General features: G+C 36.4%; 8 protein-coding genes across 11 annotated transcripts in view; 2 read left to right on the top strand and 6 right to left on the bottom strand.

Annotated features, from left to right (window-relative positions):
• The window catches only part of LOC120772486, a 16,714-nt gene extending 10,424 nt beyond the window's left edge, over positions 1–6,290 (bottom strand). Inside the window, exon 1 of the mRNA XM_040101136.1 lies at positions 5,243–6,290. Within this exon, the coding sequence (XP_039957070.1) occupies positions 5,243–5,492 (250 nt within the window). The 5' untranslated portion in view covers positions 5,493–6,290. The remainder of the gene's footprint in view (positions 1–5,242) is intronic.
• A 17,765-nt stretch (positions 6,291–24,055) lies between these two features.
• Positions 24,056–31,216, top strand: LOC120772497 (lipase 3). Its single transcript, XM_040101147.1, has 3 exons — positions 24,056–24,979; positions 29,792–30,532; positions 30,597–31,216. Exons 1-3 carry the CDS (start codon positions 24,815–24,817, stop codon positions 30,987–30,989), a joined length of 1,299 nt encoding a protein of 432 aa, XP_039957081.1. The 5' UTR covers positions 24,056–24,814; the 3' UTR covers positions 30,990–31,216.
• A 2,692-nt stretch (positions 31,217–33,908) lies between these two features.
• LOC120779760 (lipase 3-like) lies at positions 33,909–35,286 on the bottom strand. The gene is made up of 3 exons (XM_040112143.1): positions 35,178–35,286; positions 34,397–35,119; positions 33,909–34,336 (listed from the first exon to the last, which is right to left on the bottom strand). The coding sequence occupies exons 1-3, from the start codon at positions 35,268–35,270 to the stop codon at positions 33,947–33,949; spliced, it is 1,206 nt and encodes a 401-aa protein (XP_039968077.1). The 5' UTR covers positions 35,271–35,286; the 3' UTR covers positions 33,909–33,946.
• A 2,735-nt stretch (positions 35,287–38,021) lies between these two features.
• Positions 38,022–39,539, bottom strand: LOC120782091 (lipase 3-like). Its single transcript, XM_040114242.1, has 3 exons — positions 39,298–39,539; positions 38,514–39,236; positions 38,022–38,444 (listed from the first exon to the last, which is right to left on the bottom strand). The coding sequence occupies exons 1-3, from the start codon at positions 39,409–39,411 to the stop codon at positions 38,058–38,060; spliced, it is 1,224 nt and encodes a 407-aa protein (XP_039970176.1). The 5' UTR covers positions 39,412–39,539; the 3' UTR covers positions 38,022–38,057.
• A 47-nt stretch (positions 39,540–39,586) lies between these two features.
• On the bottom strand, positions 39,587–43,038 carry LOC120782077 (CCR4-NOT transcription complex subunit 10). Of its 2 annotated transcripts, XM_040114231.1 has the most exons (8): positions 42,876–43,038; positions 42,669–42,819; positions 41,246–41,671; positions 41,063–41,172; positions 40,674–40,995; positions 40,500–40,600; positions 40,094–40,429; positions 39,587–40,025 (listed from the first exon to the last, which is right to left on the bottom strand). In XM_040114231.1, the coding sequence occupies exons 1-8, from the start codon at positions 42,980–42,982 to the stop codon at positions 39,716–39,718; spliced, it is 1,863 nt and encodes a 620-aa protein (XP_039970165.1). In that variant the 5' UTR covers positions 42,983–43,038; the 3' UTR covers positions 39,587–39,715. The 2 variants fall into 2 exon arrangements, with proteins under 2 accessions (XP_039970165.1, XP_039970168.1); XM_040114234.1 differs by lacking the exons at positions 42,669–42,819; positions 42,876–43,038 and adding an exon at positions 41,918–41,950.
• Positions 42,082–42,616, top strand: LOC120782100. Its single transcript, XM_040114249.1, has 2 exons — positions 42,082–42,328; positions 42,392–42,616. The coding sequence occupies exons 1-2, from the start codon at positions 42,163–42,165 to the stop codon at positions 42,598–42,600; spliced, it is 375 nt and encodes a 124-aa protein (XP_039970183.1). The 5' UTR covers positions 42,082–42,162; the 3' UTR covers positions 42,601–42,616.
• Positions 43,039–43,294: 256 nt separating the features above from the next.
• LOC120782860 (sorting nexin-12) lies at positions 43,295–45,866 on the bottom strand. 3 transcript variants are annotated; one of them, XM_040115396.1, is made up of 4 exons: positions 45,708–45,866; positions 44,645–45,160; positions 44,183–44,278; positions 43,295–44,121 (listed from the first exon to the last, which is right to left on the bottom strand). In XM_040115396.1, exons 2-4 carry the CDS (start codon positions 44,819–44,821, stop codon positions 43,891–43,893), a joined length of 504 nt encoding a protein of 167 aa, XP_039971330.1. In that variant the 5' UTR covers positions 44,822–45,160; positions 45,708–45,866; the 3' UTR covers positions 43,295–43,890. The 3 variants fall into 3 exon arrangements, with proteins under 3 accessions (XP_039971330.1, XP_039971332.1, XP_039971331.1); XM_040115398.1 differs by having other exon boundaries at positions 44,645–45,147; XM_040115397.1 differs by having other exon boundaries at positions 45,730–45,866.
• Positions 45,867–47,439: 1,573 nt separating this feature from the next.
• On the bottom strand, positions 47,440–51,637 carry LOC120778670 (elongation of very long chain fatty acids protein AAEL008004). Its single transcript, XM_040110606.1, has 6 exons — positions 51,277–51,637; positions 51,132–51,212; positions 49,032–49,138; positions 48,895–48,950; positions 48,682–48,818; positions 47,440–48,611 (listed from the first exon to the last, which is right to left on the bottom strand). The coding sequence occupies exons 1-6, from the start codon at positions 51,538–51,540 to the stop codon at positions 48,414–48,416; spliced, it is 843 nt and encodes a 280-aa protein (XP_039966540.1). The 5' UTR covers positions 51,541–51,637; the 3' UTR covers positions 47,440–48,413.
• Positions 51,638–70,756: the final 19,119 nt, after the last annotated feature.

Below are 70,756 nucleotides of genomic sequence, written 5' to 3'. Positions count from 1 at the left end.
TGATCGTTCAGTTTACATATATGCCAGCTATACGCTAAAGTGATCTGATATCTGCGGTTCCAACAAGTGAGCAGCTTCTTGGGGAGAAAAGCACGTGGTCAGAATTTCAGTTCGATATCTCAAGAACTGAGGGACTAAATTGTGTAGTTCGAATAGCAATTAACCGTCTGAAGAACAACAAAGCGGCAAATTTTGGAAAGGACCCGTGAAAGGAGGATCGACACACACCATCTCTTCGTCGATTTCAAAGCTGCATTTGACAGCACGAAAAGGAGCTGACTTTATGCCGCGATGTCTGAATTTGGTATCCCCGCAAAACTAATACGTTTATGTAAGCTGACGCTGAGCAACACCAGAAGCTCCGCCAGAATCGGGAACGACCTCTCGAGCCGTTCGATACCAAGCGAGGTTTTAGACAAGGATATCATCATCCTCGTCCCGCTATTTGGAGTCCTGCTCTGGAGTATTCGACGCAGTATACGCCGGAGAAAGCAGAGAAAGAGAAATGCCTTCATTCTTTTGGAATTACCAGGTAGAGAAAGACCTGGCCACACTTTTAATCTCCAATAAAGAAGAATAAGATTGTGTATATACAGGCAATCAGACAGAGAACATGGCTAAATCGACTCTAATATACTTTATAATGTCACCAACATTTCCTTCTGGTAATTGCAAACTTCCTGACACTCTTATTTAACCTTGTTCAGGGTATAAAAAGCCTATCAGTGCTTATATTTGTGAGCATACATACATATACATACATATGTATGTATATAGACATTGCATTAAATCTCCTACTGTGGGCCATTGATCTACTGAGCATTATAAAGAAATTAACGATAACTTCGACTTCCTTAAACACGCACAGGCATATACGTATATATGTATATACATATGTATATATAATGACATGTATACACATATGAATGATTATGCACTTATGTAAGAAAGTCCCTTTATATTGCATTTTACGAGTGTCTACTTTCTTATTTATGCATTTCACATTATCAACGCTAGCGATGCAACATAAATTGTTATAAACAAAAATTATCAACACGAAAGAACCAACGAAAAAAGTGGAGGAAAAATAAAATGAGTTCCGATTACACAATTATTTTTCCACAGTATAGCCCATTGAAAATCCACTTATGCGCGTACAATCATACAGTCTGCGTGCATGGCGGAAGATGCGACTAGACGCATGCGTCACCGTGCGTGTACTCATATGCGCATGCGCATGCGCCCATGTGCTCGTCGTATTCACTTCCTATATTTTCTTAACACATGAACCGACGAAAATGTAATTAAATTTTTATGTTATGCCGGCATCTTGAACATCGATTTGCTACACACAGTTCATGCAGCACGTGGCTACGCATTGTGTGTCCGTGACATTTCGCCTCACAATGCCTAACATATGGCCGTATGAAAGCTTGAAAGTCACCGCGCTTGGCGCGAGTGCAATGATAATGAAAGAAACGAATCAATATTCGTACGGAAAAGGAGTACAATTATGAATGACGCGGCGTGTTAAAGTGGCGTAGGAAATCGCTAACCGTTATTGAACTACAAAACGTCACTATCGATTTGGGCCACGTCCACAGCCGTTATGTTTTATGTTTATGTACACACATAAATGGCATTTTACTACAAGTTTTAATTGCTTCGATTTTTTCTTATTGTACAAACATAAATTTATATTAATATTTTTTCCAGCGCATGATTCTTATTATAAAATTTTTCGGTTTATATACATGTATTAAATATTCCATGAACGTTTGACATAATGCGTTCATGCATTGTAACTATGTAGCTATATGGTTATTTCCTACAGGCTCTAAGAACTTTCAAAGAAATAAGTTTATAACTCTGCAAGCAATATTCAACTTTTTATATATGCAATACATATCTGCTGCACAGCGCTGGTCACGTATTAGTTCTTCTTGTAAACTTTTTTAGTTTCAATTGTCTAAATATGAACAAATTAAATTGCGGATGTTATCATTTATAGTTGATATGAAAGTCGTTCTTTTGAAAGAATTAATTCATTTGATAAATAACTAAATAGGAGATTTATCAAAAACTAAGTAGAGGTACTTTTTTTAATTGCCATTTTTTGACAGATCACGTGTGAGTCGTGTCAAGATGATATGTTATTTTTGTTCAGTATTGTTTGGCATTTCATCAAGCAATGACTAACGCTTAAACATCGATTACAAATCCTTCAACTTTATTACGAAAATTCACTTTCTGTAAAGAGTGTGTTTAGTGCGCTTCGCTCAACATAATCGGCCTGCTGAGCATACTTTTAATTGTCCGTCTGTGCTTTTATCTGACTACATACATATTTGCCAACTAGTCGCTCGCTTTTTGAGAAATCGATCTGAAAATTTGCACACGCCATTTTCTGCCCAATAAGATGCTAGTCGGTCCCATATAGCATATCACTACAGCATATTGCTGCCAACAAACTGAACGTTTAAAGCTAAGATAAATATTTATACCCTTTTATGCTATAAGAAATGCGCCACTGAAGGGAATTATAGCTTCGGTGCAGTCAAAGTTTACGTTTTTTCTTGTTTTTATATTTTTATAAGATGAACAGTTCAGCTAACGTTGATCTAAAATTATTATCTAACATGTGTATGTTGGAGTTGTCAAGAACACTCCGATCTGGAACTCTCGGAAAACATGACCAGAACCGAACACAAATCAGCTTAAGTGTATTATATATTTTATTTCCGCTTTTTTCGCCTGGATATCTAAAAAAATAAAGATATCCGAGGTGTGCTTTCTTTGATTAGGCAAAAGCGGAACATTTTTAGGAGGAAATGGTGAAATGATTCTTTCTCATCTTCTAACCAACGTTTGCTGAACTTGTCTAAAACCCAACAGTCCAGTAGCGCATCACAAGAAGCCAACGGAGTTGCTTTCTGTTCCCATTTCCTACAGTTTCCTGCAATACCGCTGTGGTCAAGCATTCAAACCAGTTGAATCATAAAACAACTCGATGCTAGAGAAAAAACATCTAGACAACCTTTCACTAGTGTTGAACGCACAGTCACCGATCTCAAGGCTAATATAGCTGTCCTACTTTCGTAGAGGTTAGTAACCACTAGAATAGCATAGTGTTTACAAATTAAAAATGCCAAATGTATTATGGTGTGGCAACCGAATTACTAATTTAGAGGTTTAAAAATGATGATGTAATATTTGAATTGGTCTAAAAGCTTAAGGTCTGTACGAGTTAAATGAAAGTAAACATAATCGAACTACTTTGTTAATTGAGATACATAATTAATTTTTAAGCTTCTTGGTGCTTTTATACTATTCCTATTAATTAAAGATAATTCTAGAAATTTCTAAAACATTTTAACTGATTCTTACAAATTTATTTTCTCTTTTGACTTGAAATTTATTTGAGCTAAATATTTGGTCCATTATTTATTCAGTAGCTCATCTGATTTTAAAAACTTAAATGAAACAAAAATTAAAATGGATTCAAGTAACAAACAATTTTATATTTACAAAATTTTTTCAATTATCAAAAATATCCTTCCCATAAAAATTTTTAGACTATTTTTAGAGATCATTTAGTAATTAAATGGAGTTAAAAATGTATGAAATTGCCTTAATTTCTAATTAATTGAAAGCCGCTTCAATGCAGATTAAGTATTCAACTAGTTAGTAATTAAAAAACAATTTCCTCACACCGATCCGGAGATGATTGAGTTGATGGCAAGTAACTACATATGTATACGAGTACATGCATATCTTAGCATGATATACTATATGTATGTACCAGTAGACGCACATATTAATGTTACGATTAAATAAGCGCGTCATAGGCAGCTCGCGGAAAGCCAGAAAATAAGTGCTGCATTCGAGATTCAGGCACAGTACATTTTTCAAATCTGTGCTAATATTATAAAGAGTAAATATTTAATTGTTTGATTGCTTGAAGATTGAAAAGTTCTTGTACCTTTGAAGCTACACTCTCTCCTGAGAACATAGGCTATCTTATATTTTCAAAAAAAAATTAGCTATCATTACCGCAATGTCAATAATGTAACCCAAGCTATAAAATAAATCACCTAAATAACTCCTTACATAGAGTGCGCTGAGAATACAAGTGATCATAGAACAAAATGATGCGCTCAACGGTGAATATTAAATTTCCACAAAGTTTGTAACATTTAGAAGGAAACGCCGGAGACCCTATAAAATATATATGTACATATGTACTATATACTTATAAATAATCAGCAGGACGAATTGAGTCGATTTATCCAGGCTTCTTTGTCCTTTCGTCTGTAAAATAGCGAACTAGTACCTCAATTTTTGAATTTGAGAAGCAGCTCATTTGTCGGAACCGTCGATATCGGATCACTACACATCTGACTGCCATACGAACTGAATGATCGAAATAAAATGCATGTATGGAAAACTTATTAATTTGAGGGGATATTTTCAAGAAATTTAGAGAGGATTATTCCCTAAGGTAATCACTCGTGAAATATCCCAAGAAATTGTTCAGATCGAATCTCTTTCCCATACAGCAGCCACACAAACCGAACGATCAGAATTCAGTTGTTGTAAGGTATCGCTTGTATTTGTGAAGGGTATTAAATATTCATCGCAAAAATATGTATTTTAAGCACATGAAGTACACTCATGCACACATAGCATATATGTAGCTACAATTCGTATTGGGTATAAATTTGCCGATAAATGAAATTGCTGTGGAAGCGAGAGATTAAAAGGTGAAAAAAACGCAATAAAAAATCGCTTATGCGTTAGCCTTCAAATCAAATTGTCTCGCTGTTGGAGAAAATGCGCTGCAAGTAAACCGTCCAGTTGTTATACATAAGCCTACTTTTAACGTTTTCACAACGTCCGTGAGGGGAAGTGGCAGATGTCATGTCGAAATAAGTGGCCCACGCGAAGTTGTTCAAATCTGCGCGAATGGAGGGGCATAAGGGAAGTTAGAATTGCACACAGCTGGCGAAGCAGACCAACAGAGCTAAAGCTGCAAGCTGAAGTATTAATCTTGTTTTTGTTGTTCTTATTATTATTATGGTTGTAGCTGTCTACGCCAATGATGCTAATGCCATCGGCAAACTTATTGATATGTCGATGCAAAAACGGCCCGTGGTGTTGTTGTGCTTATTGCCACACACACATACGAACATCCATACATATGTACATATACATATAATACATTTTAATAGTCAGTACTCACTTGCCAGCGCCAGAACGGCGATTGTGATGAACAGTGGCAAAGCTTGGCGATGATTGCTGCCACTACTGTTGCCATTGCGATAACAGGTTAACCTGTTGCAACGGCTTTGTTTATGGCAGCTGCAATTGCCGTTGGTGCCATTCATGTCTGCTGCCACACCGTGTTTGTTGCTGCCGGTGATGCACTCTGCAGCGGTGTCTTGTCGTTGTTGTTGCGCGAGATCGCAGCGCACTTGTTTCCAGCATGTCATGTTGCCGTCGTCGTTGTTTTTGCTGCTGTTACTTTTGTTGTGGCAGCTGAATTTCTTGTTTGCTTTCTGTTTCGTGTTAAACGGTTGTTGTTTTTGTCGTTGTTGTTGTTGTCGTCGTCGATTCTGTGGTTATTATTGCCGGTAGTTGATGGTATTTTGTGTGTTTGGCAGCGCCCCTTGGTCAATAAAATCTTGTTTCTCTCGGCTGCCTGTATATATGGTACACAATAATTTATCGAGTTCGATCACTGTGCTGTTGAGTGATGATCCTATGGATACCGAAGATGCCACAGCGTCAAGTAGTGCAGACGACACTGCGATCGTTGCAGACAAGTAAAGCCGGCCGTACAAATGAATGGAGCACAAAACGTTGAACCCGTCAATGGCGATGGTGTCAATACTTCCAGAATGTATAGAAAAGCACGATTGCAAATCGCCAATTACTCTTCCTAATCGTTCTTAACACACTGGCTATTGTGCAACTTCGACTGTGGCGACACTTGCAGCGCGATTTCACGCGAATCACACAAATGTATAAGTTTCACTAGAAGAATTCTTCGAAAGTGAAACACCCGATCACGTAGGCCTGAAGCGTTCAAGCCATATATGCTCCCAAGCACCTTGAACGAGCCAATTTTACGCACTTTACTTTTAATCGCTTGCTTTTAGCTTCTTCTTTGCAGTAATATTACTTTTGTTACTTTCTTCAAATTTTCCGTGTGTCTCTGCTTTTCACTGAATTATTGTTTTAGACACTGTCGTAGCTGTCATCACTTAAGCAAAAAAGTCGAACTGTTCGCGCCCAATACACGTGAAGAACTGAAACCGAAACTGATTTTGAGAACAGAAATCAACTTTTCCTCAACATTGAGAACCACTACATGTGCACACTCAACGTCAGCGGCCAGCATAAAACTCAACAACAACAAAAACGGCAACAATACGTCCGTCCCGCCATGCCGCTGCAATCTTCAGCCTTCAGTCGACGATCCGACCATGTGCATTTTGTGCTCACAGATATCCATGCAAGCAGCGAAGCACACTCGTATGTATGTGTATGCGGTGTATACATCACTCTATGTGAGTATGCCTGTGCCCATAAGTATGGATATTCGTTGGCATTGTCTTCATTTATTTTCTTTTTTGTCCTCGATCTTCAACGATCGCCGTCGCCGCCACTGCCACCGCTTATGCCTAAATCGGCTCGACCGGCTTGTGTCGGCTCGGCTGTGTGGGCTGTCGGTGTCGTGCGGCTATGTCTTGCTTTCTTCTCAATCCCGTAGCGTAGTAGAAAGACGTGCTCTTGGTCGCGCTCCTTCTTTCTGGTTGTGTAAATACATACGAACGCTTATTTACATTAGGCTTGTATGTGCAGAGTCAATACATTAATATGCGGTTATTTGGGTAGCTGCAATTATACTTTATTGTAGATCACATTAGGCTGTATCGATTTTTTGGCTTTCAATATCCACGGATAAAAGAAGATTATATCTTAAGTCTTGCACACATAACGCAAATTTTTAAATTTTTAATTGTTTCCCCAGTTTTTTTAGCAATTTTTAAATTATTATAAGTGCCACCAGAATTTGTAATTTGTGATATCAAAATTTTAGTTTTGTTGACGATGTTCGTGACTATTGTTCGATTTTATTCCCGAACCTTCAATTGAATACAATGAAAAGTTACCCAAGTGGATCTAATACTTTAATGTCGTGTAAAATCGTTCCTAAGCATTTGAGACATAACGTTTTGATCTCAGTGTTGTTTTCCTTGGAGATATCATGTGACAGGTGTGTCTGAAAATATCGTCCAGCACGATTCCTGCTGAGAATAGTCATGAATACTTAGATAATGACTGATTTCTATTAAATAATACTTCGATCAGTCATTTCGGAATTTTCTTATCTGTTTAAAGAATGATTGAATTCAGTGGCATGAACTGTTTAAGCTTCCACTGGAATGATCTTCAGTGCCTTCAGCGCATTTTTTGCGGTTTTAGCTAATTTTTGTAGCGCCAGTTTCGAGGTCGTATTCTCAAAGCCGCGTCTCACTACCAGCAATGATGTGTTTGATGAATGTTGAGTACCCTTCATTGTCAAGCATCTCTTTGCGAACTCTACACGACGTTGATTTTGCAAACGATTCAGATTTTTTGGTTTCGAATCTTGCATTGATAGGCTTCATACCCAAAACATTAACTAAAATGATGGATTTCGTTTTAATAATACCTCGATCAGTCATTTCGGAATTTTCTTATCTGTTTAAAGAACACCCAGTCGATAACCTGAGGTGGCTTAGAACTGTATGATATGAATACCTTAGAAATATTATAAAGTTTCATAAATTTCCCTCTTTAAAACACGATCCTCCCTAATACAGGGGCATACATGGGTGCATATGAAGGCATGCACTTCGGCGGAATGCATATCCATCATCGCTTCTGGGTCCGAGCTACTTCAATGGCATAGTTGTTGCTTTCTAGTTTCGAAGTAAACGCAACAGAAGTTACACAAGTCAATAAATGTTGGTGATGATATAAATTGTGAGGTCAAAAGAGCACGATTGACTAGAAAATATTTATTTTATCATGTTATTCTTAATGTTATTCATTTAAGGTATAGGAATGTAAAGATTAACTTATGATTTTATATATGTATTATAAACTTCTTCCGTCTTTTAACTTCGACTAGGAAATATTTTCTAATAACAAATTTTCAAAAAACGTCTGCATGGAAAATAATAAAATAAAAATTATTTTCTTTAATTTGGTACTTTTTACTTTTTGTCCAAGTAAATCCGCTCCAAACCCACCTAAATTTCTACTATATTCATTATATTCCCAGACGGAAGTACGTACATTCGTATGTACGCATTTGTATACTTTACCAACAATTTACTTTGACTGTATCCGCTCTTAGAATAGCATTTGAATAAATACATACATACTTACCGACTCCATATGCATTAGCGTTAAATGTGCTACCAACATAGAATTCTTCGGATGCCGATTGCTGCTGCCTTATTGCCTTACTAGTAGGTAGACAATTTGCTCGGGGCTCTTCTCTATAATGAAAACGCTGTTGTTGGCTCACCTTGACAAGAAGAGAGTTGAGAGAGGACACACAATTTTGGAGTCTTTACCATTCTGAGCACACACACGTATACAGACATATGAATTTATTTGTATGTGTGGTGCCATATTCGAGTATTACTAGCCCAGGGGGTTCCAACTTCTATGGAAATTCGTGTGGCATAAGGTTGGACTCAAGTATTTGTTTGAATAATTGGCAACAACAAAAATAATTGATATGCTGCCTGTTGGTTTCTTGGTTTGCCGGTATGCCGGTATGCCGGCCTATCCAGCGCTTGACTCGTTAGCTAGGTATACATACACACATTTATTTATGTATGTTTGAAGTAGGAGTTCGTGTGTAATTTTCATTTAAATTGTCACTGGTGTGATTATAGATGTTAAATTTATTTATTTATTTTTTGTTTTGCTTCTCCACTGTTTATATTAGTTCTGTTTTTTGTATGTATTTGGTTAGCTGCTTTGAGTGTGTTTGTAGTTGGTGTCATAGAACAAATTATGGAAAGTTGTGTATCAGAAGCAGCGTAACGAGGATTAGAAGGCATTTACAATATCTGAGTGTAGGTGTTTGAGCACTTGTGAGTGGAGTCTTTTATATGTTCATACAGGTGATATGTATGTAAGTGTTTTGAAATATTTGTGGAATGTGTTTGCGGATGTGCGTGCCCAGACAAAGCGTCTAAGAAAATTGGCTGCCAGAGACGTCATTGAAATGCTAGTATCTGACATTCATTAAAAAGGAACTCCACGACAAATATGATACGTAAATTTTCTTTGAATTTACTGTCATTGCAGCAAAAATCAGCATAAAATAGCTATTAGAATAATAAACCAGTTCGAAGTGAAAATCCTTCAATTTTGCAAGGTATTAAAGTTGTTTCATTAATGGATTATATCGACTTGTAATGAGGTATTTTAATTAATTAAAAAATAAATAAATAAAAACAAGTAAAGAAGGGCTAAATTCGGGTGCAAACGTACATTTTATACTCTTGCAACTTGCAGGATTCAAAGCCAGGACAATACCTTAAGGTGTAAAATGTCAACCAGAGGATCGTAGGTTCAAGCAGTTTTATATGCATACATACATATATACTATATACATACCTATGTATAACTCATACACTGACCGACATATTCAGATAACGGTTTGTTAGAAAAATTAAAATCATTATACATATGTAACAGGTGTCGTAAAAATAACCTTCCGATGTTTTTTGAAAAATGAAAAACTTTTTTAAAAAATTAAAAACTTTGATTCTGCTTGTGGATTATTTTTATCATGTAAATGGCCGCCGCCACAGTTGATTGTCATTTGAGCCCTTTTATGGCAGTTTCCATCACTTTGGCCAGAACTTCCGGCGATAGGTCCTCACGTTCTTGACGGATATTGTCTTTAAGAGCTGCAAGAGTCTGAGGCTTGTTGACATAAACCCGCGACATCAAAAAGTCCCACAAAAAGTAGTCTGGAGCGGTCGAATCAGGCGATCTTGCTGGCCAGTGCGAATCGCCAAAACGGGAGATTAGGCGCCCGGGAAATGCATCCTTCAGCATATCGGTTGTGGCACGCTGTGAAGCGTACCATTGTTTATTTACATGTATTTCGCATGTGTTTACTACACAAATGTCAAAACAGACCCGATTTTATGTATTAACTATTATCAAGCCACATACTAAAAACATGATCCATGGGTTTCATTAAGGACCTCACACGTAATCACCAATCATATAGAGTAAAGTCAGCCGGTTGGTCGAAAATCCTAATATTAGTTATATAGGGGCTAGATTAAGTTTTTGTCCAATTTTATGCATTTTAAGCACAAGGTACACTGTTATGAGTAACACATATTGGCCGATATATGCGGAATAAAGTCACCAGGAAGTTCGAAAATCTTGTTAAGTATTGACCCGATTCAACCCATTTCGGATACACAGAGCTACTATTCTCAGGAAAGGATTCTCTCTAAATTTCAATTGTATGTATATCCCATACATTGACCGATATTTTCGGTTAAAAGACAACTATAGGTACTGGGGACCATATATTCGGTACTTAAGGTTTTGAACAGTTTTGGTTGGATTCAGCAATTTTCGGTAATAAGGTGGAATTATTAGTACACAGTTTTATTCTGTTATATCAATTGCTTCCTTATTTGAATTCCATTGATCCGGTAGCCGATCTTCAAGAGGTTTTGCCACCTTGCTTCTGGCCCTGAGAAAGATTTTTCTACTTTAAAGTATCCCCAATCCAAAAAAAAAGTAAAAAAATAAAATATAGCTGTAACTATAGATAAATATAGGCAATAATCGGAGAGCTGAGAAGTTCGTTTTTTGAGAAAAAAATTTACATTTCAGAATGGTTTAAATAATTGAAGTTATTATCAAAAATCGTATCGTTCGATAATTACCTGACAAATATATCTAAGAAGGTCGTGTGGAAATTTCAAGTCCAACTGATTCAGAGAAATTTTACTCGGTTTTGGCAGCGGATTACACCAAGTTAAAAAATTTGTAGCATACGACCATATCTTCAAAACTATTAGCGAGATCAACTTCAAATTTTCGTAAATTGTATTTAAACATGTGTACATTAGATATACATAAATATATTCAAAAATATTTATTGAAATTTACAAGTGGGTACAAGCCCTTAAATCTATGTAAGCTGGCATTACTGAATTATTAAAAATTACTCAGAATAGAAAGAGAAACCCAAGAAAAAGATAAATTGAAATTCACTTAAGTAAAAAAATTGTTTTCTTTCAGAAAACTCAACACCTTCTAGAAGATGACTTGATGTTTTTAAGACCCTCTATATAAAGAATACCCTTGGGACGAAAGTAATCCGATTTTATTAAAGATATGAAAGTGATCAAGTTTTCAAGAATTCACTCTTAGTTTTTCAAATAAAATAATTTCCTTTCAATGCCTCCTTTTGTGAATGAGACACATATTTTAAATTATTTTTTACACTGATCTGTCTTATGAAGTATTTGAGAAGTCTTTTAAGTATGATTTTAGTAGAAATCTTTTCACAAATTGACCCGTCACATTTGTAGGTACTTGTTTAGCCGGCACACAAAACCAACTCTTCCTGCCTTCGAACGATGCACTTGTTGCGTTGAATGATGGGAGGGTCATTAACATTCTCTCTGAAACGTTATGTTGTCGTTGGGTGCTCGTTTGTTCATTGAAGATCTGCCGCAACATGTGGTCACCGCGTAAAAAGTATCAAAAGATAACGAAAATTCCATACTCTTCGAAAAAGCACAATCACTTGCTAAATCATTACGTCAAAATGCACCCGATACGTCATGGAACATACCCTGTAGGAAAGAGTTAAATGAAGATAAGAATTTTTGTACAGGCTGTAGGTTGTTCGTGTTCATATGCACATGGCATATTTGCGATACAAACACATGTATATAGTCCATTAAATACGAATCATATGAGTACTCATTTGACTTCAAAGTATTGCATTTTATTAAGTCCATTATATAAAGCTTCAGTGAAATTTTCTGGCTCTTTCCGTTAATGTTATCAAGAAAGAATATTAATAGAAGTAAAGGGTGATTTATTACGAGGTTCACTATTTTTTAAAGAAAAAACACAGAAACAATTTAATTGTCATTTGAAGGAATATCTTTGGCATATATTTTTTGAAGATTATCTCTCTCAAATGTTGGCCGCATCTCAGATGGTCCATCCATTGAGTACGGTTTTCGATGACTCGTTCGACACATTTCGATTGGTAACTAGCGAATGACACGCGTGATGTTTCGCCCCTAGGACTGAATCGAAGCAGGATTTACATATATCCACAGGAAAAAGCCTAACGGTTTGATATCACACGACCTTCATGACCAATCGATCGGCCCAAAACGTGAAATTATATGCTCACCGAAGTGTTCTCTTAATAAATCCATTGATTCATGCAATGTGTGGAAAGTTGTGCCGTCTTTTTGAAACCAAATGTCGTCGAGATTACGAGCATCAAATAATCGGTTATGATGGCACGATCAGGGTAGCCATTGATAGTTACGTTCTCACCGGCATCATTTTTAAAGATATATGAACATATGATTCCATCAGTCCACAAACCTCACAAAACCGTTGCTTTTTCTGAATGAAATGGCAGCTCTTAAATCTCTTCAAGTTGCTCTTCGTCCCAAATTCGACAATTTTGTTTGTTTACGTACCCATTGAGCCAGAAATGGGCCAAATCGCTGAACAAAAACGTGGCTCGAAAACACCGGAACTTTTCAAGAGTCCATATAGCGAAGAGATGTCGAAGAGATATTGGGAAGGTTGAGCGGCTTCAGTTTTTGCACAATCTGTATTTTCAATTTAACATCTCGTAGTACAATGCGCCAAGTCATTATATAAGTTAGTCCGAGCTGCTGCGAACAGCGCCGAGCCGACTCTCCACTGTCGTCGGGTACACTCTCAACTACGTTTGCTAAATTTTCTTCACTGCGTGCTGGACGTGATCTATTCGGTCGAATATTATCCAATAATATATACTAGATCTAAAGATGGTTGATGGTGTGGCTGATTATGTTGAGCATAAGTTGAGCAAAGCACGTGAAACACGTTCTTTACAGAACGTGAATTTTCGTAATAAAGTTGAACAGTTTGTAAACGTTGTTGAGGCGTAAGTCTCTCCACGGTGATGGTCTGTATTTTCCTATAGGGTATGCATTATTAGCTGATCATACGTACACACTTATGCATTTAACCAAAAAAATGCATGTTTATCTTTCTTTATAAAAATTTTGTGCATGCGGATATGGTTTTTATCGGTTATTGCAACCGCAGTTTGTCGCAACGTCGGCGTTTAATCAGCAAATATGCATTTTCTACCAGATTTTTTCGCCTTAAGCTGCAGTGCGATCTTTCGGACGCTTCCGATGATAAGCTTTTCTCATGCAAACACACTTGTTTGTGCTTCACCGCTTCCGAACCGTTAATCATTGCGACGACAAGGTCCTGCACGTAGACAAATCTCCATGTATAGTTGTGTAAGTAAACGCATTTATGGGTGCTATTCTTTCTAAAGCCGCACGAAATTTCGAAATTAATATGCACGCATTCATTTTATGCGGTTTTACGGATAAGCGGTCGGTTAATTCTAAAGTCTGTAACTATGAGTGTGTGTATGTGTGCGTGTGTGCATTCATAGATTGTGCTGTATGCATTTATTAAAAATTTTATGAGTTTTTAATGTTTTTTCTCCTTATTCTTCGTAAGCCACCAAAAAGGTAGGCATATTTATGGGTGCACGTAATGCAAGGGAGTTACTGATTTGCATATACAAACATACAATATCCAAACAATTGTTATTGTATATAAATATTGTATATTAGTTATCATATCTGTACATATGTATGTATGTATATATAAGTATTTAAGTTAAATGTAGAAATGAAATCATGTTTCTGCTACGCTGACAACAAAGCTTATGCCGCATGCTCACGCTTAATTCAAAGGCTCGTTTTATTGCTTATTTGTCAAAACCAGCAATTAAACACAAAACTATCTGATCAAAATTGACCCGTACTGGCAAAAAACATACTACAAATTCATGTATTTCAATACAATTCGTTGTATGCATTATCTATCGCCAGTTGAATTTTGCATACGTTTGTTCTAAGCCTGGACTGAGATGGTCTTCAGTGCGTTCAGCAGTTTTTTTCGTCTCGGCTTATTTTTAGAGCGTCTTTTCTGGATTATTGGACAGTTTCGATTTCATTTTCACAAAGCCATGTCTCAATGATGTGCTGATGCGTTTGATGAATGTAGGTCTCTCAGCTGCGGTATCAAGCATCTCTTTAGCAAAGTCTAAAAAAACAAATAGCTTTCGAAGATAGCACTAATTGACATATGGAGATCAAACCTCACACGAACCCAAAAAGAATTTGTAACAATTTAGAAACACTTTTTTATCGAGTAGTTTGCGCGCTCAGCTTAAATGGGTCAGTGCGCTAATTATTTCGATGAATAGAAACTCGAATCAAAATTGTTCCCCTTCTATACTCTTTTGATGAACCAGAAAGTTATTAATCGTACCGACATATATAACTCGAACTAGTTGTGAATTGGTATATTTCTTACTGAACTATGACAATTGACTTGATCTTGTAGGATATCGACTTGTAAAAAATATCAGTTGCTCGACAAGAAAAAAAAAAAATTCGATTGACTAGTTGTGCTATACTAGTTCTGAAGTACACCTATAACTAATTAATTTGGTAGCAGAGTACATACTATTCCTTTACAGTATATTCATATGTGTCTCTGCATTAAGTGTACGACTTTTAATGGCTTTAGTTTATATAACGATTCTAAGTACCTTTGAATTAAACTTAGTTGTCTCATGCCACAATTAAAAACTTGCCACATAATAGGCGGCTATTCATTTAGTCAATTAGTAGGAGCCTACGATTACACGTATAGTTAAGAAGAGAATCAAAACCAATTAGAAGAATAAATCATAAAAATTATTTAAAAAAATAATAAAATAGTTAACAAGATATTAGTTAAATGGGGACTAGCTCAAGGTTTTGCCCAATTTTATTTATTTTCAGGCACAAAATTATACTGTTATACATAAGTAAAAGTTCTGTAAGTTTCATTGAGATAACTAAAATATTGGCCCATATATCCAGCATAAAGTCATCTGTAAGTTCGAAATTTTGTATATTGGATGTGTGGGAGTATATGACCCAGTTCAAACAAAACATTGACCAATGTTTTCGGTCAAAAGTCAACTATAGATACAGGGGTCCACATGTTCGGTACCTAGGAGTTTGAACAGTTTTGGCTGGATTTGGGCAATTTTTGGTCGTAAGGTGACATACTTAAAAGGAATTATGAAATGGACTTTAAAGTTGAGCTTTATGGTAGTAGGCGTTTCGTACCGTAAAATAGAAATATGTGCCACGCCTCTCGTCAATATCACGATACATCACCTTCAAAACGCTTATAAATTTTTTGTAACGAGTTGCAATGTTCACCAATTTTTTTGCAGGCGCTTCTGGAGATTCACTGTCACAGGGGTATTTATTAATATTTTTCATTGAAAAATTTTTCTAATATACTTCAAAAGTTGTATAATAATATGTCATTAAATTCAAAAAATTTTATTACTCATGTCGCCACAAAAAAAACACAAATGTATCAATTTTTTGCCTTAAAACCTTACACTCCCCAACCCCCCCATAAAATCTGTGCTTAGAACTTAAAAAATAAACAAAATCACAGTTTATACATACAGTAGAGGCTCGCTAATCCGGAAATGGCCTAATCCGGATTCCACTGTAATCCGGACAGGATTAAAAAACTCAAAATTTCTATTATGTCCCTTGTAATCCGGACCGACATGTTTATTATTCACTACATTCGCTTTTATGCTTTATTGGTTTAAGTTTTTTTTTGTTTTTTTTTTGGAACATGTGTATTATTTGTTATAATAAACAAATAGAAATTTATAAATATTTTTTTCATAATACATAGTTCTGATATGACTTTGGTAATCCGGATTTCCTTATAATCCGGATAGGGGCCGGTTTTAATTGATCCGGATTAGCGGGTCTCTACTATAATGCGCTATTTTCACCCTAACTCGATCTATTCAGAAAGAAAATTTCTGCAGGATTGCATTAGTGATAGTTTAATTTTAAGTTTGATCAGCATATATCTTAGATCTCAAGCGCACAATAAGGCTTGAGATTTTTTACTTTCCATACCCCACTTTGCATTCATATGCAAACCCAAATAAGCATAAAAGACCTACCACAGCCTACAATTTACCACGATGTAATGCTGAGCTTCAGTAAAACCCATCAATCTCCTTATCTACCGTAACGTAATGCATTACCCATTCGACTAAATGTAAGTACCCCGCTAAGCTAAAATTGGTAAAATTTTGCATTTAATTTGCTTTATTTAATATAAAACTAATTAGGCATATAATTTGTGTTAACTCCAAATTTTCTGTAATTAATTTTATTTCAAACTGAACTCAATACAAATAACAAAATATGTATGTGAAAACCATATACAAACGAGGTTTGTTCAAAAAGTATCACGAATTTTGTATTTCATGAATTATAAATAAAATAAAATAAATTTCTTTGTTCATTGATGAATATCTATTCTGTCCACTTGAAAGTAATCTCCTCCAGATATATTGCACTTCTGCCTGCGTTTTTTTCCAATAATCAAAGTAATTTTTTGTGATCTTGTTCACTTTCGCCGTACCGTAGCGTCGTCCTTTCATGGGTCTCTTTAGTTTTGGGAACACCGGGGCCAGGTCTCGGGATTTTTATTCTCCCATAAATTCGAGCGTTTCGGATGGGTTGCTTCACACAAATTAACTTATAGACATTTTTATTCTACAATAGAACATTTGTCACATATCATGGTATATCGAGGAGTGTATAAACAAATTTGTTCGGAATTTTTTGATGACGTCTGTCGGAGAAATGGCTGGGTGAATGAGATGCGTTTTTTCACTGGCGGACAAGATTTTTATGTTTGGATCAACCAGTTTAGTCTTAAAAAGTACGTGAATGGTTATCGTCCTTACTAGAATCAAGAAAAAATGTTGATAAATAAAAAAGTAATTAACGTTTTTTTTTAATTTTTCCCCATGTTTTTTTTATATAAATTTTGTCATAACATTGTCAATAATTTATAAAACATTATGAATCTAGTAGGGACTATAACCAGGCGTTTTATGAACATTTAAAAAAAATAAGCAAATCGGTTGAGTAGTTCGACCGGAATCATGTCCGCCAGTTTAAAAAAGTGTGTTTTGAGAAAAACGCTTTTAAAGTCTGAGGTGAGGCACTCCGAGCATTCCGAACGTCGAGCGGTATTATTATTTTTGGGCCTTTTTCGAAACCTTCCAAAGGTAAAGTGGGTTTCTACATTAATTTTAAGGACTTGGCGCAATGTGACTTCTGGCTGTTCAGCAAAATCAACGGTCCGCTCCGGGGAAATCGTTTGGAGTAAATTGAAGACATTAAACGTGAATCGCTATGCACATTAAACGCTATTCTGGAAATTGACTTTGGCAACTGTTTCGAGGATTGAAAAAATCGTTGGTACAATTGTATTGGGTCCAAGCTGGATTACTTTGATGGGGACGACATAGATATTGAAGAATAAATTAAGAAATTCAAAATGATAAACAAAGTCTTACTATTTTTTTACTCATGTACATAAGCAAGTGCATTTATCATTGTGCGTACGTGTGCTCATTAGCATACTACTCACATAATTACATATTTACATACATATGTATTTACTCGAATGAATATTATCAAAGTTTGCTTATGAATGGCACGTACTAATCTTTTTTTTGACACATTATTCTTTTATTTATTCCATAGCGCATTTTAAGATAAAGAAAATCTTCTCTCTTAAATCTTTATTCGTCAGCCTTTAAATTTATTGCTTGACAAAGTTTTGAATATAAATTTGCATGACAATCCAAATTTAGGATAATGAGTACGTACTTAAGTACTTAGTTGATGAATTTGACTTGCTATGTAGAAACAGTAACTAGTGACTTCCGCATTTAAAATCCTACACTATGAGTAATTATATGCATACATACGTATATGAATATGTGGTATTTATAAGAAGAAATATACATATGTACATATTCCTATTTATTTGGCGAAAAAGCGCGGCACAAAAGTGTCTAACCGCAAGCGGCTGTACTTCGGCCATCATTATGCCCATTTTGCTCCCAGGTGGTAACCCAATTAAGCTTTATCCAGCAACCCAGTGGATTTGGTATAAAACCTAATATTTTCCACCACAACTGTCCAATGTCTCTTAAGTTGGAGTATTGGAAGCCATGAAATATGTCTCTTCTCATCCTATCATCCTCCGCGCTTGCTCTGCATACCGCCGAATCCACTTCTTTTCCATTTTCTGTAGTTGGGTGACCTTTGCTGATCCCTACAATATTACTATGTGCCATTTTACCTAGAAGTAGGGGCTTTTTGGTCTGTCCGCTATAAACGCTAGCCCAATGTCTGGTTTGCTAGCATTCCAAAGCCTGAAATGTCCCTTTATTGTCCATTGCTTCAAGTAACTCTGATGGAGCTGAATGTCCTGGGATAGCTTAGGAAATTGTGTCGTCTGTCTTTTGATTTAATTGTATTCTTATATGATTAGTTATCCAAATGATATTAACCGAATAGCCTAACGTAGTAGTGGTACTACGTATAGCCTTAATTGCCACTTGGCTATACACTAAAAGTTTTATGAACTTGCTAATTAGAGCTAAACTACTGAAATACTGAAATGTAGTCCTTTAGTTTGAATATACCTATTCAGTAAGGATTACTACAAGAAGCCCGCTCGTATTCCTATTTCGTCCTTTGATCCGTCGATGGTTACGCAGATTTCCCCACTGAAACTGTCTATGACAGAACCTTTGGTCTATTTTTCTCTACTGAAGATTAAAATCGTTGTGTTTCATTTTTCATGGGCCTCTTTTTCGCCTTTAACCTTTTAACCCGAGTTCATTAACAAGGTCGAGTAGGATACCATGCAATGACCGAAAGGCATGAGCAGGCTGGCTGTAAGCATTGCCTCATAATTTACTTGTATTCCGTTTCCATGACATTCGGGTCTAAGTAACCGGAACGAACATGGATGTCTATACGGACAAGGACGGTCAACTTGTCACAGCAACAACTTTACTTGTATATACCATATATTGGCCGGATGTTTAGGATAACCTTCAGAGCCTTTATTGACGCTGTTTTTATTGCGACCGTAATCCCCAGCAAAAAGGCCCGTCGCATCACCGCACCATATGTTAATATGGAGCAGATGATTCCTGTATAGACCCAATAGACCATATGGGGTCCTAAAATACACTTTAAGGTGATGGCTTTTTGTAAGTTTAATGACCGTCGTGTGAAAATTTCAAGTCGATCGGTTCAGCCGTTTTGGAGAAATTTTCTCCACCGACTTTGAAAACTTTGGGAACCACTAAGTTTCAAAATTCTTTCAAGCGCGCATATATCTACATATGTATCTTTGAAACTATTTGCCGCATCGACTTCAAATTTTCGAAAAATATTCTCTAATATACATACATACATATGTATATGTATATGTACATCAATATGCAAAAAGAAAAAAAATCGATTTTTTGAAATTCAAAAGTGGATATAGTACATACATATGTACATAACATAATAAAATACTTACATATCCAAATTTACATAAATACATACATACATACATACATAGTATCATACTAACATGTTGATATATGTACATATGTATGTACCAATTTTCAAGTTCGCCATTGATCCATTTACTTGTGGTCTGATAAAAAGCCTGTTCCGTTTTGAAGGCGAACATAAAAACACCATTAAAAGCTTACGTGCTAGTCAGAAAGTAAACAAAACCTAAGGTATAAATACACGTCCAGTGAAATCAGAAAAAAGCCGCGTTAATTTCCCCCAATTGAGGCAATTAATCCATGCAAATAAACAGACGTTTAACAGAGTTTAACCCTCGCACGTCCGAATCACAGCACAATTAGACAATTGCGATAAATATGTTTACATGCGAGCATATGACTAGCAGTTAGTATATGAGCTAATATGAATTTATTTACTCTGAACACTCCGCTTACTTACACACACATACACAGATATGCAAATATGGTTTACATCAGGGCTGAAATAAAGTGCCGTAATTATAGACGCAAAAAGCCACAATTATTGCATGACATATTGTAAATAATACTCGTACTCGTATGTGTATACGCTTGTGCAGGTAAGTACATCATATGTGAATATTTATGCACAAGCACACGAGTATATGTATGTATGTTTATCGATTGCGTCCGAAAGCGTGCAAACACGGTTACATTTGACTTACATAGTTCAATGGCGGTTTTACGGCCCGCAATAGGATGACAGAGAGAGTGCGAGAAGTGACACAATCATAATTCCGTTAAACTTTAAAAATTATATGATATTTCACGTCAGAAATATTTTCGTATAAGTGCGATCATACATTAGGACGGGTCGCAAACATGATAAAAAACGTGAAATATCATATAATTTTTGAAATTTTTTTTCAATAACAAGAGTTTAGTTTTATTTTTTTAGTTATTTTATCCTTTTATTGTGACAACTTTATGATTGAATGTGAAAGATAGCTGTTAAAAGAAAAAGTCATATATTATATTTTAAGTTTCTCTAGTAATCGTTCCCAGAAAATCGTAGTAGATAGTAAACAGAGTTCTCTGCAATTGTAGTGGATCGTCGGAAAAAATCTTATTTAAACTTTTAAGGTTTCATTTTCTTTCTGACATTTTTCTCAAAAATATCCATTTATTTGGTGGGGTCAGGGACGGATCCACGGAATTTCCATCATCAGTGACACTCATTGAAGAAAAATACTTGGAGTTGCAAGTACAAAATCATATAGTTCCCTTCCCAAAATTCTACTCTAAATACGCCCCTGTATTTTGTACATATAATGTCTTTTAAGGAGGTATTCTAGTCTAGAAATTTGAAAAAATAATTGAATCAAGGTATCTTTTCAATCTTCAACGTTGTAAACTATTGTCCAGCAGTTGAATCGCAACTATATTTTCATGATGCTCCAAACGCAATAGGTAACGTCTCCTAAATTCTTCGATTATTTTCTTTGCGTTGAACAGCTTTAAATTCCGGCGGAGGACATCGTTTTTCACATAGAAAGGAGCCCCACTATGATGCCCAGAACTTTATTTTCAAAAGCTTGAATTACTTTTAAATTTTAATTCACTGCACTGCTCCAGATTTGAATGACATACGTCCAGATCGGCCTAAGTATTACCTCATACATTAGCAACTCATTCTTCAGACTGAGGCGAGATCTTTGCTCAAGAAACCAGTACACCAACTTTAATCTTTGCTGTGTTCTTTTTGTTTTTACGTGATCTTTTCAAGTGTGCTTCTTATCAATTATAAGCTCCAAATATTTTGCGCAAGTTTTTGTTGGTAACAACTGACCATAGAAAGTCACTTCAGGGCAAAAATTTGTGCTTGAGATTATATACTATTGCACGGACTTTTCGGTGTTGATGGCAATGCTCCACGGTTGCGCCACGGTTATAGAGCATTCAATTGAACTTGCAGTTTTCTAGAAGCAGTAATAGAGTTGCCGTCATTGTGGAGTCAGAGTTGATCCCTAGAAGTTCTGCTAGAAGTTCTCTGAAGAATGTAGAGCACAAGGGCGAGTACACTACCATTTTATGAAACTTGTTTTCAGTTATGCAGCTTCTAGAGATAACATTCATACTAAACAAGAATCCATTATTGCTTCATATTTCAGCTGAGCAAAACTTTGAAAATCATGGCGACGGGGACACAACCTTTTTTCCGTTTACTCACAAAACTACTCATAACTCAATGTAAAAACAATTTAACTAAGTTTGTGCACTATCCAAATATAAAAAAATGGATTGTAAAAATATCAAATGCCGCCAAAAAAAAGTCGAAAATTTTGCCTCTAGAGTAAGAGAAATGTTTTTCTTAAAAGTAGAAATTATCAGTAAATAGATATTGCTTCTTCTTAGAGAAATTTGGTCTTGAAACACAAATGTTTGCTCAGCAAAGCGGTGTAAATCGGCTCTTATTGAACATTTTCTTTAAAAACTACTTTTTCCGAGTTGTTGAAAGTCCTACAGACTGGATAAATTGAGCAAACGCTATGGAAAATTTTAAGTACATATATTCTTCAGGATTTTGTGCATTCGTGGTACTAGAATTTCAATTAGCACTTAAAAAATAATAATTTGTAACATGAAGAGAGCCAAAAGTGTTTTTTTTTTCAAAAGCTCACAATTTTTGCATTTTTTATGTCTTTCCTTCGTACATGACAGACGGAAACCACGGAAGTGTACAGATTAAGAACATATTTTTCGTTTGTATTTCAGATTTTACTTACGGACGCTACGACTTTCACTATGAGTACGAGACTCTGCCGTCATTGTTCGGTACCCCCTTCATCCCCTTTACTTGGATAAGAAAAAAACGTTGTTATGCTTCAATAAAATTTTTCCAGTAACTGTATAAAAATTCCATCCTTTTACCTGTTATACTTTCCAAGAAAAAATTCCACAAAGAACAGCAAGTTTTCGGCCCAACAAGGCTGGAACCCAACTTAAATAAGATTAATGAATTACTCACCACACGTAAAGGGCCCACTTGCTTGTCTGAAAAAATGTGTTTAACAAGTGGCTACAAAACCTTAAAGGGAATTTTAGTATTCACCAAAACCGCTAAGCTTCAATCTCATTTTTTCTACTTTTCCAAATCAACCCCATCTCATCTCGCCCTTTTGAAATATCAACGATTTATTATAGGCTTCCGTTTTATGGTTGCTGACCCCAACTAATGTGAATCTATGTATGTAAATACTTGAGTCTGCTTATGCCTTATGACTTATGCCATGATTAAATTACGCATTGCAAGAAATCTTGAAGACGCGTGAAATGAGATGAAAACAACGACGCTCGAAGTGATGGACGCGAACTGCAATGACCACTGTGTCACTTCCACTTAAGAAACGCATGCGATTACTCACGAAAGTTGCATACAGCCATGCAACAGTGCAAGCAATTATATGTAAGTGAACAAGTAAGCACTTAAGTGCATGTAAATGTGGAAAGAAAGTGCATTTTGCCTTGATAACGTAAGGGGCGGCGAATACACAAACGCCTATTGATGAAATTAAATTACTTAAATGCTGCGCGTTGACAAGTGTTTGTAAACTGACGGCAAATAAACAAACGCACAATTGCAGAGAGACGGACAGACAGCTTAATGCGCCAAGGCGGTCGAAGCGCCTAACCGCATTACCGAGTTACCGACTCCCCGCCAACGGGCGGCAGACGCATGCAAACGCATCCTAAACAAATCGCACAATGACAGACCGAGTCGAATCGCCGGACAACAGGTTCAGGGAGGAGTAGTCAATGGGTAAGTGTGGTCAATAGCGGCACCATGCCGGAGAGCAGAATTATGTAGGTGCTCGTAATGGCCAAGTGACAGTGGCGAGCGAATTACGTTGGACAAATCGAAGCGTCGCTTCACGTGCTTGAGTCGCAGCCGGCTGGCCGTTCGAATCGCGCCACGCTCATTGCAAATCGATGAATGCGAAAGCAGACACAAAATAAATAATTGAGTTTATGAATTAAAAGTAACTACAGCGAGGCCGCGCCGGTTGGCAGCGGGCTAAAGCGAGTGGTGGTAAGGTAATACACGTAATGAGCGCGATGAGCGTCACAGCGAGCGCTACACTTACCTACATACCTGTATGGTGCTGCGGTTGGAGTTGTGGCGGAGAGAAGCGCTTCACAACAGCTGGGGCGCGTGGAAGCCGCAGGCTGCGCGGATACCGCTATCGAGGCGGCGAAACAGTCAGTCAACAGACACCAGTCCGCGCACGACGACGACAATCGAAGTCGAAGCCACGCGACGTTACCAAAGTTTTACGTCAGCGCGATCCCGGAATTCATACATGTTGCCGATTTGGAGGTTTCACCTTTTCCTGCGCGCGAAAAAAACACTTATAAACCGCCAATGAAAGTGCAAAAACAAAAGCAAAAGCAAGACAAAAACAAAAAGTAATGCTGTACAAGCAAAAGAAAGCCAATAAGTAGCAATAAACGTGAAAAGTGAAAAGTGAAAAGTAATAATATAACGGTTCATACTTGTAGCACACATAATAACTCGTCCCAGACGCGTACTACCCGCAGTGACGTACCGAAACATCAAGTACCCATTAGTGTTAACTTTTGACCTCAACTGCACAGTCAGCACCTTTAACACTTATCGTGCTTTCGGTTCAATCCGTCTGGCTGCTGCATTCGGTTGTTTTGTGTTATTTCAATAAAGCGTGATTGAGATAGAATTGTTGTGAAACTTGCTGCTTGCACTTCCTCGCCGCTCATCGCCGACACACTAGGCTACCGCTGCAGCTGCAACGCCGTTTAGCTGTGGATCGGTGTGGCAAAGTGTGTTGGCTGCTTCAGCCCATAAGATCGCTTCGCACGACACGTTGACGTAAGCCAGTATGTCATTCTGCATCATCTTGTCCATTCGCTTGAAACAACTCCCCGAACGCGTTTGACGAGCAACGGCATTAACGGCTTTAACGCCAACATTCATAGCATCCTGCGCCGTCGTGAGTCATGGCTGTCACCATCATCGGTTGCAACATCATCAAATCGTTGTTGCTATTGCTGTTAAGTGGCCTGTATTGCTGGCAGTTGGAGTCGCAGCTACGCGGATCCTCGTTTATGGTTGCCGCGTTCATCAACGTCCGTCAAACGCGCGACATCATCATTACAGATGCGGTATGACTCGTGAAATAGAAATGAGCGAGAAATTAAACGAAAACCACTGACCGCAATTAAATTTAAATAAGCTGTGACCAATCACTCCACTATGCTAACAAGGCTTGCAACGCACTTCACGTTGTTTTCCTAATAATTGAGGCCAAACATTTTTGCGGTCAGCTTAAAATATTTTTGATTGTTGTTTAATCTACTATTTTGAAAAGCAACTGTTCTTACTTTTTAATTTATTTAATATGGTACGGTTCATAATTTTTCACGCCATTTTTTGTACGCTTTGAAGGCTGTTACTGTTGTATGGGTAATGAACATTACCCAAATAATTTTGAAGTGTGACAGCCCTTGGCCAGAAAAATTTACAAGTCAGTTATGTTTACCTAGACCCGTCTGTTTTGCGAAAAGCCCGCACTAAAACTTTGTAGGACCTGAGTTCTATCACAACTTCCAAGCAACATCACACGAATTTTTCTTCAATAGCGATACGCACGCAATAGGATGTGACAACCTCCTATTGTGTTTCCACCATACGAGTATAAAAGTCATTCGGAAAATCACACTAACAATTTTTAATTCAAGTATAAATAGTAACGCATAGAGGATTTAGAGAACATATCAGAACTTTCTAATAGTGCAAAACTTGTCAGATATAAAAACAACATATCTGAAATTAATTCCAACTAATTTGAAAGACTGATACCCATCTTTCACTGTCTTAAGATCTGAATTTCAGGGAAATACCATCTGATCAAAGCGGGGTACCTTTCTCACATCGGTGTGTGAATGAGCGGGATCTATGTTGTAATCTTGCGATTTAGCACTCGGCGTATGGACCTAGCATGCGCTTAGCAGGCATTGGTCGACGATCTTTTGGCATAGAGAATACATGAGAGATAGACTGAACTTTTTTTCTTAGCAAAGTTCATTTAGGAGCAATAGTAGGAGTTCTTACTAGGCATAAGCATTTACGTCGGAAACAAATTGTGCAAATTGTATGAAAGAAGTTGAGATGGAAACATTCAGAAACTCTCTCATTCATTATCCAGCCTTTGCAAAATTCAGGGTGAAACATCTCGACAGTCAAACCTTGGGCGAACCAGTAGACAAAGTCAAAACTGACATTGGCCTCCGCAACAAATTTGTGATCGACTCAAAGAGCTTTGGCGATTTATGACGGTATTTATGAACACAAGAGTTCTGGTACCACAACGGACCGGCATTGCAAGCTAGCTATCCAAGGGAGATCCAATTTTTAGGATCGACCACTTAACCAAACCTAATCTAAAGTTGATCCGGACTGACAAAAGTAAAACCATTTCCACGTATTTCAATACAAATTGCGCTTAATTCAACTTTCTATTCATTTGATATAAGCCTTTTCTGAGATGCCATTCACTGTTTTCAGCAATTTTTTTCGGTTTCGGCTCATTTTTGGAGCACCATTCGCTAGATTCTAGAACAGTTTAGAAGAGACATGGTCTGTATGATGCCCTCATGGTCGGCACTTGACGTCTTTTTTGCAAAAATTCGTTTGGTATTTAGTACTGACATGCTTCATACCCAAAACATTAACCAAAATGAGTTGAGACGCCCATCTCTTATGAGTTTAGTTTCCTCTGTTCGTCATAGCCAGACACATTTTTTGTAATTGCCAAACACGTACTAACTGGCATTGTAGAGATCAAACTTCGTACACTTCAACATAAAGAAGTCTATAGAGATCATATTGTTCTTTGGAATGGCTTTCCTTTTGTTCACTATTTAGCTGTTTCATGACTTTAGTTCCTTATCTCCTGCAGTATTTTATCTAATCAGTGGTCAAGGTCAAGCTCACATAACCTAGCTACCATAAGCATTACTGTACTTATTTTACAAATGTTCCAGATAGAGAAGTAAAGTCACAAGTATAAAGTTTTGAGGGTATTATAAAATTTCCTGGAAATAAATTAAATCTCAAGACCCCTTTGGTACGTCTGTAGTAATACTTCATATAATATATAGTCCACTTAATCGATTTTTTCGCACCTTTACCTGACTATACTCGTACATATAAATATTTGTTATCAATAATTACAAAATACCATATCGCCTCCCAGTTATGTGATAAATTGCACAAGTCAATATTTCAAACTTTGGACTTATTTATTGTGTCTATTAAGTCACTTCGGTAGAGGACACAACTCAACAGCGACAAGGGCAGATCACATCGCAGGAGTGTCGGTCGCACAGAGTGCTTGCTGCATGTACGAGTATTTAAAGCGTGTGTGGCGAGTGCAAGTGCGCATGCGCGGAATGCATAATTTGAAGTATCGCACACTTAGATACAACATACTCACATGCATACGAAAGTACGAAATCTAGCAAGCATATGTGTCTGTATGTACTCGTATAAATGGATGTTATTGTTTTTCGTGTTGCCATTGGCAAAATACCCATGGCTTGTACATACTTTAGGACAAACTTTGTAATCGCAAGTTTATCGTCATTCATCCATTTTTGTTGTTGGACTATATAGTACCTATGTATGTATGTCGGCGTTTCTGCGCGTATGCGAGCGTGGTGTGCCGCGCTGAGTGTTCGACGCACGTGCCGGCATTTGCATTTGCCAAAAGTAGGCAAATGAAACGAAAAAATAGACACGTATTTACGAAATCATACCCATCACCGCACTAAAAATAATGTCATGAGCGATATAACTTTTCAATAAAAATTTACGATTTTAAAACCAAAATTAGCCATATTTTCGTACGAAAATGTTTGTCTTAAAAAAATGATTTTATATAGCCACTGTTCTTTTTGGAATCTATGCATACCACTTTGGAGGCAGTAACGTGAAATTGCAATTCTGAACAAGCTCAGATAGTTTGTGGACTATCGGTTTTCCTTACAAGGAAACGGTTATCAGAGAAATAATAGCGCTAGTGTCATTTAAAAAATTAAAGCTTTTGTTTAGCAAAATTCGATATTGTTATACTAGAACATACATACATATGTAAAGATGAGCAAGGGTTTCACATAGAATATAGCGATCCTCCAAGTTTTCGATAACATTTCTAATCATTGTTTTATAAAAGAGTTTACATTTGGATACAGTTGTTGCTGTAGCTTTGAGGAACACTGCCAATGGCTGTCCACTGCGGACAAACAATATCCGGTTGTTTTAGAAAAAAAACACTTCGCAGGACCTGAGTTCTATCACAACTTTCAAGCAGCATCGCACGAATTTTTCGCTAAAAGAAATCCGCTTTCAATAAGAAGTGACAACCTTCGAGTATTTCTATATTGTAACAGTCATTCGGAATCTTCTAATCCGATCTTCAAGCCTAGAGTAGATATAACATCTCGACTGAACTGTTTTCTCCTAGCAAAGTTTATCTTATAGTAATCGTAGGAGTTCTTACTAGACGTAACATTCATGCTGTAAGGCTAAAAATCCAGTCGGAACCAAATTGTCAAAATCGTATGGAAGAAGGTGAGCTGGAAACATTCAGGAACTTTCTCATCTTTTTACAGCTTTTGCAAGACTGAGACTGAAGCATCTCGGCAGCCAAACCTTCGATGAATCAGTAGACATAGTCGAAACTGACATTGGCCGCCTCAACAAATTTGTGATCGGCTCAGAGCGCTTTGTTGATTTATGTGGTTATTTATAATACATTTTTATGAGAGTTCTAGGTATCACAACGGACCGGTATTATAAGCTAACCAAGTGACATCCACTTTTTAAGGTCGACCATTTAACCAAACCTTACCTAAAGTCGATCGGGTCTAAGAAAAGTAAAACCATTTATTTCAATTCAAATTGTGCTTAATCCGATTTTTCATTCACTTGATATGAACCTTTAATCCTACTTTCGCATAAAATCCCAAATAAGAGTTAGAGAACATGTCATGAGATTTAAGCATAACTTTAAATTTTGAAGAACGATTGAACATATGCTTCGAAATAGAGCTCAGTCGCGCCTTTTTCTTTTCACCTTTTTCGAACATGGTTTTGGAGTCCGAGAATAAGCAGGGTTCAAAATCCAGGCTCCCACCAACTCAGATACCCCTTCATGCAGTACACGTCTGATGGGTTTTATACGATTGTAGACACTTGTTTGAATTGAACTTCCATTCCATTCTCAACCATTAACAGAGAAGATTTCGGACAAGTTATCACATATCTCAGTGAAACCGACTACACATAGCACTAACTTCTGACATCAGGCACGATCTCACAAATTTTTATCTGTCACATACATATGTATATCAGTTAACCTATTCATGGTATCCAACATTTGTTTAACCAGATCGCGGCCATTCAATGTTATTTCTATCGAAATCATACCCTTTGCTTATGAAAAAAATAATCCACATCCTTTGGAAAAGCGTTGGTGGTATACATATATGTATGTATTTAGCGCATATTGCAATTATTACAACAAACAAAAACAATGAAATGGCAATGAAGGCCGTTTACGGCTGTCAAGAGCGCATAAATTTGTGCTCGCATGCACTTAGACGACACGACTTAACTTCGCAATCCAGCTAAGCCGTCAATTGAGCCATGCAGGCAGGTACTCGTAAATCGTAAATCGTAGATGGTAGACGGTAGGTGATTTGCGTAAGTCACTTTTATGTCAACGCAGTGTCACCGCGACGCCGATAGCGCCTATTATTGTCATTTTACCTACTTGAGTCACTCAATCACAGCACTTACTATTTTGCAGACTGCCACTAAAAAATAGCACAAAGAACACCAGTAGACATCATAATAAAATAATCGTCTTTTATTACTTTCTTCCTTCCATGAATACGCACTTGCACTTGCAGGTGCAACGCATTCGTCGCGACGGTTATCCGGTGGAAAAGCATCACGTGCTGACCAAGGACGGCTATGCGTTGACATTGCATCGCATACCGCAATATAATACGACGTCGACAACAGGCGCTAGTGCTTGCGGCATATATTCGCGACGTCCGGTCGTTTTCTTGTTAGCCGGAATTTACGCCTCCTCGGACGCTTGGCTACTGAACGGCCGGGAGAACTCATTACCATATCTGCTGTGGCGTCAAGGCTACGACATTTGGTTGGGCAACAATCGCGGCAACATCTACACGCGTCGCAACGTGTGGTACAATGCCACGGAGCGTGAGTTCTGGAACTTCAGCTGGCATGAGATGAGCATTTACGATATGCCCGCTATGGTGGACTACATCATGCAATGCACGGGCGAGGCGAAAATGCATTTTGTGGGCATCTCACAGGGTGGCACCGTGTTTCTGGTGCTGAACTCAATGTTGCCGCAATACAATGGCGTCTTCAAGACAGCACATCTGTTGGCGCCGGTGGCGTATGTGAGCAACACTAAAGGTGGGCTGGCCAAGATTTTCGGTCCCATATTGGGTACACGCAACTATGTGGCTAAGGTGTTGGAGGGCATGGAGATGGTGTCGACAAACAAGTTTGTGAAAAAGTTCCTCTCGTCGCTTTGTTTTGAGAACGAACGACCGATGGTTTGTGTCAGCCGCCTTTGGCCAGCTGTGGGCTACGACACACAACATCTAAACAAGGTGGTACTTGCAATTCTATTATACTTGTATATAGTTTTTATAGAATTTTCCCGCATATTTACAGACTTTGCTACCGGATATAATGGCCAACTTTCCAGTGGGTGGCTCCTTCAAGCAAATTATGCATTACTTTCAGGGTTACGTCTCGACGAAGTTCCGCCAATACGACTATGGTCCGGAGAAGAATTGGTTGATGTACAATCAATTAGAACCGCCCGACTACAAGTTGGAGCTAGTCACAGCGCCGGTAACAATTTTCTACGCCGAGAACGATTACATCGTGTCCGTGGAGGATATTTGGCGACTGCTAATGCGTTTGCGCAACCTACAGGCCGTCTATAAGATTCCACGTCGACGCTGGAATCATTTCGACTTCATTTGTGGTCTGGGCGTGCGTGAGTTCATTTTCGATAAAATTATCAGAGCAGCAAACTACTACGAATATACATATAGTTGACGATAACGTTTCGAGTTTCACTTCAAGAGTATTTTAGTTTTTAAATTTTAATTGTGATTTATAGGAAAAAGTAGGACTTTTAAGACCGAGTTTATTATTTGATCCATACTTGTTAAGATAAAGGTTGCCATAACTAAGTGACGTATATTTTTTAGAATAACTGTTGTCTGGGTATTATGGCATTTTTACGTATTATTCAAAATTTAAGAATAAACTATTTAATTATAATAAGCACAAAATCTTAAAATGTTGTCTTTTTTGTGGATAATATGAGTTTCAAAATCGAACGATTTTCAAACAGTTTTAATGACCTTGGTCTTTAGTAAAGAAATAAGTATCTTAACTACTTCTTCATTAAAGATACCTTCAATACCTTAATAGAATATGGAAAACTTTATTTTGGGTTACCGAGGTAATTTGACTTACCAGAGGTAAAGGAAAGAGGACGAATTCTTAGAAATACTTATAAGAAACTTTTTATAAGTTCCAGCCTCACCGTTTTCGTCGACCAACTTAAGGATTGGCTATTGTCTTGATGTTTCTAACTCAAACTTTTTTTACCTTTTTGGCGTTAACAGTTCAGAGATATGTATGCCCATTGATCGGATGTAGTTCATTTGAGGGAAAAAAGTTCGACGACACCCAGATGAAGCATGACCAGTCCACCTAAAATGTTGTTGACTGCAAAAAATTGTAATCACAGTAGCTAATATGGGACTCGCACATACATATGTTTCACAAGGGATAATATGGTGGCGTCGACCGATTATAATATGACCAATTCACAGTTCTACGAGTGCGCAAAAGTTGTTTGCTTCAAAATATAACAGAATTGTAGGATTGTAGGGATAAAATGCAATGTAAAATAATATAATAGTACAAAACTATGGATAAATTATGTGAGAGTATTCCAACAATTTCTTTGATATTAGCTGAGACTGGAACTTACAAATATCTGGTGGATTGTCATCCACCCAGTCCACCCAAATGCAATAGTTGCTAAGCAATTCTGAATAATATACATGCGTACATACATATATCTTCTGCCATATATGTAAAAGCAATCAGACGAATACTTTCGGCCAACCCTGTAAGTGGCACTTGACTTGTACACTCATATTAATTGATACACGTTTATGACGGAGATAATGGTGCTTGCGCCAGGTGCTTATTGCCGCTTGAATTTCTGCAAATATTTCTTAAAATACTTTATTTATTTTTGTATGACTTCTGTATTAAGCATTAAGTACTGCATAGAGTTTAGCTTTCAGTTTTCGTACATAGTTCTATCAATATCATACTGTTTTCAGTTATCAATTACCTGTTGGTTTCTAGTTTAATTTCCTTTGATGGTGAATGTAAAGCCACGCAGTTCTCGTTAGGCACTTTGTGCAATAGCTTCAAATTGGTGCAATGATCTGACAAACGCTTAATGCTCTGCCAGTTCACAGATGTACCGGACACGTCGAATAGACATGCGCATCAGCTGATACATTTTCAAGCTGATAATGTGCTATCCGCTAAATCTCGACAGTTCTCATTGCAACAACATATTGTAGTATGAACATTTAATCGCTAAACAATCGCATACCACTGTCACTGAACACAGTTATATTAGGATTGATTAAGTGCACCAGAGGTTATATAATATTGCCCATAAAAAAAGCTTGAGCCTTGAGCTTAAGATAAATGCTTTCGTATTGTACTTCTTGAGTATATAGTCAATTGTATTGGGCAAATCAATAGCGCCGATTTAATGCCAACTGTATTGTCAGAAGTCTCTGCTATTCAAGTTCATGTCTCGTAGACATGGAGGGAACACTTCTCCAGCCTGCTGGAAGGCAGTGGAAGCATAAAACCAGGAGATGGTGAACCCGATACCCCAATCGATAACGATGGATCAGACGATCCATTGTCCAACCATGAAGAAGCAATGACCCGTCTGAAGAACAGCAAAGCGGCGTGACCAATGAATTTCCAGCCAAGCTAAGAAGCATGCATCAGCTTCTTTGTAGAATATGGTCTGATGAAAGCATGCCCGACGATTGGAGTTTAAGTGTGCCTGACCAATCCACAAAAAGTGGGATAAGACACTTCAACATCACATATAAGGTGCTCGTAAACTCCAACACTGTGTGCACAACAGAAACTGATCACGCGCCAAACCCTGGAAAAGATCCGTGAAAAGAGGATCGACACACACCTGCTTGTTCGTGATTGTAAACTCAAAGAGTTACTGAGGGAAAGATTGTTATAGATATTAATCTACAAGTGTTATGTTTATATTGAAGCGCAAATGTTGAATGCAAGAGTTCAAACTTTGTCCATTTTATTGGAGTTCAATATCCATTTAGGGGTTTCACGTAGTCTCATGAAGTTATAATGATCCGAAAACATAGCGTTCAGAGTTGTATTTGCGTAAACATATTTTAGTATGCAATCCAAAAACAAATTTTTTAAACTGGTATAAAAATTTATGATTTTATGATTTTACGACGCTTTGTGACACGTTGTGAGTACCCCAAATAAGATATCATAGTCATAAATGAACTCAAAACATAAGTGCTTAGTGCAAAGGTGAAACTTTGAAATCGAGTACAACTCCTTGCCAGAGTGCCATAAATTCTGGCTGCTATGCGATTGACCGTATCTTTAAACGTTTTTACTGGAACCTAATTATTCAATGTTATGGACGTTAAGGAAGTGCCGTCATGAAACACCCGAAGCGTCAACATACCTACAAAGTCTCATTCGCCTCTTACCAGTCAATCCATTTAGGTTCCCTTCAAATATCTCATATCAAAAATGTCTTATTATTACCGAAAGTTCTGATTTCGCGACCCGAACGATACGAATTTTTCAGCCTGCCTGGTAGTTTGTTTAAGCTCTACAATTAAAAATCTATTTTACTAACATAAATATTTTACATATTGCTCTTAAATTCTTTATTGATCGCTCTAATATCGTTCTTCATAATCTTTACAATGCTGTATTACAGGATCGTTGATTTCCTGCTTAACCTGCTTGGCGAAAATGAAATCCAAATGTCCCCATGTTGGATTCGGCACTTCATAGAACAGACGCAAATTAGTTAGGTAGGGGGGTAAACGTTTCATATCTTGCGCTGTAGCCGAACCGTCATTTAAACCATAATAGAGGAAAGTATCGGCTGTGACCTTTTCTAGCGGATAATCTGGCGGTTCTTCCTGATTATATACTTTTTTATTCTTCTTCGAACCAAAATCGTATTGACGGAATTTGTTCGACACTTTAAGTTGTATGTAGTGTATGCCTTGATTAGTCGAGATGCCAGCAGGATGTGTTTCGGCCAGTTGAGGCAGTAATGTCTACAAATGAAAAGAAATCATATTTTCTATCACTTTGAATATTCGCTATAGCATACTGACCGCATTAAGGTTCGACTGTTCATCGCCGGCCCACATTAGATATAGTGTTTTACAATATTTTGGATATGCTGGTGCGCCGCCACAAGCCGTATCCAGCAAGCGCTGCACATGCGGGTTGTACGGTACAAACGGTTGATCGCAGAGCAAATTAGCGCCCATACCAGGTGTGCCGACATACGGAGCGAGCGCCGTAACAATGCCGTCAGTAACATTACCCATAAATACAGCGGGTGCCAAACCGTGTCCAGTTTTTATCTTTTCATTATACTCGGGACGAGAAGAAAGCATCACAAAGTAAACTGTACCGCCCTGTGAATGCCCAACATAATGTAGTGCACTTTCACCTGTCCGCTCGAGCACATAGTCAATCGATTCGGGCATATCAATGGTGCCGATCTCATGCCAACTGAACTTCCAAAACTTCGGGTGTTCAGGCGACAAACTGGAGTGATTACTGGAATAAATATTGCCACGCGCATTACCCAACCAAACATCAAAACCAGCATCAACGAAATTATACGCGATCGCGTCCTCCGGACCATTTAGTAAAAAACAGTCGGAACACCCGAAGAGACCATGTTGTATGAAGACTACAGGCTTACGCTCTAGGTGATTGTCCAAACGTGGCGAGTAGGGAATGCGAAAGAGGTTGAGTATATAACCATCACTGGTCTCCACAAAATGGGACTCAGCGGGATAACCTTGCTCGCGTATACGTTCAGCCTAAAAATTAGTTGAGCTTTTAGTATGAGTGAACAAGGTATTGTTTTATTGAACTTACAGATGTTTTAAAAGGTTTCAGATTAATATACGTCAGGTCCAAAGCCTCGGTCAGCGCGGACAGCACAATTAAGGCAACCGCTAAACGAAACATAGTTTGCAAAACTCCCATTGTTCTGCAAAAAAAAATAAGTGCAAACTGAAAAAATTGATTTGAAAGTGACGAGTTATAAAAGGTAGGAGCCGCTGCCGAGAGGATATCTAATCTAATGCCATAATTCGCAATATACGATCAATCTTGTAGAGCTTAAGCCTAATGAAGTGAATGACGCAGATAAGCTTGTCATAACTCAAAAAATATACAGAGTATACCCCCCGTAATGATTTCAATTAATCGTATTTATAGTTTGTTTTGTATATTTCGGGAAAATGTTATCAAATTGTTGTAAATCAAAAATATTTTGTCGTACGCTGCGCATAAGTATTTTGTTGATATGAAAGAGTTCGCATTCTTTCCTTGAAAGGGTTAACGACTTCGGATATTGCAGCACGAATCGCATGAAATCCAATACAGCAACAAGAAGCGTTCCTACAATCCCTCTCTATATATCGTCCCCTCAATATAACAATAGCGTATGTGCTCATACGCCATTATTTTTTTATTGCATATTTAGAATCTCCATCATTGATTCTATGTCTGGTCAAAATTTCGTCAAATTCTACTTCCACAAAGTGGGTCAAAATGTCATTGGAAAAAATGGTGCATAATTTCATGTTCAGAAATTTCCTTCAATAAGAAAATTACAAAAACTTTAAACTCGATTTTCTCAAAACCCAAAAAAAATTATACGCTATTGTTATATTGAGGGGACGATATCTTTGAAACAATTACTGTAGCGCAAGTGATTTCTCTGCGAACCTGTCAATTCTTACGTATTTTCTGTCGATAATCTCGAAAAGAAGCAAATGGGTCTGATAAAGAACGAGTGCAAGACGTTAATATCTCCTGTCATCAAACAAACAGTCCTCGCGCTCACGACTTGGCTCTCACGTCAATGTTGACTCTCAAAACTTCGAAGTCGTAGACAATTTCGTCTATCTTGGTACCAGTCTTAACACCAACAACAATGTCAGCCTCGAAATCCAGCGCTGAATTACCATCACCAACAGTTGCTACTTCGGACTGGGTAGGCAATTGAGAAGTAAAGTCCTATCTCAACGAACAAAGACCAAACTCTACAAATCACTCATCATCCCCGTTCAGCGGTATGGTGCAGAGGCATGGACGATGACAACATTTGATAAGTCGGCGTTAAGAGTTTTCAAGGGAAAGGTTTTAAGGAAGTTTTTTCGTCCTTTGCGCATTGGCCACGGCGAATACCGCAATCGCTGGAACGATGAGCTGTACCGAGATATACGACGACATTGACATAGTTCAGCGAATTAAGGGACAGTGCATACGCTGGCTAGGTCATGTCGTCCGGATGGATGAATACACTCCAGTTATGAAAGTGTCCGACACGGTGCCCGCCGGGGAAAGCAGAGGAAGAGGAAGACGTGCAGTCCATTGGAGAGATCAGGTGGAGAAGGACCTGGCTGCACTTGTATCTCGAATTGGCGCCAAATTGCCAAAAGAAGAAACGATTGCAACGCTGTTGTAAACTCGGCTATTATCGCATAAGCAATGTTCACGCCAATAAAGAAAGAAGAAGAATCTCGCATATAAAACTCGTCCGAAAATGACACTTTCTGACTGGTTACAAATGATGGTTGTTGATTCTATCCTCCATGATACTAAATAATCCCTAGTTTCTCAGCAATTGTAGACACCAAATGATCCATTTATTCAGGGCATTCGTATCTTCAAGAAGCACGAGCCGACTATGTTTAGAACAATCGCTCCAACGACTCAAGTATCAGATTTTCTTAATTTGTGTGGGGTATATTTTGCATTGTCTTCTTTTAGTAGTTTACTTAATTTATAATGAAATTAAAACGCCTACGGTCTTGATAAAAAATATTTTACTACAGCTCATTGAGAGAGAGCGGCAATAAGCGTTAACAATAAGACAGTTTATTCTGGCGGATTTAGTTAGTGGTTCGTTACGCTTGTAAACGAGTACCGATTAAAGAATGCCGATTTCTCGACTATTGTAGGGCTTGCCTTATTAACAGCATTGGAAAGACACTCTTACCTCTACCGTTCCCAGACAGTCGGTTCTAAGTAACCGAAACGGACCTGGTCGGATAAAAAGACCAGGTACTGTCAACTCGGCAGTATTCCCCCTCCTTCCGGATGTTTACTATCGTTACAACAACATCAGAAGAAACTGATAAGCTACAGTTGAGTATTTCGTTTCTTCTAGATGTACTTTTTCATTAACATTTGTTGAAGAAAATTTGCAGATGAGCTCTAAATCTATAACGCCACACGTTTTATGAAGCCAAGGACTCTGATGATTTTTATAGGGTCCCACAAATTATAGACAGCCTGCTAGATACTAATGGGCTGTAAAAAATATATTAGATGGTGTTGTTGTAGCGGGTGCCATGATTCGGATTGGTTGTCAACGAAGGCATGTAATGAGAGGACCAGCCGTTCCAACGAGAGTAGAGTCTACGTTACCGGAACGGACCCGGATTTTTCATCCGGCCAAGAACTGTCAACTCGGCAGAATTCTGCCGCTAAAAAAAAACAACAACAGCGAGATGCCCAGGAAACTTGCCGTTTCGACGTGTTCGGACCATAGAGAGAGCGGAGTTAGATGAATGGGGATCGCGGAGCATACAAAAAAAGGCTTGGGGTCATGCCGTATCTAATAGTCTGATATTGTCGACTTCGAAATTTGCAATTTCAAAGACCTGCAATAGATCTCTAGTTGCTGCACTAAATGTTTAAATAAAATTCCATTTTCAGCTTGGTTATGTTTTATTTGTATCTTTACATTCTCTCATAAGTCTTAGCGGCGCCTACAACACGGTCGTTAATAACCTCACGCATTTGGTTGGCAACAATGAAGTCCATGTGATTCCAGCTTGGATCGGGTACGCGATAGTCCTCAACTAGATACGGCAAATTTGCCACCAAAGTATCGACATCGCGTGGACCACACAGAGCATCGTTGGCGCTTGAGTACGAATAAGTGCGAGCAGTAATCTTATTCAGTTCATAGTCTGGAGGCGTATCTTGATTGTAAATCTCTTGGTTCTTCTTGATGCCATAATCGAATTGACGGAACTTATGTGACTTAGAGAGCTGAAGGTAATGTATACCCTGATTGCTGGACGACCCGCCCGGATGGGTTTCAATCAGCATTTGCAAGGAAGTCTGAAATGTCAAAATAAAAGATACTAATTAATTTCTAAAATTATTTTTTTCTATAATTTTTGCGTTTACCAGATTTGTGTTGCGGTAACCGTCGCCGGCATACCAAAGCGCGACTTTCTTACACTGTGCGCCCAAATCGGGTTGTTCCGCGCAGAGTGTGTCTGCAATGCGATTTACTATAGCGTTTTTAGGCATCAGCTCCATATCCTCCAGAAGGCGGTTCCACACCCCACCAGGTGTGCCGACCAATGCGCCGAGTTGGAAAACGGCATGTCTGCCATGCTCAAAGAATGCACATGGCGCCAATAGATGTGCCGTTTTAATCTTAGCATTGTACTCTTTTTTGGTAGACATGAGCGCCAAATACACCGTGGTGCCCTGCGAGTGGCCCGCATAATGTACGGCTTGCTCACCGGTGAAATCGCGTATATAATCAATCATAGCGGCAATATCAATGGTGCCGATCTCATGCCAACTGAACTTCCAAAATTTCGGACTATTCAAGGTTATTTTAGCATTTGCGCGCGAGTAGATATTACCACGGGCATTGCCCAGCCAAACGTCGAAGCCGGCATCGGCCAACAAGTAGGCCAATGAGTTGTCCGGACCGCTACTTAGCCAACAATCTGAGTTGCTGAATAAACCATGTTGCAAAAGAAAAGCTGGACGTTTCGCATGCTGATTATTCAATTTGGGGGAGTAAGGTATGCGGAATAGTGTTAAGAGATAGCCATCACTGGTTTCTACGGTATGCGATTCTGCCGCATAGCCATGGGAACGAATGCGTTCTTCCTTTAAGCGACACGTTAATGTATTACTGATCAAGCGGGCACTTAAAATTGTTTTTACTTACAGATGTGACAAATTGCTTAAGCCTCAAACGCTCTTCATCGAATGTTAGCGCTACTGCTATATTGGCCATGGCCAGCAGCAGCACGGAGGCCAATATCACTTTATTAAACTTCATTTTCAAAGGTACACCACAAACTAAACAATTTTCACATTGGGCACGTCGCTTTATAGGCACTAATGGCTGGCATTGATTTTCCGCCACCAGCGATAACTTATCTCCCAATATTGATTAGACGATTTGGTAATTTAATAAGCTTTGATTTATGGTTTTCAAATACTTAACCTCACAATTTAACAATCGCAATCGGAAATATGAACTCTAATCATTAATTCAACTTTATTATGCTTTCAATGCAACATACCTTAAAAATCTTTATTTATTTATAGTAGATTGCATAGTAAAGGCAAAATTTACCAAATCAGGCACATTTTCCCATTCTTATGTCGAGATAGGTCTTCAGCGATAGCACTTTGGCCGCCACAATTGGATGTGTACAACTGCTCAAGATGTTCCTGCAAAGCTCGAAGTCGCCTTGCAATGCCATGACCACAGCTAAATTATAACGCACGACATTCTGTGCGGCATCCAGTGACTTGACGCGCCAATCTTTTGTCTCAAAATCAAATGCATTCAGGTTCGTCACAAATGTTGGCTCAAAATGTGGGCGCGCATCCTCCAATTTATCCAACATCAGTAATGCTTCACCAGCATACATATGCGCTAGCAATCTTAGGGAAGAAAAATAAGTATATATTAAATAAACAATAAAAAAAAAATATCAAAAATATATTTTTACCTATGCGCATCGGAGAGTTTTTCAGCTTTCAACAATTCCTGTGCCATTTTGAGTGCGCTTACATAATCGCCCAGACGTAGTGAGACATAACTGTAGGCTGCATAAATGGCACAGAGCATATTATTAAGTGAGTTCTTAGATATCGGCCGAGATGGATTGCAAAAATTATTATCCTTAACATTGCGCCAATTCTCTTTCTCCCGTTCTGTTGGTAATTCATCGTCTTCAGTCATTTCAAATGCGTTTTTATAGTATGTGGTTAGGGTAAGGGCATTACGTAGCGCCAAGACGGCGAAGTGCAGATTTGGACCAGATTCAAGTGCGTCTTTGTCCAGCCTGCACAGATATAAAATTAAAATATAGAAATAATTTGCTCATAACATTACAGTATTCAAGTAAAACTTACGAATAAACCACATTATTTGTGGGTTTTAAGAAGACCGTTTTACGACCACCAGTATCTACCACAGATGTGATCATTGGCTTGCTATCCTCCTCTAACATTTTCTATAATTTGTTAAAATCGATCAAATCGAACAATTTGCAATTACTTTGTGGTATATAATATATATACACATACCATTTCGTGATCCATAATGCAAGCTTCCGATATACGAAACCATAAACGCGGATTGCTGTGGTACGATTTCAACGGCACAAAGAAACAATTATAAGCTTCTTTTGGGCGGCGCAAGTACAGCATTGCAATACCCAAATTGTAGAGTATTTCACAAGTATGTGCTGTGCTCATTTGGTATAAGGACACATTGCGCATATTGCCTGCTATACGCTTGTCAAAAGTTATAGCATCCTGAAAGAATTTCGCAGCAATGGCATAATGGCGTACACGCAAATGTATTACGCCCATATTGTTGGCAATGCACGTATTAAGCATGTCGCTGCTGTAAATTAAAATTGAATTGTGAAATTAATATTTAAATAAATGGAAGCACATGACATTTAAATTACAGTTCCCCAGTTGCACCTATCTCGTTGACCTTTTTCAGTTGTTTGGCCGCCATTTGAAAGTCCTTCATAATATAATATTGATGAGCTTTTAGAGAAGAAAACTCCGCCGACTAAAAATTGTAAAGTAGAAAATGTACAAATCATTTATCAATATGATTAGATCACATTCGTTTTTACACTTACACCGTCCTCTGCCACCACAATAGGTTTACGGTTCATAACACATGTCTGTATAGCCAAAAATTTATAAGCACGTTGAAAGTTCTCATGGTTTGCAGTTGCCGTTTCACAAGCTGAAGCTTCTTCGCCCATTAATGTATCTCGGTTCAAGTAGAGCGATGATTTATGTTCAGGCGATTGCAGCATTTCCAGAAATGCGGCCGCCTTGCGCAATTGGTTAGTGACGAGCAGTAGACGTAGCATAAATGTACACACCAGTGCGGCCATGTGTTCTTCTAAATCTTCAACTTGGTCCACCAATGGTGAAAGTGTGTTGATTGAAGTTTCATACATATGCCGATGATAGTATATTACCGCCATGTTGAATCGCGCTATTGGACTGTAGGAAGGCTTCGACGATATGGGACTAGATCTATCTATAGATCCAGTCTAAAACAAAAACAAAAATTAAAATAAATAATAATTACTATATATAATTATTTGTAAAGATTAACATTTTTTTATAATTACATATATATTTTTCATATAATAATTAATACTGATGAGTTATAAACAGTAAGTTCAAGTTAGCTGAAATTTATTTCTGTTATTATCCAAACAGTATTACAGTTATGAAAATCCTGAAAATCGTGTCTTTTTATTTTAAAATAATTGCGTATGCCATCCCATACATACATTAATGTGTACATGCATACAAACAATTTTTGTAAAATAGAAACCCCTGCCAACTTTCCAATTCGACTATTTTTTATGTTTATTGAAGTGTTTTTATTTGAATTTTACTTTGTTACGACATTCTATAACGGTAGAAATGTCACCGGAAGCCGCCATATTTTTCACTTTACTGTCAACTCATCACACTCGATAGGAGGGCAAGCGTCATTTTGTTATTTGAAAACTACAAAAATATTTAATAGAAAATGGATACTTTGATTGCGAATTCTGATGATTCAGAACAATATCGCTTTATATCTCATGTCGATTTTATACGGATTCTCCGTGATAAATACAGAGAAGGTACCAAGAGCACTTTTGAAAACATAAAGGCACAAGTTGAACAAAAATGTGTGAGAAAAAAACAACAAGGTAATAGTATTAGCGATCTCTAAAATAATATGCTGCATTTATACATTGAAACGATCCTTGCAGCGGAAAAGGCCACAACCTTACTTAGTCACTGCCGCAATGTCTTAAGCCAATTGGATGAACAACACGAGATGATTGGAAAAACTCTTAAAGAGCATATCGAATTGGGGAAAAAGCTGAATGAACAAATACGCCAACAGACAAATAGCCTAACCAATGAGGAAACAGCAATGCGACAATTGCTCCAGGAACTAAGGCAACACAACAAATAATTAGTTTAGTTTGTGTTGTCATTTATATAAATAAAAATTAAATATAAAATAATTTAGAATTTACTCACATTTTCATTAATACTTTTTAATAGCGTGATATGATCTTTACAACCAGACTTATAGAATTTCGCCACAGCACGATTGTGTTCCAACTTGTTATTGGTTCCATTACATTTTTCCAACTCATCAAGCGTTTCAAGACACTGCTCATAGTTGCCACTGAAGAAATAATTGGAGTTCGTAACTGAGGCAATCAAAAAAATACCCATATTTACCTATTAAATTCATCGTAAGCCTTTTCAATTAACTTGTATTCTTGTTCCACATCAGCACTATTTTCATATTTGCTGTCCGAATCCTCAGATATAGTTGACTCCAACATTTTAAGCCCTAAATAAATACAATTACTTTCATTGCCTTAGCCGCAATCCAACAAATGCTGATGGAACAGCTGATGTTTAGCACCTCTGCGCGAAAAGAAAACAAAGAAACAGGGCTGCATTTTTACAGAACGTAATTTGTCATAACGTAAGCTCCACGAGTTAAGCAATTTAACGAGATTTTCCACGAAAAGAAATTATAGCAAAAAGGTTTAATTTATTTATTTACTGAAATGTTTACAAAACTTTTGCTCGGAAACGCGATAATTTTAACAGAGGCCATTTTAAATATGTATTCAATCATTTGTATTCAATTCATCGAGCAACATTAAAAATGCGCATAATTTAACATAAGATCATAGAATATTAATTTACAAATACATAACGTCAAAATGACAGTTTTCCAATTACAAGGTATATTTTACATTTATATTTATAATAGTAATAAAGATATTTTGTTCGATTGATGGCTACTAACGAAAATATTCTTGTCCTAAATCCTACACTTAAATCTTCTTCGCCTTATTTCAACTTTATAAGCCTTTAGCAATATTTTTTTTATTTTTTAGGTTTATATTATTAATAATTTGTCGGCACATTATTAAAGATAAAATAGTTGTGGAATTCGAAAATATATATATACTTGTATATCCATATAGTAGAATTTATATAACGTACATTCCATACAATAAATATTTTTTAATATTGTATAAACCCGAAATTTGAAAAAAATAAACCCTTCTGAGCTGTTAAATCCTTCAATGTATGTTTGTTTATATTCGCATTTTATATATTTCTCTTCTCATTCAGCTTGATTCCCCAGTACGTGTGCACTCGAGTAACAGTAACAACCACTTTTTCTTTCGGCACACATTCCCCACTTGCGTTCAGATCCTTATTATATCGCCTCTTATGTATTGCGAATCTTTCCGGGCACATAATTCTTGTCGATTACATTCTCCTGCAAGAACATGTGTAAACAGCGCTCATTCTGCGCCAACGGATGACCAGCAATTTTATTGATGAACGCTTCCAGGCCTTTTCGTCGCTCCTCAATGAAGTTTTCATCGAATATACCTTCGTCGCCGCGGAATGGCATTTGGCGTTTCCATGCTTTTCCGGGTAATGGCGGTACTACAATCTATTAATTAAAATATGGAAGTTAAAATTTGAATGATGCGAAATATTAATAGTAATTATACCTTACTATCGCGTTCCAATTCATTTCTCAACCATTCAAAATCGCTATATCGTCGACGTACGCTAGATTCCTTTACTTTAAATACTGGTAAATTCGTCTGAAAGATAATAATAAAAAAAAATTATGTAAAAATATATGCAATTTACATACACATGCATATTTATAGCTGTGGTGATAACCACAAAACTTGCTTAATGCTGCCACAAACATTATGAGTAATGTTCATTGATAAATGAAATGCATGCGTAACGACCAAATTTTAATCTGTACGAGTTTCCGACACAACTGATATGTTATTTGGAAACTAAAAATTGTTTTGCAAAATATTTAAGCCTCCAAATGTTAATGTGTACTTCATTAAAATTGATGCTTATTAATGTTCCTTAATTGTTTGTAATCATAACTGTTTCCGTTTGAAACAAAATTATCAGCATGCACTCATTAAATTGCATAGGTCACTCACCCGCATTCGTACTTCGTAGTCCGTATAACGTTTCTTGCCTGCAGCCATAGTTGTCAATGGATTGACCACGTCGATTTCCAAAAAATTTGCTGGTACCGCATAAGCATCATCGAGAGTTTGCTTCTTGACGTTGAGACGACGTGTAGCATCAGCAGTACCATCGGATTCAACCATCATTTTCTTATTTGCAAACTAGGTATTAGTAAGTTAAAATACTGGAGGGATTGTGAATATATAGGTGTGTGTATGTATGCAGTTTTGAAGTATGAAATAATCCCAGGAAAAAAATCCTTTCGCACCAAATAGATTAATGTTTTTTATTTAATAGTATTTTACGGAATCACAGGTCTATTAGCGATATGACGAATTGTTTTACGGTATTCGAGAATTTTCAATAATTTTGTCTTGCACTTTTCGTTGACACCGCTGTAATCCGCCCCTTCTTTGCATTAACTACAATAGCGATGGTAGTTAAAATTTTCTCATCGATAATTTGTGATTAACTGGAAGAAAAAACTAAAAATAATTCACAAGTATTTATCGATTAATTCAAGTTATTATTTTTTTAAATAAAAGAAATAACATTGCTGCCAACAATTCCGACTCTTAAACAATTTAATTATAAAATATTTACTTTAAAAGATTAAGCGAAATAATTTCTAAAATGCCATAGCATAAGCTTTATATATTTTGATTGAATTAAACGTATGACTTTATTTCAAAATTTACACCATGAATAATTTATAAACACACTATGATACACATATATAATGAACAACTGATTTATGTGAATAAATTATCTAATAATTAGTCATAAAATATTTAAATTAAGAACTTTTCTAATACGATATAAACAACACTAAGTTATTGGTTCGTAAAATTTTTTAAACGTTACATTAAGTTGCATTTGTCAAACTTCCTTTGAAAGAACTATTTCAAGTAACTTATCAAATATAGTGCGATATTCCGATCTGCTTTATTAACAACACTTCGATAAATACAAAAGAATTTTACGATTCAATGAAAAAACTAACATCGATATTTATAATCGATTTTGGCTTACATCTTCATAGAGCAGCACATACTTTGTTTGCGGCTCCAATTTTATAAACACTCAATTTATTACGACCACAATTTAAAAACAACGCTGGGCAAAAGCTATTTGCCTAATTCATTTAATGATTTTGTGAAATTGATACACTCCCTCTTCCACAATTATTGTGATACCCATTTAATTGTATTAATTTTTCTGTTTTGACATTTTTCCTTTTCTTTGCTTCGTTGTCATTTTTCAGTGATGCCATATTCCACTGAATAATTCCCAGCTTATCGATAAGGGTTTCGATAAATACGCTTGGCAAATTTTTTTTGAATTACAAGTCATTAGTATATCATAAACAGTAATTATAAGCAAACTCATAATTTCTATTATATTTTATAGGGACGCCTAGAGTAAAATTAAAAAAAAAAATTGTTTTTTATTTCTTTATAAATTGTTTTTGAATGACAGCCGTTTAAAGTGCAGCCGTTTAATTCATTCAACTTAATCAGTTAAACTTAACACGTAGACAAATGATGAGTTGGGTATCAAATTTTTTTCTGCATGTTATGTATAACATATAAATTTCCATACAATGACCGACCAGTTTGTGGACCTATCACAAATCAAATATTGACAGGTCAAATAAGAGATATCGGGTCATGACTTGAGGAAGCCATTATGGTTAAAGAATTTGCTGTTGGGACCTTTCTTGATATTGAGGGAGCTTTCAATAACGTCCTGCCGTAAGTAGTCGTTACTGCTCTGGATGGTCTGGAACGATATAGCGCACACGCTACGAAATGTGAGGAGGGGAACCCCGCAAGTTAGAGTTCTTTCTCCTCTTCTATGGATCCTGGTCTTTAACGATCTGCTTAAAAAACTGTAGGATCGTGGCTGCCGGGTGAATGCCTATGCAGGCGATATAGCGCTTACGATTAAAGGAAAGTTCCTGAGTAGCGTGTACGAGTAGGCGCAGAGGTATCGAGAAGCCGACCTATCTAGTAGTAGAACACAAGAGGATACGGGAGCACCGACTCGTTCTCATTCCACCGATAGCGGTTCTAGGGTGCTTCTCCTTGCCAGCTTATTAGCTTTGCTATTTTCTGTGATTCCGCTATAGCCTGACACCCATACCAGTCTCATCATACAAAGACACTCGATGCTATCGATAGCGAGGTTAGGCACTCCTCGACCAACTCTGAACGCACTGTTAATGAGTTCAAGGCTAATATCGCCGCTCTGCTATCTGAGTGAATGGAGGCTGCACTCTGAAACGGTAGATCTGTTGCTACATTAATGGTTGCAATCTCGGCTTGGAAGACACTGCAATAGTCAGAAAGTCTGAAGCTAGAGTTGATAGAGATCTCCTAACAGTAAACCCTCCACCAACCTTCCATCCCAACTTTGACGGCTCCGTGAAGAAACTCACTGCACCTCTCCTTCAACAGCTTCTACCCACCCACAACTCCCTCAACGGTATATATGCAGAGAAAGAGCCCCCAGAGTTCGGTTTGGTGACTCTATGAACCAAGTGATCTGGTATGAAGTGAAAACGTGTGAGGATATCCGATTGTTCAGATACGTGTTCTTGTAAGAACCCAGATTCTCAGAGTCTGCTTGCAACTTTCGAGTTTCTTTGCAAGTGTAGTCTTTTCTGAACACAACTTTTAAACTCTCATTTTGGTTGTGAAAATTAAAATAAAAACGCTATCGACAATATTCATGTCTAAAAACATTTATTCGTTTTGGGTTATCAGCTATATACATACAAACATAGTAAAAACTCAAGCCGACCGATACACAAACACAACGCACCAAGAAAGCTGTAGCTATATGTACTGTAAGTACATATATGTATGTATGTATTTTTATAATGATACATATGTGAAAGATTCCAAAAAGAATTCAAACATTAATATTATATAATTTTAATCGTTGTACAAGTCTGCGGTGACGAAACAGGAATTAAGGTGTGCATCTGATGCTGATTACCATTACATAAACATAATTATGTAAATAGTATGTATGTGTGTGTGCGTGTGGGTCGTTGAGGGTATATAAAAATCAAGCAATGATTGCATATTTTAACCTTAATTAAACTAAAGCAAAATATTTGGTTCGATTGCACTTTCAAAATTGTACGATAACAAATATCGAATTATGGACTCGGCGTGAGGCGAATGGGCTCTTAGCAAAAGCGCAGCGATCGTTATATAACTTAAATATATATTTTTCTGTTTATCAAATTACTATATGCTAATGCACGAAGTAATTGCCACTACAATTTACACTTATGATTACAGATTACTAAACTAACTCTTAACTAAATATACATATATATACTATATACGTATGTGTATGTATGTACATGGAGGCGTACAACTACTATCTACAAATCTACAAGTCTACTGTACATACGTACATTAACTACCCTTTAAAATTTTCCGTATAAATTTCAGCTCCCCTCACAATATTTATGTATATAACAAAACTATAAACGACGATTAAGCAACTCGAACTCGAACAGTCAAAATGCTTTTTCAGAGGCAAGACACTTTCGCCGCGTTTTGAAGAGCTCAAATCCAGCAGCAACTGTCGCATGACCAACTAGATGGTTTTGAGTTATGTACCTAAGTGTTCAGTGTCTAAAGTCAGCACGTAGTAGAAAAGTGCCCAAAATATTGAGAAATAAATATATAGAACAGCAAAGTGGGTGAAAAGAACAGCTCAATCCTGTTTAGCAGCGGCGTCCGCTTTGGCCTTTAGGGCAGCCTCCTTGTTGTAGTTCTTAATGTAGAAGGAGCTGAACATGTAGGTGAACAGGCCGGCGTTGAAGGTGAGCAGAGCAGCAATTGGTTTTGGGAAATTACAGCTGGGTTGGAATTGAATTTGTAGGGTGTGCACGAAAATGATCAAGAATTGAATCTGTAAGAAGACACACTCAGTGAATTGAACTGCATATGAAAATAGACTAGAAAACGAAAGTTCAACTTACAATTTGCAGAATGGTAATGTATTTCTTCCACCACAAGTACTTCTGTACCTTGGGACCCATGGCAGAGAGCAAGTAATAGGCGTACATGATGATGTGTATAAAAGAGTTAATGAAGCCGAGCAGTGTGCCATGGCCGCCTATGAAACAAATTTAAACAAAAAAAAGATCAAAAATAAAAAATAAAGTGAGCGTTTAAGTTTAAAAGAAACCGACCGGCGAAATATTTAACTCCCACGAAAGCGCAAACGGGCATTAGGGTGTGATGGTACCTGAGGCGAGAAGAAGTTTGATTATTTCTCAATGTCACACAGCTGCTATGAAAATATGTACATATGTTTGGCGTTACTTACAAGTGCAGGAAGGAGATTTGTCGTTGCTTTTTGCGCAGGACGAAGAACACGGTGTCGAGCAGCTCTGTGAGTTTGGCAATGTAGTACAACCAAACAGCGCGCGCCATCTGCGAAAGATATAGAAACAGATATGACATATGTATATATGTATACACTACACCATTTGTATATATACATATATATCGAACATTTATATACATATATAAAATTCCAAGTACGCTGTCAAGATATCAAGCTCATTAGTATGGTCGTGGTCTATAAAATATTGTGTAGATGTTAAAATTTTAATTTTCGCTTCCACTTGAGAAGAACACACCAATCAGATTATATAATTTCCATGACATATAAACCCAACAAAACTTAATTGCATATTTAGAATCTCCATATTCATAGACTCTTCTTAGAAACCTTTTCATTAGACGAAATACTTATATGGCGTAAACTATAATAGTACAAACGAAACGATCGGATAAACGAATATTCATGGTACTTTATATGTAAACATAAAATTAGCCTTTTGTAAAATATACCATATGATCAAATTTGACCCAGACCGCCAAAAACCTACATTTTCTCGTATTTTAAACAAAATCCTTACTATCGGTTTCAAAATAGGTTTCTGAGCCAATGCTCGTTCAAGTATTCCAATGGTGAATCTTATTTTCTGCTGGGATGGACTTCAGTGCCTTCAGCGAACTTTAGTTTTTTTGGTTTTGGCTCATATTTGGAGCACCATTCCCAAAATGGTTGAACAGTTTCGACATTATATTCATCAACCCAAATCTCATGCATGTAGTGTCCTCAGCTGTTTTGTCAAGCATCTTTTTTGCGACCTCTACTCGATGACGTTCTCTGTGGCCTCACTATCGATACCTCTTCCAGTGTCTCATACCGTGTGGCCCCCAGATACTTGGAGCATAGCCTTACCAATGCGGGAAAAGTGCATAAGAGATACTCCATTGTTTCACTGGTGCCTTACCCTTGACATTTTCTGCAAAATTTTCTCCCTCAATCAGCCCCATTCTTGGCGCGTGTGTCGCCATTAGACGGTGACCATTTAGTATCCCGATCTTGTTCCTGCAGTTTCTTCAATTGATTGTCAGTAAAAAATTGTGTTTACTTTCGGTCTACCGTTTTACACATGACTTCTATAGTTTTGCCACCAGGTAGCTTGTTCCATCGTGTTTTAATTTTCCTCACCATGTTTCTGTGCAGATCGTCGTATAGACAAGCATGGGTTTTCCAATGTTGATCACGTTTTCGGGTGACAGACACCACCCTTGACAATCTCATCCACTATCTCATTGCCCTCAATGCCTAGGGGATCTGCCACCGAGTGCTTCTGGCAACACTTTCCACCGCTGCTCTGCTCCTGAAGACACTTCTGGCTGATATGCAATACTAGGTTGTCTGCTGGTGCATTAGAGGCTAGCTACGTGACTTTCGCAATAGCAGAGAGCTCTGCCTCAAATATACTGGAGTGGTCCGACGAAGAGCTATATCGGTGGCAGATTAACTCTAGTTGGTGTTGTTGTAGCAACAGAATTCTGCCGAGTTAACGGTCCTAGGCCGGATAAAAAACTGGGTCCGTTCCAGTTATGTAGACCCGACTGTAGTGGGAACGGTAACGGTTTGGCACTGAATTTCCGTATACCTTTTCACCATACTACTGCACAGTAGAACATAATTGGTCTTACAAACTTCAGATAAATCTTTCGCGTTTCTCATCGATTCGGGTTTCGTGCGCGGTTTATATGGATCAGTCCGGGACAAATTTGATCAGATGGGTTTTACTATTAACTGGCTGAATAACTCATTTGTTTTTCGAAATAACGGAATAATAATAAGAAACTCTACTAAAAAGATGACTGAAGCGTTCTAAATTTCATGAGCTCACAAACGTCTTCTGAACCTGAATTAAAGTGCTCTATTAACATATCAATGAAAAAAAACTAGAGTTTTATTCGCGTGTAACCTGTTTTGGTCACGTACGAACTGGTGTTACGACCTACTCCAAAGCGTTTGCTTTTCTTAAACACTATTACGCAACCAATGACTGCTCGGTATTATGACACTTTCGTTCTTTCATGCATCACCTACCCTCATGGAAATCGGATCTGTCGCATAGGTGACCGGTTGGCAACGGAAATTGTAGTGTCCACCCCAGCCGGCCTTGTAACCCTGCAAAGCAAAACGAAAATGTGTGAGAATTTTCAGCTTTATCAATTGCTTTCCGCATACTTACCTCATAGAAGAGCACCCAGCTGAACAGCACCTGCACAGCATTGTACACCAACAGCGTGTTTTTCAACTCGAACGGCTTGCGATCGCGCATGTAGCGTGGCCCCGCATACAAACAGAAATACAAGTAACCGGCCAAAATCATAAAGAGCGGACCGGGCGCATTCGACAGGAACCAGCTCTTGGTACGCATGTCCTCATGTTCCACCAGAAAGTTGACCATACGATCAACAATCGTATTCGTATCATTCATTCGTACAGCTGACATTTTGCAAACTATATTGATATTACAGTTAATTACGGTTTAAATAGTTTGGTTTAGTTTTGTTAAGTGAGAGACTTCCGGAAATTCACACACAACGGAAATATCTGAAAGTATACAGAGAAATGTGTTCACTGTTAATTAGCGTCAATGTCGTTTTTTTGGTGTGAAAAGAACGCACAAAAGGTAAAAATGCTTAAATCAATATTTGATTGTGAAATAGTTTTTTCTTCACAGTTGAAGCACTTAAAAGTTCATTAGTTAAATAGGCTTGATTAAATATGCAAATATACATATGTACTGTGTGTTTGTTGTTGGTTTTTCTTTTTTCCTTTTTGGACGTATCTACTATTTAGCGGTTATTTGCAAGAATAACCTTGGTTTTAGGCTAAATATTTAATGTAGTATTAACTAATAATAGCAAATACGCTTCTTAGAGGCGATTATTGATTAGCAAATATTTCATCAAACATTGAGAGGAGTAGTTTTTTTGTTTTAGAAATACGTTTAAGCTTGTAATTATTTTTTTGTACATATTTATATAAATTAATCCCAATAGTCTGTTAATCAAGCGCTGGCTAAAAGCGGTCTATGACATGTGTTGCTCTCCAATTGCCTTTCAAAGTGCTCATATTACCTTAGCAAAAGTAGTTGCCGCTTTATTTCTTATTTACATCTTATCTCATTAATTTTTATTTGTTCCTTATGTGATTTACTCAGAAATCATAACTTTTAAAAAAGCCTTTTACACTGTTAAAATATGTAAATATTTATTACTTAGTTGCTGACGTTAGGAATTTCGTGATTGCTTTGGAAAATCCACCCTCTTTAGGGGAACCCACATTGTAAATAATTTATTCGCTAAAATTTGCATTGAATTAAACGAGTAATTAATCAAAAGTCACTAAAATCGATGTGATTGTTGCTATTTTCTAGTATAGGTTCCAAGTGCCAGATGAAGAGTTTTATATTTCTCATTCGTATTATAAAGATCTTTAGAAAAAGATAATTCTTGGACTTTGATATTCTTATATATATAAGAATATATTTGGTTGTAGGACCCAGAAGAAAACATCGGACTCTATAAAATATATTATATTTCATCAATTAGACGAGCTGACTAATTATAGCCATGTCCGTCTGTTTACACGCCAATAGTCCTTCAGTTATTGAAATATCGTTCTGTTTCGCACTCCTACTTTTTTTACAAGCAGTTTTTCGTTTGTCGGAACCACCAATAACGGACTAGCATTTAGTTGCCAAACAAACTGAAACTCCAAGTCCAGTCCTTGTATGGAAAATGTATTTGTTTGTAAAGATATCCTCACGAAATGTGGTCTTTATCATAAATCTGGAATTCCTTCTTTTAAAAGCTTTATAGCTTCGGTGCGATCGCAATTATTATTTTTTCTTGTTTTAAATAAACTATATTCTATGTTGAATCTCAAACTTGATTCGGTATGATTTATAACTAGAGAAATTATATATTTTGTCTTATTTGTGCTACATTAGTTTAGGTTATGAGACAAGTAGGAAGCTAATAGTTTTAAGCCAGCTCTGAACGGCTGAAGGATTTATATACGAGATTCATTCTTCATATTACATACGGAGAGTCGTTCGCTTTCAAATAATTTTTATTGAAACCCTATTACACTACTCAACAATTCTGAATGAAAAATTTGCGACGAATGTGCTAGGATCTGTGGAAGTATTTGAGGTGTCCTGTTTACGAATCTGAGTTAAAATTTTTTATCATTTTAGTATGGTAAATGGTGGTGGTTGGACTTTTGCACCCTTTGACTACAACACAAAAAATCCTAAGTAAAATAATCTATAACACCTGTGTCTTTTCTCAATGTTTGGTTAGCAGCGATCTGCTAGTTAAGTTCTGGTTAAAAAAATGTTTTTTTTTTACCGAAAGAAGAAGTCTTGATTAAGCTATCCAGAACTTAACTGACAGATGACTGCTAATGGCCAGAAGTTAAAGATGGTCATGTCGTCAGAATGGATGAAAACACTCTACCAGTACCCGTCCCAGGGGGAAGTAGAGAAAGAGGAAGACCTCCAAACCGTTGGAAAGACCAAGTGGAGAAGGACCTGGCTACACTTGGAATCTCCAATTGGTGACAAACAGCGAAAAGGAAGAACGACTGGCATGCTGTTGGACACTTGGATATAACCGCTGTGAGGCAGTACCTACGGCAAAAAGAAGAAGAGTCTATATTTATAGAATTATTTCTTTGAAGAAGAGATCGATAATTTTTTTATATAACTCAGTCTCGTAATCAACTATGGCAAACTTCGCTGAGTCCACACACATAATTTCAGATGAAGATTTTCTGTAAAGTTAATATGACTGAACTCACTTTGGAGATTCTAAGTAATTTTATTTAAGGGGTTACAAGGGTTTCACGAATTCAAAGAAAAAAAAACAAAGATAAAAAATATATTGTCTTATTTAATTGTAGAACATCACTATGACCTTCCCCTAAATTCTCAAGTTGATCTGGGAAATAGTTTTGGAGCTACAGCCTTGATAAGTTGCACGTTTGGGATCAGCTGTAAAGGCACTTAAAAATTTAATCGCGTTTTTTTCGAAACAATGCTTTCAAAGTCGATTGTTCAGATTTCCTGCAAACTATTTAACTAATCTTAATGAAATTGTAAAAAAAAGGTCTTGAATAAAGGATTTATTTAATCAATTACAATTATTAAAAGAAATGGAAAAAAAATTTCATAAACATTTGCATTTTTTTTGTAAAAACGCCTGCGTAAAATACAATTCTCAATTCTTTTTATTTTTCCTTCGTCAATACCTAGTTTATGCTCTTAATTAAAACAGGTATTTTTTTTCTTTTTATTGTTGATGATCCTTTAAGACGTTCTTCTGCCGACGCGGTGGCACCTTTTTCCCGAGAGTCTGCCGGAAATGGTATCGTAATGGCCGATGTTTGGGTATTTTCCTTTGAAATTTTCAGAAAATTATTGTAAAATAGTATGTATCTTTTGAATAATAAAAAGTTTAAATGAAATGTTTCCTTATTTATATAAAAAAAAATATATTAATTTTTTGTTAGGGGAACCCATGTAAGAACTTAATTTCGAAATAATTTTCATTTTATTTAATATGCAATTGTCATTGATTTTTTTTGGTTTTTGGTTGTCCTCTTAATAGGATTTATTTATTTTATTTTTTCAAAACGTATTGAATGAAACGCGTTAGAAGAACAAAATATGCAAGATCTTCAATTTTGCAGCAGTTTTAGAGAATTGTAATTAAAATTTCCAAAAAATTAACAATTTGAAGTTAAATAACACAATCACACATGCTTTAAATTGAGTACGTTTTTTTGTTCTCAAACCATAGATTTATGTTTGTCTGAACATTTAATTTGTTTCTATAAAATATTTTTCCACAATTTTGTTTTATAAAAAATTTTTCTATAAAATTGTTTTCTTTTCATTTTTTTGTTTTTTTTTGCACTCATTTATTTTTTTTTTATAAAAGACACGGTTTTATGTATGCATATCGCAGACTTCGCAGTATTCGAAAATTTTAATATATTATTTTACTAAAATTCAAAAGTGATGTAATAACTAATTCATATTCATCTTAAGTATTATTATTATGTATTCATGTAAATTAAGCCAATCACCAGAATCGAACAGCAAGCTAAGGCAAGAACCTTCCGCGTTACATAATCCGCACTTCTTAAAACCCGCAAGCAGACTGATCGCGCACATCGAAAAACAGTCGCACAATATTAACTATTTTAGTCTATTTCCAATATTTTTTATCACCAAAATTTATGTATTGCTCAAATAACAAAAAAAAGGCAATAACAGACAAACTAATAATATGCTCAGAAGAAGATCAAAAACAGGCTCAGACCATCCGGTCGGTCACAAGCGCCGCGTATGCAAATACGCACCGCCAAAAAGTCAACTCGTCGCGTACGCAAATTAAACAGGCAAACAGCACGGACACTCACACACGCACACACATATACTATATATGTACGGCTCTACACATTTATGAATATGGAAAACAAAAGCGATACAAGCGACTGAAGAACATACATGAAAAAACATTAAAAATCAAAGACATTAATAACAACAACAAATAAAGGTGATACTTCTCGATATGTCGAAACCATAAACTGGGACAATGTCACATAAATGTAAGCAAAACTTAAAGCAGCTAAAGAGTAAGATATTAAAAATATATCATGCACATCCGCATGCAGACCACACTGTAGAAAAAAAAAAGAAGATGGCAAAATCATACGAAATCATAACCTCAAACTCACGCACTCTTTGACCGATATACAAATATTAGTTTAGCGTGAAATTAAAAATTAAGCAAACGCTTTAAGTGCAACCTTAACGGTAATCGAGAACTGCATGCACGACTTTAGTTTTGAGCCTGGCAGTTTTTGAGTTTTTTATTTTTCGAAAATAAATTTTAAAATAAAATGTGAAGTTCGGCAAAATTGCAAATCGAAATAAATTTAGTTAGTTTTTTGCTTGCAGTCCATTCGTCACCCAAACAGCTAACAATAATAATAACAACAATGCATAAGTAGTTACTAGCCAGCAACAAAGACAGCGCGACGGCAGCAGCGGCGGTGACGGCGACAGCGGCGACTCGCTGTTAAAAGTGCGAATTTGCGAATTTCAGCACAACTAAATGAACCCAGCAGCTTGTAATAGCCGTGGCGCGAAGGCAAAAAACGCAATTCATCATCGCACACGTGTAAACGCCTGAACTGCTACAACACCTCTCATGTATATATGCTACAAATGTGGCTCTTTCGTTTATTTTTCGGTGATTTATGCTGCTGCTGCACAAAAGAATGGTCTGCTGGCAGCCGCAATCAGGCAAGCGCCGCAGCTTAGGGCACCAACAACAACAAGCAAGCAAAAACGATTGTCAATAAAACATTTACGCTACTGCTTATGTGTGTGTGTATTAAATAACTGTTTATATATATACATATATATATATATGTGTGTGTATTGCATGGGAATGCGCTGTTGCAATAATTATGATCGATGTCAAGTATTCAAGTGCCGTTTGCTTTCCGCTCCCTCAACAGCTGTGTTGTCGTATATGAAGCACAGTAATATAAAGAAAATATACGTACTTGTGGTATATGTATATGATTGTATTCTGGTATGGTCTTTTATAAGTTTGATAATAAGCCTCTTTAGTAAATGTAAATTGCGAACTTTTGGTTTATTTGAAATAAAATATTGGAATTCACACGTATTACAGTTATTAAGCCGAAAAAATGTTTTCTTTAGCAACTAACTCAAAGAAGGGCCCAGAATTTTTTACATCAGGCCACGAGAGTTACATGGGCATCCAAAGGTTTTAAAGATCTTTAAAAAAGTTGGCTGGAAAGAACTAGCAAAACTTTTTCCATTGTATGCAAGCCTTTTTTTTCCTGTCTTGACTGGATTAAGTTAATACTAACTCTTCTCGACTTAATGATCTGTTAAGTGGCGAACAATTTGTTTTTAATATAAACATAGATGCAAGTTTAAAAAATTAAATAGTTTAATTTACTAAACGGTATAAGAACCTTAAAGTGCCTCTCTCCTCTTTCGAGGGTTCACATCTTCCACCTGTTGATAAGATGAAATATTTAGGGCTTGTCCTTATTAGAAAGTTTTCATGGAGGCCAAATATTGAGGAGAGATAATTGCATAGGTTGCCTTATATATTAGTGTTTTGGCTCTGTCTCTCAAGCTAGTAATGTTCTATGTCCTATTCGTCAGGTGGAAGGTGCTCGGCAAGGCTGCGTTTCCTAAGAAGTTTGAACGTGTCCAAAGAGTGGCTCTGCGCACTACGCCAAAAATAGCACTTAATGCCATTTTAAACACAGCATCCGTGAACATTGTCTGTAGGTACATTGCTGCAAAGTGTGCTCTAAGGCTCAGGGAATCTGGGTATATAAAGGGGTCCAAACAAAGAAAAGCCAAAATTCTCTCGTCCTTCAGGTGCATTCCTGAAACTCATGACGGCTTTTTTTCTGCTCACATACCGCCAAGGGAGAAGCTAGGAGCGAAGGTTGGAGGGGAAGTTTTCAGTAAAGAGCTCTCGTCAATATTAGTTTTTAGCTACCGAACCACTGTGGTGTTATTCACGCAGAAGTCATGGAGCTACGAAGTGCAGCCTATTTCAGAGAGGTGAGATTTCACTCCAACAGCAGAGCGCCAATACTGTAACTATGTACTCAAAGCTAGTCAAGGAGTGTCTGTGCTCACTAAAAATAGCATAAAATTTGTGGTAGGCTCAAAGCGCAATATAGATTTATAAGGATCTTATGATCTATTACTTAAGAGTTGTTTAGGTACCATAACGGACCAGGATTCTAAGCTCTCCAAGTGAGATCCCTCTTAGTATCGATCTCTTCACTTAAGCTATCCTAGTTATTAGCGATGCTTTCATTTTCGAGACCAACATTAGATCTCGTACATTACAGTCTCTTAGTATGGAATCTTCCAGATTTTTTCTGTGAAGTTTCTTTAGGTCTAATTTTACTAAAATATTTAATTATAACCGTGGAAGATCGAAAAAATCCCGAAACAACGTCATACCGAAATACTGAAACCTTTTATTATGCCTCCCACTTATACCATTATTTCAGGAATAGGACATAAACTTTTCTCATTGCAAACAGGGTTTCTTTGGTAGTTTTATAGAGATGTCTATAAAGTTATCAGCCTATGTACACAAATTTCGCAGAATTCATCACTTTTTCTATCAAAAACAATTAAGTGAATCTTTGTTTGACAGTGTTGTATTTTATAATTTTACTTTATTCTTTATTAACCCTTCATCAAATTAATGATAACGTCACGCAGTATATAAATTCGAAACATGAAATGGATTAATTGGGACTAAAATTTCATTCGAGGTAAATTTCTGTGAATGAATACAACCTAAGACGACGTGTGTGTTCCAAATAAAAAATAAAAATATAAATTTTAAATACTATTTAGCTCTTAACAAAAATACATATGAATGTTATTTATGGAATTTGAAAAGGCTAGTAAACAACATTTATTTGCATTTACAAATATTTAACATAACCGTTAAGTGAAGAAAACCAAGCAATTCCAATGACAACAACAACGCCATTTGCATCTAATTAAATTGGCATCTGTTGATACGAATTCATTTAAGATTCAGAACAAATTTTTGGCAAAAAATAATATGCAGTTTCTACTGTTTCTATTGACGCTATTGACGCGCGTGTGTGGTCTTCGGTACTCAACGTCCAATTTTAATTTTAACACACAAAAATGTTTGATTGCTTCTCTAGGCCCAGCAACGCTTGCCGCTGTTGTTTAGATGTTGACATGCAGGAATTGCATAGGAATTGTACTCAGTCATTACTCAGGCTACGTGTGAAGTATAATGAGAATTTAGAGTTCTGCGCAGGCGCAAATGACGCGTGGTGAAGCTAAGCTTTTTATTATATCACAATATCGCATCAAATGTTTTTTAGCAAAAAGAATTTGTGTGTTTAACATTTTGTTATTACCGAAAATTTTTATGACCTGCCTGATCAGCATATATATGGGTATTAACAAAAGTGAGAAAGATACTCTAATGAACAATGGCGATATGCTTAAGTGCATATTTAGATAACTTTGGCGTGGACTTTATAGCCTGTGGCAACTATTAACTACTTGGACAAACCTCTCTTTGTGGTGGAGTTATATATACCCTGTAGGAAATAGTAATGGCTAAGAGCATTTCGTCACCTAAAATGCAAACACCACTTTTCATAAGTTGACAAATGAAGAAAGAGGAATTGAGCGGTTTGTTCACATTAAAACAAAATTTGAGTTTTGGTTATAAAATGGTTATATCTGACAGCGGAAGTTGAAAATTTAGTAACATATATATATCTAATATGATATAGTGAATCGTAAGCTTTAAAAGACTCAATTTCAAAGTTTTTGATGATACTTTGTTTTGCATTTAAGGTGGAGATTTGTGATCTTTCTATGACTCAAACAAACAAAGATTTCTAATTTTGTGCTAACTAACCTCCAAATTGTGAGAGAAAAAAAGTTAACAAAGTATATTATTAAGTTATATTTATATTATTTTTACAATTTTATGGCAGACAACAATGAAACATAAATTGGCTCTATTATCCAACGAGTCAGCGTGGAATTTTCTCGCAGGGTATGCACGTAAATGCGATATTTAAGTGCAAGGTAGCAATCTAACGGGTAAAAAGTTTGCGTTTATCCCGCTTTTATTAATTTGTCAATGTTGCGAATAATTTGCAAAACTAAAATCTTCAATAAATCTTTGTTCTGCCGGAAAGTAGTCATACATGGATTTAGAGATACAGCGAAACGTGCTTCAAAAAAGCTGATTAAAGCCGAAAAAAATGTACATAAAAATTATACATAATAACAAATTAACTTGGACAAATATAGAGAATGCCATTTGAATAACAATAGGAACACACACTCTCGACCATATGCATATTTATGTTAATTAAAAACTAAAAGAGTACATACATAAGTATAAACGAGTGTTTACCTCTACAATATCAATAATCCATCAATAGGATTTTCTTTATTTTAGCACACATGGTTTAAACTTTATAAATGAAATATTAAATATTAAAATATAATTTTTAATAGTTGGCAACTCTACCAAAAATAAATTTCCAGATTTTTAAAACATTTTATACATCTTTTGATATTCACCCTGCAATCTTTTTTGTCGCAAAAAAATTTGTATTCAAAATTTCCAAACAGGTGGCAACACTCTAATTTTTTTTATTAATTATAGCATTCAGATATTATATCGTATAAAAAAAAACAAACTAAAACAAAGCATTTTGCATCCCCTGAAAATACCCAAAATTTCCAAACAGGTGGTTACACTCCAAATTCTTTTTATATTTTATAACATTCTAATATTATAACGTATAATAAAGACAAACTTAAACAAAACCTGCTGCATTCTAAGAGCGTGACGAAATTTCGTTACGTAACACAATTTCGTTGCATTTGAACTAAACAGGTAGCGAATTGCTGGGAATTTATCTAAAAATATATCAAATACCCCAACCAATTAGTATTTTTGTAGATTCTTTAACAACTAAATAACAAAATCCAAAACAATTCAAAAGAACTGAGTAAACAAAGCTGCGCATGCGCAGCGCATGGCATAACACACGCTCGTCATTTGCCGAAAGCAAAAATGTCATAAAACTAATTACAACTACAACAAGGAAATTAATGCCACTCCTCGGCGTGGATCAGCCGATACAATCATTTGTTAAGCTAAATAAAATAATTAAAACAAAATGAAAAAATAATTTGCATATTTCGACAAAAGTGTCATATATTCAACTTATACCTCGGTGTATGTCACTTACTTTTATTGATGGTTTTTACCGCTGTTGTTGCTAACGCTTTTTAGAAGAATTTCTTTACTTCTTTATTGTAGAATAATAAAGGATCTTGTGCTTCTTCTTTCATATTTAACATATCTGGTTTTTCTTTGGCGCACGCGCGAACTCTTCTATCGTTTATATGCTCATTTTTATTTAAATGCTGATTTGTTATATACACAAATTTAATAGCCATATGTACATATTTACATATGTTCATACATATTTACATGTGTTTTATTATATACCTGTATAATAACAGCTGTTTAATAATTCCAGCAATTATGCATATATTAGTGCTTGCTACGGTGTAATTTGCAATTAATTAATTAACACGATAATTCGATGACATATTAATTTTTCATAAAGATTTGAGGATAAGATTTACTGCATTTAATTACCTATTATTTACCGCAAAAACACTAGAAATATACAGACATACGAATATATTGCAGGAACTTGCTGTTATATTTGTACACAGAGAGCTTTAGAAATTAATTATCAAAAAAAATTTTTGCGAAAGCTACTCCTCTCCACTTTCATTAGAGATTCTAAGGTGGAATAAAGTACATTTGCATTATCCATGAAGGTTGAAAAAGTTAAAAAGAATTAACTTAGAAGCTTGTAGAATGAACTGCAGTTGTTAAAAAAACTACAACAAATATTTTTATTAATAAACTCGCAAAAGTAAACGAGCTTGTATATAAACCAGTATGGCGGCAGTTCTAACAGACCATCACAAAAAGCCACTTTTATTATGCAATTTTATTATATAATAATATTCTTATTATTTTTAGTCGATGTATGACAAGAGACAAATGAACACACTGTCATTGCCCGAGAAATAATGAAACTTGATTTACACACCCATTTTTCTGTTTGCCGTATTCATCTCCTACTAATATATGTATGAAGATTAATTAACAAATAAAAAACTTTTGGCTTGGAAGTAGAATCAATATAATGGCGAACAATATTATACAATTTTATCTAACAACATTTATAGACTTATATATCCGGAATAGAAATTCTTCTTCTATAGATTTATGACTTTTCAACTATCCTACTAACTATCTTTATATATAAAAATTACGCCTCACGTTGTTTGTCCACGGTGGACTCCTAAACTATTGAACTGATTTTAGCAAAATTTAGCACAATGTGCCCAGTTTGAAGCAACTTAGAAGATTGGATAGTCGAAACAACTCATAAATAAGAAATACACTGAAAGCTGTATTAAATGGACGCTCTTTTACATGGATGCTTTATTAAGCGGACAACTTTAATAACTGGACAGAAAGGCTGGTTCGTCTGTGTCTGAAAAAAATATAATATAGTTGAACTTCCATAACTCAAACCTCTATAACTCGAAGTACTCTATAACTCGAAGTACTCCATAACTCGAACTATTGAATTCGTAATAGAAGTCAAATTGCATACAAATTCCTGCCATCACTAGAAGTTTTTTTGTGCGTTATGGTGATTCAAATTAGGAAAGTGCAACTGTAATTATAATTTTCAGTAAAATGTCAAATATTAAGTGCCATTTTCTTATTGTTTGGTTAGCAGCCATTTGTCAGTTAAGTTCTGGTAAACTTAACCATGGTTCCCTCCTTTGGTAAAGAACGTTTTTTTAATTAGAACTGACAGATGCTGTTAACCTAACTTAGAAAACAGCCTTAAATTCGTTATTTTTTTTTTAATTGACATTTTCTAAATTAAACCTCAAGTACAATCAGCTGGATTCTTTTATTGACACATGAGTTTTCGCCTTTATTCTTAAATTAATTTTCTACGGTATTGAATAGTTTCTATGAGAATAATAGTATATGTGGTATACAACAGCGAGACGTGGCCGGATCCATTAGTATATTTATAAAAACAAGAAAAAGCGTTAATTCTGTGGCAACGAAGCTATAATATTCTTCACAAATGCAAAAGATTTATTAGAAGAACTTGAATCGGTCAGTTTGTATCGAAGCTATATCGGCCGTTTAGGCAAATGAGGAGCTTCTTGGTAGAAAAGGACGTCTGCAAAATTTGAGATCGATATCTCAAAAACTGAGAACTAATTCGGTCGTTTAGTTTTTGAGTTACAGCCTTCCGAAGTGTAGCCGCTCAATATGTCTGAATATAAAAATTTTAAAACATTTGACGCAAGTAGCTTTTTTTAAGCCCCCAAAAATTACATTTTTTTAGGGAATAGGTGTGCTCTTAAAATTCTTGAAAATAAATAACCAAATTCCGCTAGTTAATTATCAAAAGCTGAAGTGTTAAACTGTGATTTGTTCTGACTAATTGCAGTCCAATTATTGTTTTTACTATCGCAGTGTTGAAAAAAAGTCAAAGGCCACCCTCAGCTGCAGTGTTAACAACTTATTTATTGAGCTGTACGTTTAATTATGTGTTTTTTAATGAATGAACCGCTAATTGTACCGTACAAAGTTACAACTGTAACTAATTACAGCAATAAAAGCACTTCAGCGCTGTAATATTCAGCACTTCAAAAGCACTTTACTCACTTAATAATTAATAATTATAGCAGCAAGTATGTAGTTAGCTGCTCACTGCTCAGCACTTCATTTTATGAATTCGTAATAAAAACGCTTTAAAACTGACACCGTAAACTAAGCTTTTGTAATAAAAAGTGTTCACAAGCGCACAGCTAAAAGTTCAACGGCAATAGGCGAGTAATAAAAACGAAAAAATTGGAGAATATAAGATAAAAAAGGAGAATAATAAAAACGAAAAAATCGCATAGCTTTTACTCAAAGAAATGTGAAATTTGTATGTGTTTTCCATGTTGTTTTTACAGTTAACATTTTTTTCCACATTCATATTTAAATTAATCGGAAGTATTTATGGTATATGCCTTTGTTATTTTTTCGAATATTTATTTAAATCAGAGACACATTTCCATAAAAAAGAAAAAATAAATGCATTTATATATAATTTAGTTCCTCATTGATTACAAATACAAGATTTACAATTTTTTTTTAGTTTAATTCAAAAATCAAACACACTAACATACACAAGATTAAAATAACAAAGCAACAGCAGGCTATAAACTGAGGTTTTCAACGATTATTTTAAAGTGACCTATTGTTCGGTGAATACAACAGAGCGACAAAAATAGAAAAAAAACAAAAAATTAGGAGCAAATCAATTTTGTGTGAGCGCTAAATCATAGGGAAGTTTTTGAGATTTCAACAAAGCAGCAATGATCAATATGAATGCTGTCTAAATTACAACAACAGCTTTTTGAAAAATTCCAAAATATTGGTGCGTGTGTTTGTAGGCGACTGACATGCGTCTTTAAATGGAATTCCAAAGTACAAAATACTATAAAAGTGCGGCGACATAACTATATACATATGTGCATATATGTATGTATATACTAAGTATATCTGCTAATACATACGTATGTAATTTTCTGCGCACCTCGCATTTCCGCAACGTCTAAAATATTTTTATTTTTTTTTTAATTTCAGCAACACGATTTTGGTGAAATCAATTCGCGGCACGTTCACTCACTCGCATATTTTCTTACCTACGCATATGCATGTGTATGTAGTTGTTGTGATCCTTTTAATTTAAAAATTCTATTCAATAGTTCTGTCGTGAGCGTCATCGTGCGTTTTACTTCTAAAAAGAATTATCGTTTTCCTTGTATAAATGCGATTTTTTAGAAGGTGGTGTTGCCATCTTTGGTCGGCGCTGCCTCACATGCCACTTTGATTTCAACTCACTTTTTATTTAGAATTTTTATACGCCGTTACATATTTAAGTGGCTAAAATATATGTACATTTGTTGTAAGTTTTTAGATACCCTGTGAGAATGTTTACTAGTTGGGACTTTCATTTATGAGAACCATAAGAAGTGATGCATGTTTATTTTATAATATTTTCTATGATCCCTTTTGGGGTTTTTAATTTTCCAAAACACCTTTTCCTAACCCACAACATTTCCGAGCTAACTTGGAATAATAAAAAAATTAATAATGTGTATAAGCTGATTTGGTGCTAATTATCGAAATAATTTAAGCAAGTAAATATTTTTCACACGAACTATTCCCGCAAATTTTTCCATAGACCATAAGGTATGTGCCATAATGTTAATCCAAAGCACAAAAAATTCTATGAAAACATCACATTATTTTTGACAGCCAATGCGATATTCCCAAAGGGGTTTCTCTCAATTATTTTATGCTCAATTTTTAATACTTCAATTGACAGCCGGCTCATTATGCAAAATTTAACGCACTCTCGTCGCATAATAATATTTTGACAATCATTTGATGCATAGCAACAATGAGTAAGACATGTGATATATATATATATATATATATATATGAACGGGTGTATGAATCTATAATTGTTCTCTATAATTGTAGTATTTAAATATGTACATACATTCATATTAACATTTTGACAGAAAAACCCGCTCAATGCGCACAAATGTATGCAAAGAAGGTGTGAGAAGGTTTCCAATTCAATAAATCTCAATATGCCAGATATGAATAAGTACATATTACACATTTGATAATGTTAATGAGAGAGAATTTCATGGTTTATTTATAGCAAAATAATATTTAAATATTATTTATATATTTGTATACACTTTTCTCAATTGTTTGAGAATGCATTGACCAGGAATCTCATCCAAGACATCAATTGATGATCAACACGCCGATAAAATTAAGGAATTGGTGCTTGAGAATTGCGTCAGAGATCTTACTGGCGTCGTTGGAATATCGGAAAGATCAGTGACAATCATTTTGAAAGATCATTTGGGCCTAAGAAAAGTAAAAGCACCAGAGGTTACGAAATCTCTCAATTTTTTCGAAAAATAGTGTCTGGTTAACGTCTGTGCAACAATGCTTTCCGACTATCAGAATGTCATAAAACGTATTATTACTGGCGATGAGTCTTGGATCTATGTTTACGACGAGACAGACGATCAATCGGCCGAATATCGTGACAAAGGTGAGCCGAAGCCGAAAAAAAACAGTCGAAAGAAGTCAAAATCAAGGTTATGTTGACAGTTTTCTTCGATTATCGAAATTGGTGCACTCCGAATTTCTTTCGACCGGGAAAACTGTCAACAAAGAATACTAATGCAGTGTTATGCGTCGTTTGGACGAAGCTATTCGAAGAAAGAGAGCGGAATTACGGGCCGAAAACTCTTGGTTTTTGCACCACCATAATGCACCCTCACATACTGTAATGATTCTTCGAATTTTTCGCTCAATCAATATTTCACCTGATTTAGTTACTTGTGACTTCTGGCTTTTCTTCTAACTCAAATGATCTTTCCGGGGAAACCATTTTGAGTCAATTGAACACAGTAAACGTGAATCGCTATGCGCATTGAAGATTATTCCGGAAATTGACTTTAACAACTCTTTCGAGGATCAGAAAAAACAAGTGTAAAACAAGTGTATCGAAGATAGGAGGATGACTTTGAGGGGTTGACATAGATTTTGAAGAATAAATTAAGATGTTTTAAATTGTGAACAATGTCTTACTATTTTTTGCTCATAGTGCTTTAATTTGCTGTTAAAGTGGACAGCCCTAAAATAACAATTCGCGTAAAGGCTTTGGAGCTAATCAATGCACATAGACCCCATCAAAATAACCCTACCCTCTAAGTTATTGATTATAAAAGTAAAAAAAAACAAATGTTTTCTTCAAAACAATCAAATTTTAACCGTTAATATATTTTAAACGGTTAGATTTTCAAAAAATCGATTTTGACCTTTTTTTCTAGAGCATTTAATTTTTTAAAAGTTGATGGGTCTTTTCAAAACTTTTTTTAAAGCAGTTGAAAGCGAGTTTTGAATGTATTTTGAATGATAATAAGAAAAAATAGAAAACCGTTAGGTGGACTTCGCGTTACAATTAAGAGCTCATACTTGGAGAGTCTTCCTCTGAAGTGTCTTAGAATTTATACGAAGCGAAATCAAAATCGCGTTTTTGACCCGCCCTAATGTAAATACTTTATAAGGTCTCCGACAATTCCATCTGGGTTTACAAACTTCATGACATGACAAAATTAAAATACCCCGTTCAGGGTATATAAAATAACAAAATAAGTATTCTATATCAAGAGTTTTTAGAGGAAAAATTAAAATTTATATTCCCCAAAATACCGTGTTTAAATTTTAAATAATTAACATTGAAATTTTTTCAAAATCTTAATTTTTATGATTTTCATCATTTAGTAAATAAAGTTCTACACGTATGTACATATTCTTACTTACGATTATGTCAATGATGGACTCATGAATAAAAACTTTACTTGGCTGAATAGCATTATGAATTTTTTTTAAACCTTATAAACTTTATCTAAATATATATGCTTATACTGTGCGAACTAATGATCATGCATAATGAAGCAGAAACGTATAATGAAAACTTTTTACTAACTTTATCTGAAATTTAAATCAAATAAACTTGTCCAAAACGTGTTTTTCGATTTATTTTTAAACTTTGTCACATTTTTGCCTAGAATTAAAGTTGTAAAAAACAAAGCAAAGCGATTTCATTACAATCTATGCATAAATTAAAAATCATCGATTACTAGATGGACCAATTACAAACCCAAAACAGAGCTTAACTTATACAAACTATAAGCACAAACGTGACGCGGCACATTTCTTGGCATTTTGCGCTCTTTAGCATACTTGTAATACTCCCAAACCTGTAACATAGAATATGTAAATTTTCAAATCTGTATGTATCGCTACCCAGCGCTCAGTTTAAGTCCAATAAAAGCACATTTTTGGCGGGAAGCTTAAGCACGTGCGCATTTGAGCCCCCAAAGAGACGTTGATCAAATGACATTTTCATTGCGCATGCGCGCATCTTGTTATTAAATACTAGTATGTGACCATACATACACCCTTATCTATTTGTGTGTGAGTGTGTAGCATATATATATATGTATATTTCATATTCAGCAATCTTAAGTAACTCTGTGTGGAGGCATGAGCGTCGGCGCAGTGCTGCGCGGAATATTGATCAAGTCTACTACGAATTCCGCTGCCGTTTGGAAGGGGCGGCGAACAAGCTGAAGACGGCAATGACTATTGTTGTTGTTTAAATTTTGAAGGTTAACTGTTGTAGGAAATGAATGCTTGCAGTTGGTCGCCGCTGCTGTTTTGTTGTCTACTGCTGAGTTTGTTTTGTTATTGTACTTGCTTTCGGTGTTCACTTTTCGAATTTTCTTCGCTCTCAACGAATGTCTACTACTGTTATGATATGTCGTGTTGCTTCGTTTCAAGTTAAGCCGAATTTTTGGGCTTATTTGTTGTTATTACCACTCTAATCATATTGGCCATGTTAATACACTCGGTAAGTTTCAATTGATTATCCAATCGATATGCCAAAAGTTCACAGCGTACACAATTGTTCAGTGCAGCGGAAGTAAGAGCAAGTGTTTTTTTTATTAAGTTTGGAAAATTTTTAATATTTTACGCAGTTCTGTTTTGTTGCTTTGTGTGGCCGTTTGTGAAGGATGAGTTTTTAAAATATATGCTCTTCGTTTATGCCTCTCTTAGCTTTAGCAGGATTTTGACTTTGTTTCTAATTTTTGGCAATTTTTTTGTAAATTTCTGCAGTGTATCATCGTTTTTGGCAGTTCTTATGATGCCGCTGTAAGGCACATCATCGCTTCGTTTATGTTATGTTTATGTTTTTGGAAGGTTTTCTTCGGATTAACTGCAACTCAGTTATGCTGATTTCCCACAACTTCTGCTTTGACCGGATTATCATTAATTGCTTTCTTGTTCCTGCGCATTTGTGGGGAACTTTGCTATCATAGAACGCCGTGGTTACCGCATTAATTCAATCAGTCTTAAAAAAGAATCAACGAGCCAAGGCTCAGTATTAGGCCCCTATTATGGAACCTCATGTATGAGGGATGCTATGAAGGCAACAACTAACACGTGAAATGTGAAACTTATAGCATATGCGAACGATTTCATGGTGGTAACGGTGGCTAAACAATTAGTCGACCAGTGAGTTTGGAACAGGCGGAGCACAAAACAGAAGTGTTATTCATAAGCAACAAGAAGGTCGAAGAACGAATTAAGCTTACCATAGGTCCGTGCGACGTTACTTCATAGCCGCAGCTTAAGTAACTAGAAGTAATATTGGATTAAAAAATTAAAAGTAAAATTTAAAGAACATCTGCCGTATACTTCCGGTTAAGCAAACAAAATTTGTAATGCTCTATCGACAATGATGGACAATAGAGGCTGCATGCGTTACAGCTAACGATGTTTGATAGCAAAATCAATGAGTTCCGAAATATTGTGTGCAGCTCCAGTGCATAGGCTTTCTGAAATTTGAGTAATAAGGGCTTTCCGGACTATATCAACCGACGCTGCTGAAGTATTAGCCAGTATGCCGCCCATTGATATCCAAGAAGATGAACTCGAGCGATTATATCAGCTACGAGTGCCTAGAGACAGAGGAGAGGAACAAGAGCACCAAAATGTGGCAGCAGCGGTAGAATTCCTCGTCCAAATGACGCTGGACCCACAGATTTATACCGGACATCCACTTGTGTATAGACAGACGACATGGGTGCTTTAGAAGCTATCTTAACAGATTCTACAATGACATTAGTCCGAGTTATCCGACGAGTAAAGAGTACATAGAAGACTCTGAATATGTATTATTTTATTGCCCTCGGCTTTCAAATACAAGGGAAAAACGAAAAATCACACTCGGTGGTAGTTTTACGGTCGATATTTTAACGACACTCATATGTCAATCGACTGAGAAATGGAAAGCTGTTAGTCACCATTCATAATGAAAAAACTGACACTTTTTCAACAGATTAGGCGTCCGTCAGTCTACAAAATAGATCTCACAAAGTAATACTTACCGATGGTGCTGTGGGAAAATCTTGATTTGGAAATTGGTTAGGCTTAGCGAATTAAAGCTTTCGATGCTTCCCCCTACTATAAAAAAAATGTATCCAAGTGATTCCACCGTTCACAACGTTCACAACGCTGTATTCAATAAAAATGTTCTAAAAGTCTCTTCCCCTTAAAAGTCTGTTTCCGTAATCGATTTCATCTAGAAAGAATCTGTCTTTGCAACATGCTATCACCATCTTCCAGTACTGCTGCTGACTGAGAATTTAAAAATGTTGTTGCTGCTGTTGACATAACAAAATAGTCAGGAACGGGTATACCCTCGAGGTCACTCTCTCTTTGTCAGTTCGCTAAGGCCTTGCTTTGCCTTTACCAGTGCCGGGTGGACCAACGCTCGCTGGGTTAACTTAGCTTATTTCTGCGTCCTGTGTACCGGTGCGTTTATGTTGACATACCCGCCTAAAATTAACCACAGACGCTATTGGTGTTAGTGGTATCATTTTTTTACTGGAGCAAGTCATGCCTGTTTATGATATTGCAAAAGCTGCGAAACAAGTTGCCAATTCGAAAATTGGGTTGCAAACCAAGTGCCCGATATCATAAGTGCGTTATCGTTCGCTACCGCACACATTGTTGTTATTGTTATTTTAATTGCAAACAAGCTGTTGCCATGTTGCTGCTTTTGCTGTTGTTGCTATTGTATCAATAGTTACTGTTGCAACTGCAAACGCTCTAAAGCATATTTTTGTTTTTATTGCTGTTGATTTCTTATATAACGGTAGCGCCGAAAATTCGCAATGTCTACGTTACCGTTACCCAGCGAACGCGCTTGTCGCTTCCATATGTATGGTAGGTATGCTTGTGCGTTTTTTTGTTCGGAAACTACTCACCCACGCG

Source organism: Bactrocera tryoni, chromosome 1 (assembly GCF_016617805.1).
Source record: "Bactrocera tryoni isolate S06 chromosome 1, CSIRO_BtryS06_freeze2, whole genome shotgun sequence".
NCBI classification, from domain to species: domain Eukaryota; kingdom Metazoa; phylum Arthropoda; class Insecta; order Diptera; family Tephritidae; genus Bactrocera; species Bactrocera tryoni.
The sequence above is the reverse complement of the archived record's forward strand: the minus strand, read 5'-3'. Positions and strand labels throughout refer to the sequence as shown.

What these genes read in the sequence shown, in the direction of transcription:
- LOC120772497 (XM_040101147.1), top strand. Translation starts at nt 24,815, where the DNA reads ATGGCTGTCACCATCATCGGTTGCAACATCATCAAATCGTTGTTGCTA. An exon ending in ACATCATCATTACAGATGCG is followed by an intron (nt 24,980 to 29,791) that starts GTATGACTCGTG and finishes TTGCACTTGCAG; the next exon opens with GTGCAACGCATTCGTCGCGA. An exon ending in ACACACAACATCTAAACAAG is followed by an intron (nt 30,533 to 30,596) that starts GTGGTACTTGCA and finishes GCATATTTACAG; the next exon opens with ACTTTGCTACCGGATATAAT.
- LOC120778670 (XM_040110606.1), bottom strand. Translation starts at nt 51,540, where the DNA reads ATGTCAGCTGTACGAATGAATGATACGAATACGATTGTTGATCGTATG. An exon ending in CAGATCCGATTTCCATGAGG is followed by an intron (nt 49,139 to 51,131) that starts GTAGGTGATGCA and finishes TATCTTTCGCAG; the next exon opens with ATGGCGCGCGCTGTTTGGTT. An exon ending in GGGAGTTAAATATTTCGCCG is followed by an intron (nt 48,819 to 48,894) that starts GTCGGTTTCTTT and finishes TTTGTTTCATAG; the next exon opens with GCGGCCATGGCACACTGCTC.
- LOC120782091 (XM_040114242.1), bottom strand. Translation starts at nt 39,411, where the DNA reads ATGAAGTTTAATAAAGTGATATTGGCCTCCGTGCTGCTGCTGGCCATG. An exon ending in TTAAGCAATTTGTCACATCT is followed by an intron (nt 39,237 to 39,297) that starts GTAAGTAAAAAC and finishes TGTCGCTTAAAG; the next exon opens with GAAGAACGCATTCGTTCCCA. An exon ending in GTTACCGCAACACAAATCTG is followed by an intron (nt 38,445 to 38,513) that starts GTAAACGCAAAA and finishes TTGACATTTCAG; the next exon opens with ACTTCCTTGCAAATGCTGAT.
- LOC120782860 (XM_040115396.1), bottom strand. Translation starts at nt 44,821, where the DNA reads ATGATGGTTGAATCCGATGGTACTGCTGATGCTACACGTCGTCTCAAC. An exon ending in ACTACGAAGTACGAATGCGG is followed by an intron (nt 44,279 to 44,644) that starts GTGAGTGACCTA and finishes ATTATCTTTCAG; the next exon opens with ACGAATTTACCAGTATTTAA. An exon ending in AATTGGAACGCGATAGTAAG is followed by an intron (nt 44,122 to 44,182) that starts GTATAATTACTA and finishes TTTAATTAATAG; the next exon opens with ATTGTAGTACCGCCATTACC.
- LOC120782077 (XM_040114231.1), bottom strand. Translation starts at nt 42,982, where the DNA reads ATGTTGGAGTCAACTATATCTGAGGATTCGGACAGCAAATATGAAAAT. An exon ending in ATAGGTGCAACTGGGGAACT is followed by an intron (nt 40,996 to 41,062) that starts GTAATTTAAATG and finishes TTTAATTTACAG; the next exon opens with CAGCGACATGCTTAATACGT. An exon ending in ACAAATAATGTGGTTTATTC is followed by an intron (nt 40,430 to 40,499) that starts GTAAGTTTTACT and finishes ATATCTGTGCAG; the next exon opens with GCTGGACAAAGACGCACTTG.
- LOC120779760 (XM_040112143.1), bottom strand. Translation starts at nt 35,270, where the DNA reads ATGTTTCGTTTAGCGGTTGCCTTAATTGTGCTGTCCGCGCTGACCGAG. An exon ending in TGAAACCTTTTAAAACATCT is followed by an intron (nt 35,120 to 35,177) that starts GTAAGTTCAATA and finishes ACTAATTTTTAG; the next exon opens with GCTGAACGTATACGCGAGCA. An exon ending in AACAGTCGAACCTTAATGCG is followed by an intron (nt 34,337 to 34,396) that starts GTCAGTATGCTA and finishes TTTCATTTGTAG; the next exon opens with ACATTACTGCCTCAACTGGC.
- LOC120782100 (XM_040114249.1), top strand. Translation starts at nt 42,163, where the DNA reads ATGGATACTTTGATTGCGAATTCTGATGATTCAGAACAATATCGCTTT. An exon ending in TGTGAGAAAAAAACAACAAG is followed by an intron (nt 42,329 to 42,391) that starts GTAATAGTATTA and finishes CGATCCTTGCAG; the next exon opens with CGGAAAAGGCCACAACCTTA.